This window comes from Pyrgilauda ruficollis, unplaced genomic scaffold, assembly GCF_017590135.1.
Source record: "Pyrgilauda ruficollis isolate IOZ18807 unplaced genomic scaffold, ASM1759013v1 scaffold46, whole genome shotgun sequence".
NCBI lineage: Eukaryota > Metazoa > Chordata > Aves > Passeriformes > Passeridae > Pyrgilauda > Pyrgilauda ruficollis.
This window is the reverse complement of record NW_024526155.1, coordinates 2,330,410-2,400,931: the sequence shown is the minus strand read 5'-3', so window position 1 is coordinate 2,400,931 and position 70,522 is coordinate 2,330,410. Positions and strand designations below refer to the sequence as shown.

Below are 70,522 nucleotides of genomic sequence, written 5' to 3'. Positions count from 1 at the left end.
AGACTAAGCACCTTCTTAGCTCGCCTCAGCTGCTTTCAGAGTGTTGACTGCCTAAATGTGAAATGGATGACAGCTGCCAATTTCTTGAGGGATAAACTCCTTTTTTGTAAGGACCAAGGACTCCACCAGTGACAGTTTCTGCTCATCAACACTAATCTTTGATTTCAAATAAACAAGATCAAGGCAATATCTCTCTGTAGTAGTTCTTACTGGATTTTAAATGCAATACAGCCATAGAATTATTATACTCATAGTCCAATTAACACTTTTCTCATCTGCAGCTTGTCAGTTCTCAAAGTAGGAAACGACTTTTCAACGCTCAGGTCTAAGAAATGAAGCAGCCCTACCTCCAATTAACAAGAAATAATTAAGCTCTCAGCAGATCTTGAGCATGCATGTCCCTGATTTCCGTTCAGGCTTTGTTTTTCAGCACAGCTGGCAGGCTGATGGAAGGTAGATTACAGCCTAGAGAGGCACTCACGAACAGCTCGATTTAACCAGTTATTGGAACCACAGGGAGGGTGAGGAGCCTGAGATGAGCCATCGTTTTGTAGCCTAAGGGTTTATCGAGGTGCTGGGTTTGAACAGAACAGCTGTGTGCTCTTGTGTTGATGCACACGTCCAACACACTCTTTTGTTTTCAAGAGGACCTGAATTACAAAGTAATTCAATGAGCGCGCTGCCGCTTGTGACAATCATTGTTTCTGCTGCCCGTGTGCGGTGCCTGTCGCTCCCGAGCCTTACACGGCACGCTGTGCAACACCAGCCCGCAAAAATGATGAAACCTGCCCTGGCTGTGTTTGCTTTTCCCACCCCATCCCCTGAGCCCCGCGTGGCCAAATATTTGGCCATGCTCTTAAATAAAACTTGTTTGCCCGCATCTTTATTTTCGCCGCTCCTTTCTTTGGAAAGCAAAACACAAAAGAAAAAGAAAAGCTGTTTGCCCAGGACATCCCTCTCTCCCGGGAGGGAGCTTCGGGGTTCTTCTCTAGCGGGGATCCCCCGTTTCTTTCCCCGCCTGCCAGCGGCGAACGGGAAGGGTTGGATGCTCCGGGCAGATGCGGCGGGAGCGGGCGGGGAGCGGGGCGAGCTCTGGAGGGGCGGGACGGGGGCGGAGGGAAGAAGGGTCTGCTCTGCTGCTCTCGCCTCCGCCGAGCTCCGCGCCCGGCCCTGGGCGGCTCCGGCCAGCTGAGATGCGGGTCGGGAGAGTCCCCCGCTCTCCTCCTCCTCCTCCTCCTCCTCCTCTCCGGCCGTGCTCTGCAGCGCTGACCGCCCCAGGTGGGCACTGACCGCTCCAGGGAGGCACTGATCTCTCCAGGTGGGCACCGACGCCCCAGGTGGGCACTGATCTCTCCAGGTGGGTACCGACGGCCCCAGGTGGCCGCTGACCGCTGCAGGGAGGCGCTGACCCCTCCAGGTGGGCACTGACCCCTCCAGGTGGGCACTGAGCGCCCCAGGTGGATTGATGCTCGGCGCTGCTGGGGGCTCCGGCCGTGCCCCGCAGCTCCGGGGGTCTGGATGCCGTGGTTGTGCACTCCTGAATTGTCGCTTTCCCCGCAGAATTTGGCTTCTGCCCCGTTGAGGAATGAGTTTATTGTCTCGGCTGTACTGACATCTTAAAGCTGTCTTCCCTGAGCCAGCGAGAAGGATGTTTGCTGGTGGGGTCAAGGTTTTTCTCTTCACCTTTTCCACCATGAACACTTAAAACGTGTTGGCAAGAAAGGCTTCATCTGGCAGCTGCATTGTTGGGGATGCCTTTATTGCAGCTGAAGCCCTGGGGATGACATCTCCTCTCTCTATGGGATTTCACTTGTTTAGGCTGCTTGAGTCTTTTAGACTGTGTTAGCCTCTGCTCAAAAAGAAGCCCTGTTATCTTGAGGTAGTTGCCAGAATGCCACAGTTTAAGTTAAAAATGTTATATTGGGACCATCGCTGCAAAGAAGTTGATGAACTGAGGTGGGTAAATAAACAATCTAAAGGTCTAGGAGAATATTGCCTCTTGTACTACGTGGTGATGTTCTAAAGCCTGGTGCTACCAAAGTGTATGTTTTGTGTAGTTTTTAGTCTGTGTAAATACACTCAGAATAGCTTTAGCTTGGCTGGGCTGGCTGTCCCTGGCAGTGTCACTGTAATAGCAGGGAGGTTGGTGCCAGCTTGCAAAAACCTGCTTGAGAAAGCTACTTTGAAGACTCCTAGTTCCTGCAGAGTTCCCCAGTACCACAGCTATGCTGATGGCACTAGTGGTTTAAACCTGGTTTTCCTGTCTTTGAGCTATGAAAAATAATGCACAAATAAATATTTGGCTGCTAAGAATAGGACTTTTGTGTGTGAATTTAGCTAAAAGTAGTATAGAAAGGGCATTTTGGTTCTGCTGGGGGTCAGTGCCTCTTACAAGAGGTTGGTGGTTTGTGAACCTGCCCTGGAGAACGGACACAGACCTACAGATGAGGGGTCTCAATTTGAACCCTGCAGACTTTTTATTGTGAAAACATTTCTTAAAATATTTCCTTTCCTGAAGCTGGCTGTAATGCCTGCCCCTGTGCCTGTCTTTGCTGGGCATTTGGACCTCTCAGCATGAATTTTGCATGACCTTGAAGCTGTCTTGTAGTCTGCAAGTGCTTCAATAGCATCCATGAGTTTGTGCTTTAATTTCCTTTTGCTGTTGTGTGCAAAAGCTGCTTCCTGGGCATCAGCAAGAGAGTTTGCAGCCTTGGATGCTGTAGTGGAGCTCCTGCCAGTGTGGTTTTTTTACACTGACCACAAATAGTTTTGGATTTAGTTCACCTGAGTGTCTCTTGTTCACCTGGTGCATCATTTCTCATATGCATCCAGCAGCCTCTGTCCCAGAGCTCTTCCATGCTGCAGCAAGCAGGTATTTTTCTCAGCTTTAAAGATAGCAAAACCTGGATTGAACACTTTGGAGCACAGCCTTAGTGACAATTGTAATTTGGTAGTTCCTTTTAGCTGAAGTAAGCCTCCTGGGAGGTGGAGGATGCATTTCTCTGTGCCAAATTGTACTGTACGTCTTTCGTGACCTTTTGCACATCACTTAATCTCCCTTTTCTCCCCCTCTTCTTGTTTGTAAAGCCCTTTTTTGCAGGGGTGGGGTCTGTTAAACATTAAGACTCTGCTGGGAAGCACTGTATGTATAAAAACACAGATAACAATTTCTTTCTCCTCTGGGCTCAAAACTCTGGAAGATGTTGGTAAAAAGACCCAAACTCTAATCTAGTGTAAACTGAAGTGACCTAATGTGTTTTGGTGGATTTAAGTGATAAACATATCTCAAATCACCATGTCAAAGCATTTTTAAGGTCCTGCAGCATGTGGGGATCCCTAACGTGTCAGCAGGACCTCTCTGAGTAACAGCTGGGTGAGCTGTGGCTGTTTACATCCTTCTCCTGCAGGAGTCATGGGATGATTTAACTTGGTTGACATCTGTTTCCAGTAAAGAGGAATTTGGGTTCTTGGGTCCAAGCTGTATGAAGAAAAATAACACTGAATGTTTGCCTCAAGATCCCAAGAGGGCGCAGCAGCAACAGCAGCCGAGCTCTTGGGTTAATCAAAACACATTTTTGAAGTAATTTTTTTAAAATATGGGAAGGAAAAAACCGTAAATGTTGTTTCCCACTTCACAGCATTTTTGATTAGTTTTGATTAGTTGGAGAGTTGTGTTACTTGTCAAAGCTTTATAAACTGCAATGGGTGAGTGTCCAGCTTGCCTTAAGGAAAATATCACTCACTGGAGTGCTGAAATGGGAGCCCAAAGAGATGCTGGCACCTGGGTTCTTTACAAGACCCATCTGGCCAAAGCTTTCAGAACCCTGCTCTGGCTGTGTTTGACCCTGCTTTAAGCAGGAGGTTGGCTGAGGCAGTGACCTGAGGAGCCCCTCACTGCCTGAGATGGTGCAAACTGCTCCAGGAGCAGTGCCCTTCCCTGTCTGCCCAGCAAAGGGGCCCCCACCCCTCCAGGGCCTCCTTAAAAATCACTCTGTGACTTGCACTGGGATCTTCTCTTCTGGGTAGGGAGGTCACTAGGGCATACATGCAATACACTCTTAGCTTTTTACATCCTTTAAAACTAGAAACCACCATACCTGAGCAACAATATCATGCATTATAGCTTCATATGCCTTTTAGGCTCCCAGTTCAGCAAAATATTTTCTTAATTGGGGGTGTTATGGCCCATATGCTTCTATTCCAAGCAGTTTAAATGCTTTCAGTTGGAGACATAAAAATATCTTAGTTGTGACATGATGTTTGAGCCTTCCTGCTGTGGATGCAAAATCCATATGGCAACGAGGCTTAATTGAAACCTGCTGGAGTTACTTTTCTCCTTCAACATATTATATTAAATATTCTTTATGCAGCTGGCTTGAAAGGACTAAACCTTAATTAGATATTTCTAATCAATTAGTGCTTTTGGAAATTCTGTCCCTTTCCAAGACTCATTACTTTGGTTTCTGTAAAACACTTCAGTTTGGTGAACTACATGTCAAGTATAGCCTGTGTGATTTATTCGTTATTTATTCCACAGACTTTAGGTGTAAGTCATCCACTACAGAGTTATTGATTGGGTGGGTAAGTCCTTCCAGGTGTGTTGTGTAGTGGAAAGCTTGTCTGGAATCAGAACTTGTTGCTTGAAGAGTTGGGTGTCTAAATTGGTTTGAGTTTCAGATGTTTGCAATATCTCCTGGTATTTGTTGCTGTTTGGTCAGACTGTTGGGTCAGTTTGCAGGGGAGTATGTTTTGTGATTGCAATTAAGATTGGAAAAAGAAATACAAAAGCTGATGTAGCTTAAAGCGTACTCCCCAAAGCAAATTACTCCAAGAGTCTGGAATGTGTTGGTGGGAGGCTTCAGTTTTAGTGAGATGTTGCTCCGTGCATGCAGGAGTCCTTCCCTTCCTAAATAATTGTTTCCATCTGCAAGACTTATTCCATCAGCCCCCAGGGCTGCCAGTGCCTGGACTGCTGAGCTATTAAAATCTGTGTCTCTTGTAAGAATGAGGATCTTTCTCAATAAATATTCTGTGCCAGCTGTGTGCAAAGGGAACTTTGCTCTCATCATACAGAAAAATAATAGGGCAGCCCCCACTGGAGACCTTTTAGAACAAATAATATTCTGATATTTCTTTCCCATACTTTCAAATTTTTAGAGGGAAAAGTTTCAGGACCCATGAATCTTCCTGCATAACATCTGGCAAGCCCCCTATGAATTCACTAGTTCTCGGAAAGTTTAGTTCTTATATAATGGGGAATTTTGGCCATCTGTGATAACTTCAGGAGAAGGTTGTGGCTTCTGGTCTGTGAGATGTCCTCATGGACATACACACTCCCATCACACAGTGAAGTGACAATAGCCTGCTGGGCCACTGCACACTGGTGGGTCAGCAGTAGCAAACTGGGCAGCCTGGGCATGGATGAAGCACTGACAGGAGGCTGCTGGCCAAGAGGTATTTTATATTCCTCAGTTATCTCTATTTGTGTCACCTAGGGAAGCATGAGAGATGTGTCATTGTAACGGAGAAACATTGGAAAGGCACAAATCTAGAGTACTCCTCACTCTCTTGCCTCTGCACTTCTCTCTTTGAAGGTTCTCATTTCTGAATTAGATTTCAAATGGTGAACACTGGGAATAAAGGTGGGATTTCTTGTGTGTAAGCCCTTGAGTGAACATGAGCCTGGAACTCTTGTGAAGCCCATAGCAGGTGGCCAATATATAATGGAACTGGAAGGATATCCTCTTTAGGCAACAAATAAATACAGCTTTGCTGATGAAAGTTGTTTTTCTCGGTCAAGGTAAAGCTGGGACAATGTTCCTGTTTGAAAGCAGCGGGGCTGACACAGTGGAAGGAAATCCCTGTGTGTCCCCCAGCGGAAGGTGAGGCATGCAGGGCAGTGTATACATCCCTGCAGCTGATCTCCCAGCCCCTTGTTTGGGGCAAACATTCCCCAGCCCTGGCCTCCCTCCAGCCTGTGCACAAGCAGGGTAAAGCGAGATAAAGGTAACAGCTGTATTTAGCTGCAGTGTTTCCTTTGAGTAACGGGAGAGGAAGGATCCCTCCTGGGAGCAGCCATATCCCTCATCCAAGGGTTTTGGAGTTCATTCACTCCGTGCTTCCTACGCTGCCTTGGCAGCACTGCAGGCACGAGGCTGCCGGATGTTTGCAGGTCAGGAAGGGTTTGGAGCAAGCACAGAGCTGCCAGCTCTCCTGGGAGAATCCAAGGCTTGATGGAATACCAGCACTCACCCTGGAAAAAGCTTTTTTGGAGAACGGCTTTTTGCAAGGCTCATTCTAGCTGTAATAATGTGTTAGGTGGAAGGGAACTTAACTGGAGAGTGGAATTGGTAAATAAGATCAAGGAATTGCTTCTTTAAGGCATTCCTGTGAATTCTGCTAATGTGGTCTGTGCAGATTTTCAAAGGATTAGCATCACCTCATTGTTACCAAAGCAGATGGCAAAGGAAAAACAGTCTTTATAAAGGTCAAGAAGCTGTGAGCTGGGGGTCTATGAATATCATTTAACCCCATAAAAGTTCTTTTTCTGACACTGGCTCTAAGTCAGGCATCCCAGCTCATTTGGATCTCTCAGAGTTCCAGGAGGATGTACACTGTGAAGCCAGCTTTATTACGCAAGCACATCAGGTAAAAAATTCAAACAAGGGCTCAGTCCCCTCTCCGTCGGATGGTACCTTGTTAATTCTCTAATTAATTGGTAAATTGACAAAGTCCCTAACTCTCATGCTTATGAGGAAGCCAGTTTCCCATCTGATGGTGAGAATGCTCCTCCCTCCTCCTTGAGCATGGTACAAGTATCTCAGCAGGCAGCCTGGGAGCCTCAGCAGTGCAGATTGAAAACATTTTGGTAAGATGATGTATTTACAGCTTCCACCATGGAAGTTTGATTTCTACCATTCCTATGGGTTCTTCCAGTTGTTTCTGAAGAATTTGTCATATCAGAAACTGCCCAAGAGCAGCTTTTGCAGAGCTGCAAGAGCAGCAGTTGCCATCACCTCCTCTCCTTTGTCTCTGCCATATGTGTAGCTCTTGTTTTAGCCCTGTGGCTGCTCCCAGCACAGATCAGGCTGAGCTGTATCAGCAGTTTTGGGGCCAAAACATGAGTAGGAGTCAGGTCAGCAACCACAGCCAGGTGATGCCTGTGTCAGAAAATGTACAAAAGTTTGGTTGCTTACATCAGGGTTAAAATGTGTGTTTCTGAATGTTAGTTGGGTTAAAGTGTTTATTCATCAAAATTACTAGAGCTGTGAGATAAAACAATTGCTTTGATTCCTTTCATGTATGTTTTTAGGTTTATTTTTATGAAATCTTCATAGTTTTCAATTCACCTGTGAGTCCAGGTTGATTTTCTCCTTCTTTCACTTGTTGGTTTTGACTGTGGCTTTTCAGTGGCTGATCTATGTAAAATCTTCTTTTGGTCTTGGCACTGAGCACTGCATCAGTCTGACCTTGCACACCAGGTGTAAACTGAACAATAAAAATCTGTCTTGCATCACTTGACACTGATGCCTGAGACTTTGTGTCCCATCTCCTCCCTGGCCCTCCAGTAGAGGGAGAGGTTTTTACACAGCAAACAGCACGTGGGGATTTAGAGACACTGCTCTAATCCCTGACTGACCTTTGAGATGATCTTACACCGCCAGCCTCAGCTGCCCTCAGTTCTTCCTGTAAATCCTGCACTACCAAGCTGTTAGGGAAGTCTGTAGCAAGCTCTCCCATCCCCTCCTTGGCCCCCAAGCTACATCATGTCTGACATCTTCCAGTCCTGGTTTTCATGAAGACTCGCGTAATTAAACTTCGTCATTAAAATTTTGGAAAAACAAGCCCTCTTCTAATGAGTTAACTGGCTCTTGACTACAAATAGCTCTGTGAGAGCTGTGAGCTGAATTGTGCAATCAGGTCCAGCATCTCAACCAGTTTTGTTCCAGCTGTTGCATCGTTTATAGACGAAACCAGTACAGACAAGCCTTGAGTGGTGACTTCAGAGCCAGGCGCCAGCAGAGCAAAAATAGTGGATGCTGACTTTTTTTTCACTTCTGAGTCTTTAAAGAGAAATCCAGCTCTCTTCTTGAGGACAAATGAGGATAATGCCCATAAATATAAATTACAGCCACCTGTAATCTCTCTCCACACAGAGAAGTTTGGCTTCTTCCTGACAGACCTGTTACAGCTGAAGAGATGACAAAGTGGAACAGAAGCCTGTTAGGATAAGTGATGGCACTTTGGAGTACCACAAAACTGTTGTTCCAATATGAGTGGAATAATTGGCACTTAAAATTGCCTGGCTGCTAAATAAGAGCTTCTGCTACTTGACTGTATTAAATCTTCTTTTTATTTTGGAAATAACTGATGGAGCAATCAGGATCTGGGAAAATGGAGCTCCCCTGGAGAGGGGGTGTCCTTCTGTTCCCCTGCTCGGAGTCTGGTGGATCTACCCACAAATGGGCACAGGGGCATTTCATTCCCAAGTAAACTCTCTATAACAATGTGTGTGGGGACCTATTTGGCAATCATTTTTCTCTGAATCCTGGAGTATTTAGGTGAGTGGATTTAGGTTTTAATGTAATCATTCAACAAGATAAGCTTCAATAAGGGGGGGAGGTAGGGGGTTGTCCAGCTGAATTTCTGAAGTAGTTTCAGCTAGTCTGACCCAGTATAAAAATTTATGAGGTGATTATAAAAGCCGTAATAGGCTAAAATCTGTCAAAACAAACAAACAAGAAAACCTCCTAAATGAAACATTGCTTTGAAAACTCTATTTGTACTTAGTCCATGCTCAGGTGTTTCACTTTTAATCTTAACAAATAGCTTAGTTGTGGAATTATGATCATGTCACTCATCCTTTTCTCTCCCCTTGTCTTACCATCCTTGCTAAAACCCAGCTTATCAGTAGCCATTGTTGAGCTGTCTCATAACCTTGGTAGCTACACTGATTGTGGGGCCGTGCCACGGGCATGACTTCTCCCAGGAGTGGATGTTTGGCATTCTTTGGGCAGCAGCTCCTGCGGGATGCCCGCAAACTGACTCATGGTGAGCTCAGCCCAGAGAGCCCATCCCCTGCAGTGATTATGCTGCAGGAAATAAACAAGATGACAACCTAATCGATCACATCTTTGGGCTGAGAACTGGGGCACCCCAGTAAGAAAGTCCATTCCTGCCATTCTTTCTATTTGTTGCTCCATTGCCCCATCCCTTTCCCAGAAGGGAACAGAAAATCCAACGCGCAAAAATCAAAATGAGGTTTGTGAAACCAGCTGGGGCGTGAGCTTGGGAGCTGGAGCTTTTGCATATCCTTCTTCTGTGAAAATGAAGGGTGTTCAAAGTGCTCTGTGGAGGTGGTGCTGGGGCTGGGCTGTGCAGAGTGGAGTCAGGGAGCTCCTGTGTGTGCTGGGCTGGCACGAGGGGCTGGTCACTCCCTGCAGCTGCAGAGGGGACTGGCTGCTGCCCACTGCTCACACCTGCCTCTCCTCCAGGGTGATGTGTGGTCCTTGTCACCTGGCTGCAGGGATAATAGATCCCTGTGCTTGGAGGAAGTGAACAAGCAGCTTGCTGGTCATTACTCTGGTGCCTGTGACTGCTCTCTGCATTCAGCGTCCAGAGAGAGAGATTTTCCTGCGAGGCACAGCCCCCTGTAGGTACCAGGCACGTGTTTGAGCAGGGAGGTAAACGAGGTCATCCTCTGAAACCCGCTAAGGCTTCTAATTTTACACAGCCTTCAGTGCCCAGGAGGCAGAGGCATATTCAATTTACATTAATAAGTAAGTCTTGGTTATTCATCAGAATAAATGTTTTTGAGTGTTAAGAATAGCTCCTGTCTTAGTGCTTCCTCCTATTGTTGCAGCTCTTCCTTGAGCAGTGGAAATGTTTTGGGTGATTTAAATTACATTTACAGTAGTAATTAGGTGTAAGCAACTTTACAGTTGACTTATCTGAATATACATCTGTGTCTAAAGAGACTTTTTTTTTTTTCCCTACCCCACCTCCTTGATTCTCCCAAGGCAGGACATTTTCAAACAGGGTAGGCAGCTGGAGATATTGATTTATATTGATTATCGATCCTCCAGCTCCCTGGGCATCCTCCCAGCAGGATGACAGATTAGCTCTTGTCTCATGCAGTAAAGTCATGAGTGGAAACACTTTGCAGGGCCTGAGTGTTGCTGGGGCTGTTTCTTGGCAGCTCTTTTCCTGTGAGGTGCTGGTTTTCTCTCCCAGCTCAGGCCGAGCAGAACCAGATGTGTGTCAGGCCCAGCTGCTGGGAGCTGCTGCCTTACCCAGACCTGGCTGCAGCTCACTCTGTGCCCCAGGCCCCAGCCTGGCTGCTGCTCCCTGCCAGACTGGGAGCAAGCTGGGCTTGGATAATCTCACTGATTTAGTGACTCCAGAAACTGGAATAATCTCTTAATCTCACTGAGTCTGTGTGATGGATAGGTAGCACCAGTTGAGGATTTCCTTATGTGATGGATTGAGGAGGGGTACATGATTTTCAGGTTTTCCTAATGCTCTGTACCCTCAAAATAAACCAGAAAAAAAAGGAATTGAAGAAATTTTCCCACTCCACATTGCAGTGTGTCACTTGCATTCATTTTTCAGGGTAAAAAACTGATTTTGGGATGCTTGAAAAATGTAAAACTGCCATAAAATCTTGCAGTGCAGCCCATGGATGTTTTATTCCAGCTGACCTGAAGGCTCTGATGCCCAGCTCTGCCAGGCACCATGCAGAGGCAGCTCTCCCAAACTGCAGAGTTCTTCCAGTCTTTAGGTCTGCTGAAATTCCTGACTATCCAAAAGCATGTCGGATGTTTTTCCACCTCCTTTTGATCCTGAAAAAGTCAGGCCAAGTCATGTCAGCTTGGCAGGATGTGTGGATACCTTCAGAAATAACTTGTGCACTAAAGTGGTGACGGTAACAGTGCTGGGTCTGTTCCCGTGATTCATTTGAACTAATTGGCTGCTGAGAGCATCATGTGTCTCTTTGTCTCCATATTTCAGTAAGACTCAGCTCCTGTGATCCAGATAATCTTATCCTAGCAAGCTTGTCTCATCTCTAATGATGCCAGGAAGACTGTCCTGGAGCATGAAACATGCTGGAGAGCTCAAAACCAGAGCTGGAATATTTATCCTGATTCACTCTGAAAAAGCAGACTCAGCTGGCCTCTATTCCTCCACCTTTTTTCTCACAAGCACAATCTAGGAGATAAACTTACTGATTACTCCTCTCAAATGCCATGAATAACTGAAGGCCAGACAGGAGTGGAGATGTGAAAGGCTGTAGTGCAGCTGTTATTATCCAGAGAGATCAGAAACTTTCAGCAGTGCTTGTGTACTCTTTGTGTGAGTAATCAAAGCTGAATGTACTCTTAAAGAATTCTGTCTTCATCTGGATGCTTTAAATTTGCTCAGTTGTGCAACAAGCCTGGCTGAGTTATTACTACCGTATGAGAAACCTGAGGATGAAACTGCCTGGTACGAGTGTCTGGCAGGCTCTGTCTGTAAATTGACCCATTAAAAAGGATGATCAGCTGGCTGCTGGAGTTATTAAAAGACATTTAATGACAAGGAGCACCACTGAGGGACAAAAGAAATAAAGTTATGGGCTGTGGTGCCCATCTATTTGCCGTGCTGGCAGGTTAGAGGTGATTTTATGTCCAGGAGAAGCAATGGCCTGAAATCCAACCCCTTGTTTCAGGGCAAGGTGTGCTTGGTGGGGAGTGGTTTGGAAAAGCTGAGTGTTCCCTGGGGAGAACAAAATGCTTTTCAAATTTTGTAAAAACAGAAACCAAAGAGCAGCCACATTTCTCTTGCAGATGCTTTCTGTTGTCATCCCTCCTTGCTCTCCCCTCCCATGTCTCACATCCTGAGCAGTGAGTGTGGTCACACATGATGGTGACACTCCTGCAGCAACTGTAGTCTGTGTCAAAAAAGCTGCAAAAAAGGATGAAAAATATTTAATTTGCTTTCTGTGTGTTCCTACAGTCGTCATTAGTGGGTGAATTTTTATGATGCATAGTTGGAAGGAATTCTTCCCTGTGAGGGTGCTGAGGCCCTGGCACAGGGTGCCCAGAGCAGCTGTGGCTGCCCCTGGATCCCTGGCAGTGCCCAAGGCCAGGCTGGACAGGGCTGGGAGCACCCTGGGACAGTGGAAGGTGTCCCTGCCCATGGCAGGGGTGGCACTGGGTGGTCCTGAGGGTCCCTCCCAAACCATTCTGTGCTACCTGCCTGTGTGTGATTCTGTGCTGCTGTAAAACCTGTGGTCTCTGGGTTTTGGTTAGAACTGAACTTCACAAGAACTTTGTGTGGTTGATCTGGGGCTGGTGGAGGAGGAGCTAAATGTGGATAAACCTGAGTTTTGAATTACGGGTGGAGGAATAGGTTTTACAGGAATTGTGGGTAAGGAGGAAAAGAGAGGAGATTCCCACGAATACTTTTGCATAGTTAGTGTGGGGAGTTGTCAAGTCCCAGACCCAGCACCTTCCCAGTGCCAGCCCCGGGTCTGAAACTGGGGAGTGAGGCAGTGCTCCTTCAGCAGCAGGGTGAGCTCCAGCAGTGGCTGGGGAAAAAGCTCTGTTAGTAGGAACAAAACCAAGATGGGCTCTTTTATGACGAGGGATTGTCTCTAAAACAGCTGCTGCTGCCCTTTCAGCTGTTGGAGGCAAAGCTGGCTGAGCTGTAGACCCAGCCTTACTGGGAATATGGGGAGCACAGAGTGGGATTTTTACTTGTGTTGGATGAGCTTTGTGTGCCTTCACTAAAAAACTTAAATAAGTTACTCATCCCTTTAACTTTGGGATTCTGAATAAAAATTGTGAAAAGAAAGGAGAGTTACTGAAACGTCATAGAGAGAATAACAAAGAAAGAGCAAAACCTGTCAGGAATGGCTACAGGACATCCGATTGCTTTAACCCTTTGCTCACTTATGCATTGATTGTCGATGAGATTTTTAAGGAATAATCTGGATCTTGCAAAATATTCTCTGTGGGTGTTAGGAGTTTACACTGCTCTTTCAACACCAGTGTCTTACATCCAGCTGGGGTTTACTCACTGCCCAGCTATGGCAAGAAACGCTGAATTGCTTTTTTAATAGGCACTTGGGGTATTTTCCCCCTGCCCTCCCCACGTCCCCGGGCAGATATTTTGTTCTTTTCTTGATGTTCTCTTCAAGTACAATGCTGAGGAGCGAACGGGCTGCTTGACTCCTCCTCCCTGGGCTGCCTTTGGGAGTTCCTTTTTCGCGTGGGCTGAGGCTCACGTTAATGTTTAGCACGGCCGAGCTACAGCCCAGCCTCGGGAAGAGCTCGCTGCTATTTTCTGCTCCCGGAGCTGCCTGTGGGCTGTCCCCCGTGTCCCACGCGTGGGCGGCTCCGCCTGGGGCAGCGCTGCTTGAGGGCTCGGCTGGATTTACTGCCGCTGCTGCCGGGCGGGGGGACACGGAGGGAGCGGAGGATGCTCCCTTGTCACCTCGTGGGTGACGAGGAGCAGCTCTTCGCTGCCAGCAGCGTGTGTTCAGCACGGATGGACTGACCGCCACCCTCCTCCATGGACATGGACAAGTGTGGCTCCAGGATGGGCAGGGGTGGCATGGCCAGGCGCCGGGGGGTGCTGGCCCCCGTCCGGGCAGCCAGCTGTGCCCAGCTGCTCAGCAGGTACGGAGCGTTCCGTGGGACGCCGGGTGGTCCCGGCTGCTCTGCTCCCTGACCGGGCACGGGGCCAAGGCAGCACCTGGGATGGGCTAGGTGAATTTCTAGAGGTGAGCAGGCTATTGTGTGCTCTTAAAATAGTGCTTTGAGTGCCCTGATCCTGAAATGAAACCTGTGGAAATTCCCTTTTTTTTTTTTTTCCCCTCATACTAAGCCTACGGAAATCTCTGTTCTTTTCTCTGTGCTCACTCTGGGCTGAGTGCAGCAAGCTGGGGAAGTGGGACCTGAGGGGCTGAAATGCTTCCTTGTGACCCAGTGTAACCTGCCTTGGGGTCTGCGGGCTCTTCAGGGGTTTTTGGATGTAAGAACTGCTGATTTATCCTGCAATTAGTGGAGGATAGAACTGAAATTTGAACTGCTTTGCTTGACAAACACTGTTCTGTTTGTGTGCTTACTGGATGTTATATGAGTTAAGAATTCATCTAAGGTGTATTTGCACCAGTTGAGGAGTTTGCACTGAATTTTAGAATGTTTCCTTGTTGTAGTGGTCAGAGTCTGTTGATTTTGGGTGAATGTGCTGACAGTGATTTTACTTCTAATCACAGCTCACATTTTCATGTGTCTGAGTTCTCATTTTTTCCAGTCCAATTTGATGACACTGTGCATTCAGAACAAGACAGGAACTCTTTAGAAGACCCCAGGCAAAATTTGAGTTGTGAAAAAAATAAAAAAATTAATCATAATTGCAGGGGGACTGACACAGAAGTGATATGGTAAATTACTTTAAAATTACCCACGTGTAAGAGAACGAGATTAAAACCTTCAGTGTTGCAGGCTTTCTTTGATAAAAATCAAAATATTTGTTAACAACTTAAGGCTTTTGCCAAACGAGTTAGTTGAGTTCCAGTGTCTGTGCTGGTGCCAGAACACCTCTGTGGTCAGCTCTGAGGAGGTGCTACAGCACAAACCTCAAACTTGCTCACCAGCTTTGTCCAAAACATTGAACCCCAGCCAAGTGGCACTTGCCACCTGCTCACTCAGGACTCACCACAGGTGAGGTGTCTGTGTGTTTATGTGTAGCTAAGCCTCTTGCCTAGGATTGACCTAACACTTACCTGTCCAATAGGGCAAGGATATGCCAGCCTGCTTCTAATTAGTTGACCGTAATCAGTGCTTATTTTTGATCAGCAACTCTGACGTGCTCGTTGAGTTCCCAGTGAGATTCCTGCTGGCTTGCAGGGGGCTGGTGGTGCTGTCATGGCTCCAAAACAACACTGAGCAAAAGCCACTGCTGAGCCACGTCTGCCTCCCTCCTCCTCTTCCTCTCAGTGTTGTAAAGCTCATGGGACCTGGGGCGGCTCACAGGCAGGGCTGGTGGCTCTGTGCTGGCTGGTGCCACTCCAGTAACAGAATTGGCTATAAATCCCAGCCAAGAACTATTAATGGCAATGTAACAGCCAAGCACTTTGTGTTTTGTGTAGTAACTCTGCCCTGAGAAATCCAAGCGAGGAGTTGATGACTCCTCCCTGTCTTCCTGCATCCCTGAAGCTCTCGTGAGTGAAGCATAGCTGGATTCCAGCACACCTCTCCACCCCTCCTTCCCCTGTGCTGGTCAGCTCGTCACTCTTGTGACCTCTCCAACATCTCTGGGCTGTTCTCATGCAGCTGAGCAACAACTTGCAGTTACTCATTCTGTGCTCTAATGCAGATACAGCTGGTAGAATGGGCTAGAAGAAGAAATAAGGATGAGTTCTATCACCCTGATTTACTCCAAGTTCAACATTTGGGAAGCTGTAGGACAAGTGTTTAGTATATGTGAACCTGCTTCAGTAAAAGGCAAAGGCATTAATGAATGATCATACAAGAAATAAGTTCACAGCCTTCCAAAGTGGATTCAAATATGCTGGCAGCCTTTCCTCTGGAAGCCAAGTGGTCCCTCAGGCCTTGGTCCCTCAGCCGAGTGTCTGAGGTGTGCACAGGCTGAGCATCTCGCTGAAGTGCCAGCAGTGATGGCAATAAAGTAAAGGTGCCTCAGCTGGGGTAACGGTAGCGTGTTCTGGGGATGTGTGAGTGACTGGGAGGTATTGACTCATTGGCCTCAGCAGAATCCCTGGCAGTGTGTGCTCAGGGGCTGTGACAGCAAAGTCACCAAAGGGCAGTGATTCTCTGCCTGCTGCTTTCCTTGTGGCACTCCTGTGCACAGCTGTGGGGTTTGTGGGGTTTGTAGCCCCATGCCAGCTGGGCTGAGGGGTTTGGGATCTGGTGCCATGCTGATAGGTGGAACTGGAAAGGCAGAGCAGGTCCTTGTGGACAAGGACATGGACAAAGCTGCTGATGTGTTTGAATGGACATGGATTCAGTGGAGATGGAAATAGCATTAGGAATGCCACCTTTTAATTAATGGCTGACCTCTAATCATGCTGTAGATCAGCTTCATCAACTCACAATCACATTAAAGATCCCAGTACTACTGAAGATTTGTTTTGGCCAGGTACCCCTTTCTCCCAGCAGGATTTCCCTTTGGATGAAAGCCCTTTCCTGTTTGGCTTACCCTGCTAATGCAGGGAAAGTGAACAACGGGCTCGTCCACTGTGACCTTACAGTCAAACACAAAGCCATGCACAGAGAGGATGGCTTGTGTCTTCTGAGGCCAAAGCAAACCCTAGCGTGGTAGGACAGACGCACAGCTAATAGTCTAAGCGAAATATGACTTTGAATATTTTTAATTTGGCTGTATCTGCATGGGGTTATCAATTCTGCTCTTGTTCTGCTCTGAGTTTCAGTCATAGATGCCTCTAGGCAGATCTGTAATTAAAGGCAACTTTCCCTATTCCTTAGCTTGGTTATTTAACCCCTTACTAGATGAAGTAGAGACAAATCAATTCCAGATGAAGGCCTGAGACAAGGAAGTAGAGGTGGAATTTCTTTGCCGTTAAATGCTTTAATAGAGACACTTATTGTCAGGAAAGTTACAACCTGTGCTTCAGTTGAGATCCAAAGCTGTGGTGGAGGTAACAGAATCATAGAATGGTTTGGGTTGGAAGGGACCTTAAAGATGATAAAGTTCTAAACTGATCCATGGGAAGGGATGCCCATGATCAGGTCAGGTTGCTCCAAACACTTCAAGGGATGGGATATCCACAGCTTCTCTTTGCCAGTGTTCCACCACCCTCTGGAGTTTGTCCAGCACCAAAACCACTGGAGGTGCTAGGCTGGAGCAGTGGGATACACACAAGCCTCAGGATTGACATCTTCCACTCCACACAGCCCTGAGCAAAGGACGGCTGTTTGCTTTTTCTGCTCTCTCTGAGAATGCCAGGGCAGGAGGTGCAGAGCTGTGCCTTCTTGCTGCTTCACTGGGGCAGAGCTGCAGCTGGTGGGAATTGCTGCACACACAGGGCACGATCTGGCATGTCCTCTTTATCACTTGCAGAACAGGCTTCTTCAAAACAACCTGAAATGACGCTGCTCCCAGAGCTGCTTGCATAATGGAAGATCTTGATGAGCTGATTGCTGTGTTACTGAAAACAAGCTGTAATCTTATTAGTAAATTGTGGCACTGACATCTTAGCTGTTCTCGCTGGTGCTGTAGAGACAGACCTTCAACTGTGCCATCCCACGTGTGCAAAGTCCTTGATAAAATGCCTTAATGGGGACATAAGTGGGGGTTGGCAGCAGTGCTGGATAAAATAGCCTGGGCTAAAGGCACTGTGACTTCTCACAGGGGATACTCTCGGTGAAACTACTAAATATGTGAGCAAATGTCTGGTCAGAGATATGCAGATGTACATCAGCAGTGGCAGACTACTGCTGAAATTGCTTTAATTCTGGCTCTAGCTGCTTTGGTTGAGTTAAGCCAGGGAAAGGGAAGCATGGTAAGAGTCTGTTGGGTAAGTTACTGTTCATTGCCACTGCAGTAATTTGATAATTAGCCTCTCTTTGCTTTTATGGCCTGGTCTGAGGCATCTGAACCAGACATGTGCTTTCCATTTTCTCCTAAGAGTAAGCCTTAGTAGTTCTTTTCTGCATATTGGTGTGGGGAGAAGGGAGGAATTTGTAGTGATGTTCCTGTACAAAATTTGGGGTATTTTGAGGGTAACTAAGCCAGGCTTTAAAGTTTTGCAGTAGGGCTTTCTTCTGGTTTAGACCTTTAGTGGAAAAGTTGTGGAATTTTTGTTCATGAGTCATCTCCTGCATAAAATTGCTCTCTGTGGTAGGAATGGAGTTTTGTGTAGTTCTGTGTGTCTGAATGAAGTAGTGATCATGTGTATTTCTTGTAAGGCTTTGATAATGAGTAGACTGACTTCCTCCATACAGGAACTTGCTTTTATATTTGCATTGATAATTTTGATAGAGTAAGTTTTAAGCCTCAAATAAGCAAAATAGCTACAGCTATATCTATGTTAAAAAAAGCAAAACAACAAAAAAAGAGTGTATATGTGAGTTACAGCTTCAGGATTTTCTCAGTTTTTCAAATACTCCTGTCTGTTATTCCTGGGTGCCTTTTTCCCACTACATGATTTTAAATAAGAAAACCTAGTATGTTATGAACTGTGATGTGCTGATCTTTAGGTGATTTTTTTTCTCTTCAGAATTAACTACACATTCTATCATTTAGGTTTAAATTGCTTGCTTAGGGTAAGAACCTGGAAGCAGTGTGAGGAGAGTCTGCATGGACTTTTTGGTTATTTCTTTCAATCTTTGCTTTTGTGCTCATGAGTTGTTTTTGACCTTGAAGCAAATTGAAAGCAGGTAGGATGTGTGTGGTGTGACATTAATGCAATTCTGTTCTCTGACTAAGGGTCTTTATCTGTCAAAATACTGAAACCAGTTGATAGACTAATCTCTCTCTTTTTTATTTTCCTTGCAAGATGCTTGAGTTCCATGCTCATGGTCTGGGTTGTTGTGAATGATGCTGTGACTTGGTGTGCTGCTCCAAACCTGCTCTCGAGGCCCATTCAGACTTTCTGTCTGTTTCTTTGTTCCATGTGTGCCTTCGTGCTTGCTCCAGATCTTTGGAAATGTCTTTAAAGACTGGATGCTGCTTGTGTGGCAGGACTGCCTTGTCTGCCTGAATTCTTCTATTCCTGTTGCCTTTTTCTCATCTTAGTTTTCTGGAAGCAGAAACCTTAAAGGAATTCCATTTTCTTGGCTTGCACATGTTGCCTCCTGGTCTGTTTGAAATGCTTGAGAAGGAACTTTTTTATTTATTCATCTGCTAGAGAGGTATTTCAATTAGGGAGGGATGTTGAGCAAGCAGAAAAGAAGCCCAAGCAGCTCCAGGTCCTTTGAGAAACTCTCTCATGGGAGTGATTCAAGCCTGGAGTGAACATAGCAACAGTGTTTATTGTATTTTGGTATTCAAGAGGGTGAAGAATTACATGAGTGTTTGCAACATATTTGCAGTGTGTTGACAGTATCTAGGAACAGATCAAAAACTCCTCTGGGGCTGCGTTTTGCAGCCCAGGGTCAGTGAGCCCCCAGCGCTGAGCCAGGCCTGCAGGGCTTCCAGGGATCCTGGTGCAGGGGACATGGAGAGGGAACAACAAGAAAATGAACTGTAAAGTCTGTGCCAGCCTAATTTCTCACAGCTGTGTTATTAATGCTGTGAAGTCAGGCTTAGGCTGAAGGTGCCAGGTGAATCTCAAGCCTTGTTAAAACTGGCTGTGCTCCTAAACAAGAGGAGAAGGCTGGATTAAGGTGCCCAGTCTTTCCACAGAGCCCTTCCTGTATGGCTGTCCTTAAGATCTTTCTGCCAGTCTCCTTTCTGTTAGGTTAATTTTTAAATCTTCATAATCTGATGCTTTTTGCTGGGTTGACAGCGCAATGGAGTGAACTTGATTATTCCACCTCCTCTTTGCCCAGTTGCACGGAGCCATTAACATTTTAAGCCAACAATCTCTGCTTTCAATCTCAGCTGTTGCTGTGCTTGCACGTCACAGGCTGCCCTCCAGTTGACTCGGGTATGCAATGAGGAAGAACAATCTTTTAGGTGCACTGAATCTAAAATTAGCCTTCCACCTGGGCAGCTGGATCTGCAAAGCACTGTGCACTGAATTCAAGGGGAAAAAAAGGCATTTAGACCATAAAATAAAACCTTTTCTAAATGTGAAGGCCTGATTTTTGTTTTCCTGTGACACAGGAGCAACAGCTCCAGTTTAACACTAGTAGAGCTGGGCTTTGGGTCCTGCTGCCCCTCTGTAGAGCTGCTGTGTGATATCAGCATCCTGCAGCTCGCTGAAACCAAGTTTAGTGCATCAGTAAATGGGCCAGCTGAGGGGAAAAAAGTTAGGATGTCTTTGTTTGACACACAGGTAGCTCAGCTGTGGCTTTCCTAGAGTAGGTTTATAGTGTGACTGGTGGGCTTTTGGTGCAAGCAGTCCAAGAGCATCTGTATTTCCAGCTGTGGAAGGAAGCCGGGTAACTGGATGGTGAGAAGCACAGTCAGGGTGGGATGGGGTGCAGCAGTTCCCTGCTGTCTGGCAAAACTCCATCCTTGCAGCAGAACTCTGTGATATGGACTGGAGGTAGGCCAAAACCAGCTGCTGGCAAGGGCACAGCCTGAAACCTGGGCTGTGAGGACTTCACTGTGACCCTTCTCAGGTGTGCTCCGGGAATATGCCCTAATGCCTTACGTAAATAATGCTCCACTTGGAATAGCATCTCCTGGGCTGAAACTGGCATTCAGAGCCTGGTGTCTGGCTAAGTCATGCAGAAGATCTAAGTCAAGAACCACCCTTTGGAAAGAGCTGAAGATTTTATTTATGTTGGCTTAAAATCGTGGTTTTTTCCAGGCAGGCATGGGGAAGGGACTGTCAGAGCCGTGGGTGACACAGACTTGTCACAGAGCACATGTGCTGGGTGCAAGCTGCTGGTCAGGTCTGGGGCAGGTTCTGCTGGAGCTGCAAACCTCAATTCTGTTTTGGTGTTGATCCCTGGAGATTTCTGGGGTGTTATGAGCCAGCTCCTAACCAAGCTGAACGCAAAGGAAAGGTGCATTTCGGAGGTGCTTTAATCTGTATAACCTAGATCCCACAGGAATATAGGGCAGCAACTTAAGGCAAGAAGAGTTGTTTTGGCCTGCTGAAAGCCTGCAGTAGAGCAATTAGGAGAGCTTGTAAGATGGTTCCTGAGTGTTGTGCACTGGGAGATTTCAGTGCAAATTTGTCTTGAGTGTTCCTCATACAGCCAAAACCAACTCCCTCAAAATAATCTGAATTCCTCCTTCCACTTAGTTTCATTTTTCACGTCATGAGTTCTGTTGACTGGTTCATAATAGAATCCTAGCAAGGTGTTGAACAGTCTTTTTTGATGCTAGAAAGGTGTCTTGGTTTAAATCTTATGAGATGATTGTCAGCAAATGTGAGAAATAGAGAGGAGTACTAAAGAGGAAGAGTTAAGGTGAGGGATGCAATCTAACTTTTTAACTCTTAATGGGTAAAGATAGAAGTAAAAAGTTGAAAAGAGAAAAAAATAAATTGAGTTAGTAGCTCCAATGGAACTGAGAGAGTTGGACAGGAACTGTGCAGGTAAAAAATAAGTCTTGAATTGACTATTTAAGTGCTCCACCAGGATATAAATTGGTATCTTGAGTGTTATTTAGGTATCCAGAAATAGGAAAGTAGATTGCCTCTGTTCTTGCTTGCTGGGTGGCAGAATAGCTCAAGTTAGTCTTTCACTTCTGTCTTCCTGTAAAACAAACAAGCAAACCCCTTTAATTCTTGTTCTAAATACTGTGGCTGTCTCCAGATGTTCCTGGAGTGATGCTTTTGCTTTGGTCCAGACCTCCAGAAGAGAGGGGCTGCCCGTGTGTGTTAGAGTGAGGTGTGAGTGTGATGTGCACGCACGTGTGTAAACACAAGTGCAGAATGGCCTACAACCTTTGTCTCATAGCTATTAGATCTTCAAATTAACTTTTTAAAATTCAAAATGCTCCTCAACTGAAGCAAGTTACTGCCAGAACTGCTAATAATGGATTTCTGGAATGAAAGGGGCTAAAACTTTCCAGATATTTTGCCATCTATAACTTTTGGCTCCTAGAGCTAGGAGGCTAAATAGCATTTCATGGGTGTTTTGTTGTCATGGTTTTCAAGGTGTAAGACTTAGACTTGATATTTTCTTTTTTTTTTTTTTTTTTTTTAATGAAACTAGAAAGGAATTTTGGTCTGTGTTTGGTGGTGGTGGCTGTTCATGGCTGTTTCTTGAACCACCCACAGTTAGAGTAGTGTTCCATCTCTTTAATTTTTGTATTCATCAGTGGAACCACTGAGGTGTTCTCATAAGTATGTTCCACTTACCCCATTTTTTGGTAAGTCTTTGAAAAATTGCAGGGTTTAAATAGCTTGGAACTCTTTGAAGACAATTATAGCTCATTTTAGGAGAGGCACTGTTTTATGAAGTGATGAGAAGCTCAGAGCACCGGGACTGAAAGCTGAATGAGGCCAGTCTGGGACTTCAGCTGCACATGAATGAATCAGCAGGGTGGTAAGAAAATTCCATATGCTTGGGTTTCCCAGGACACCTTGTGTTGTTTCACAGCTGAAAAATCTGGTCTAGGCAGGAAAAGGGGGCCTCAGCCCTGTGAGTTGTTTGTTGTGTGAGCTGAAGTGCAGAGGATGGAGCTGTGCTGGTTTTTGCATGGGAAGCACAAACCTGCTGGGTTTGGGCTGCTGTGGTGGGAGCTGCCAGGCTCCTCTCTGTGCCAGGTCCTGGAGCACACGTGCACTGACTTTGGAACATCCTGGGTGGCTCTGAATGCAGAGGGCATCTGTGCAAACTTGCAGGGAGGTCTTAGAGTGAGTGTGGGGCGGTAGGTGGTGTGTTGGAGGTCACAGGAGGGACAGCACTGAAAAGACTCTGTTGATCTGTGTCCTCTCGCATGTTTGGACAGCAGTTTTCCCCATTCTCTGGGGGATTTAGTCCCAGCCTTGTCTGTATTGCTAAACACTAAGCAAAGGAAGTTCAGCACTTACCTCTGTTTGGCTTTGCTGCAGTCATTAATCAGTGGGGGCTGGACACGAATGCCGTGTGTAATACGTGGAGCTTAATCTCTCTCTCCTTATCTCTTCCTCTCTCAGCAGCAGACATTGCCCTTGGAAAATGAACCAGCTTCCTCCAAAGAGTGCTGTGGCATCCTCGGTGTCAGAGAGCACAAATTCCAGGGTAGAGGCTTTGGACAACTTGTCAATGGACAGTTTTTGGCTGGAAGTGGAGAACATTAAACAGAGCGCTGAAGCGGAGCAGGAGGAATGCAGCCTTGCAGATGTCAAAACACAGGAGGGTAGGTTGCCAAAAATGTTGGGAGTGAGGAGAGGAATGTGAACATCTGAAACAGAAGATTTGCCTATGCACCTGAACGACTCAGAAGCATGTTGGAGTATGGTTAGAATATTATCAGTCAATCAGGGGTAGAGATATTATTTTAATTGGGTGGTGGATAATGCCCTGCAGAGGGGGAGGGTTGTCCTGGCCTGGTTTCGGCTTCTGGAGCAAAGCTGACTCCAAAGGTCTGTCCCAGGAGCATGTTCAAGGCTCCAGACTTTTCAAGCAGCCCCACCAAGGGGGTGGGCTCTCAGTGCCAGTTCAGCTGGTGCATGGTAAGCACGCTGTCAGAGCTGGGGCTGTTTTGGAAGCCTTGTTTGTGCGCATGGTTCTGAGATTCATCATAGTGGCTTTTGTGGGAGCTGCTTCTGTGGAAGGAAGACTGTTCCCTCTCTAATTCCCTGTTCAAGAAACCACAGTAAACATCCAGAAAGCCTTGAGTCCATCCACACAAGGTTTTTTTCCTGCATATCCTTTTTTTCTTTCTTTGGAAGAAATGTGTATGGGTTGTTTCTAATGCACTTTCTGGACCACTGATGTTATCCAGTGCTTGGAATAATTGAAACCTGAGCCAGTTATTCCAAAACTTTTGGGACATGTTTTCTTTCTATAGAATCATAGAATCACAGAGTGGTTTGGGTTGGAAGGGACTTTAAAGATCATCCAGTGTCACCCCTACCATGGTCACCTTCCACTGTCCCAGGCTGCTCCAAGACCTGTCCAACCTGGCCTTGGGCACTGCCAGGGATCCAGGGGCAGCCACAGCTGCTCTGGACACCCTGTGCCAGGGCCTGCCCACCCTCATGGGGAAGAATTCCTTCCTAATATCCAACACAACGTTCCCCTCTTTCAGTGTGAACCCATTACTCCTTGTCCTGTCACTGCAGTTCCTGATGAGCAGTCCCGTGGGAAGTACAACACTCTGGGCTGCTGGAGGGCTGTTAAGTGCTGATAAACACCCAGACATCCCACAGGTGGGGATCACACCTTTCTGGGCCCATTTTGAAGAAATGTACACCCCCCTGAACACAGGTTTGCAGCCTGCACAGCTGCTGTGCTGCCTGGTGTTGAGAATGATCTGTGTCCTGGGGAAATGTTTGTGTGACAGTCCCAGTGTGCTGCTGGGCTTGGAAAGGGCCAATTGCTCTCATGGGGACATAGAGAGGCTCTGGAGAGCAGGGTGGGAATATCATTGTCCCTGTCTGCCATCATTGGCAGGACATGGTGAACGTGAAGGTGTGCTGTAATGTCCCTTTATAAAGGACAAAAGTTTGATTTTTAGAAGTGGAAGAGATGCAAAGTGTTTTGGGAAATGAGTGCACCAGGAAGGAGACTGGAAAAGAAACCATCCCATGAGATGAAAGACTGTCTGGGATATCCTAAAGACTGATATGCTGGAGGCAATTTGATTCCTGTGTATAAGCAGGGATATGAGGAAAAGTCTTTTAATGCTGTAGATTAATCTAGCAGGCAAGAGCTGAGTGCTTAATTGGCCATTGAAACCAGACAGGCTTGAAATGATGCTCCAAGTAGCAAAGCCTTCCCAGCAGCCTGAGGAAGGAGGTGGGGCAGGCTCACGCTCCTGATGCCTTCTCTGAAAGAGCTTAGGCAAATAAACATTGTGCTGGGAGTGGGGAAGCTTTGGATGGTGTGCAGGGTGCAGGGTTTGGCTTTGACACCTCTGCAGCTCCTGCTTAGGGCACGGAGGCTGTGGGGCTCCTCAGAGCCAGAGGCACCATCACTTTTTGCATAAATCTGGGCAACTGAGAGTTGGGCAGCTCTGTCTGGAGACAGCATGGCTCAGCCTGGGAGATGGCTGGTGATAACCACGGCACAGGTCAGGGGAGGCTGTGGAGATAAGGGGCAGCAAACATGCTGAGCCAGCTGGGAACGCTCCGGTGCAAGCCCTGGGTGAGGAGGGGTGTCCTGGGGAGCTGCTGGTGGCCTGGTGGCAGTGGGGGGCCAGTGTGTAACTGCAGGTCTGGGGCAGCTGGAAGGTGCTGAGGGTACTCATGGCCCTGCTAACAGCTGGTGGGAGCAGGAAGCAGCTTTTCCTGAGATGCAGCTTTGTGCTGTCCTTGCTGTCACTGTCTGCCCAGCTCTGGCCAGGCCCTGACAGCACAGCCAGCTGAGGACACAAGCACTCTGCACTGGAATACCTGTTTGTGACCTTACAGCACGTAACTGTGGCTGAGAACTGCCTGCAAAGGGGGATTCTTCGCCTTCAAAAATTAGATAGGAAGTTGGGCTTAATGTTTAGTCTGAAGATGTAGGATGCTCTAGCTGTCCTTAAAATATTTGGAAAGTGAGTACTTTATTATGAATGATATTTTTGCCTAGGTTATGTTTCAAGTAAGTTTGTGGAATTTATATTCTTTAGTTTTGGAAAATCATTCCTAACTTTGCCCTCCTGAAATGCTGCTTGCCTGGAACTCAGAAGGCAAATCATAGCAGCTCTCCAGGCTTAAACCTGCAGCTCATCTTCTGTGGATCTCTCTGCTCTGACCTGTTTCTCTCCAATTTTTCCCTTTTTCCCAGAAATAACCCATTTTGTGTTACTGGCAAACATAACTGGGCCAAAATAGTAACTAGAGGAATTGCAATCTGGTGCTTGGCACCAGATGGGGCAGCAGGCTCACACGGATGTCCGATGGAGGGGCTGCTCTGTGGATTGTGTGTAAGATCAGTTTCCTGTTATGACTGAAATTGGCTATTTTCAATATTTGCAAGCAATACACTTCACTTCCTCTAGTTCCCAAAGGCAAAATAAACCAGAGGCTTTTTGTGTGGTGTTCTGCTGTGAAACCATGGATGTAGAACAAGAAGGTGTTTGGTGAGGAGCTGTGAATGGGACCACAGCTGGCTGTGCCCAGGGGATGCTGTTACCTGCTAACTTCTGTGAACCAGACATGGGAAAAGACCAAAACTTAGTGCCATGGAGGAAAACCAGACAATTTGCTAGAAGATTCACTTAGGGAAATACTTGACTTCAAGTTCAGCTCTATTTATTGTGGTGTGATGATGAAAATATTCTGTTTCATTATGACACCAAATATCACAAAGACCACACTCTGAAGACTGAGTTTTAATTGCATCACAACATGTGTTTGCAAGCTGCATCAACATGAGGTTTCTCCAGAAAAATGAAATTATTTAATCTCTCAAGGAGAGCTTCATGGCTGCTTTTTACTGATGCAGCAATAATAAAACTTGGCCTGAGCTGCTGTGGTGACTGAGGAGGTAGGAGTTTGAATAGGACAGGAAGAGTGGGAAAGAGCTGCTCTGTGCCAGTCAGTTCAGTTGTGATTTTTCTTTTTCCCGGTATAACCTTTGGTAGGGCTGTACTGGAGCTGCCTGCAGTGAATGAACGTGGTAGATGGAATTGAAAAGATAAAGGCTTTGTGGTGTTTGCCGTGTTAAAGTTGAAGTCACCTGCTAAATTGTTTCTTTCATCTTTGAATTTCAAGTAGCTGCCTTGCTCAGGGCACTTTCTCACTTGCACTTCCTTATGAGAGTATCCCATAAGGAAAAAAAAAAGTCTTTTGTGTTTGAAGTGCAACTTTATATGTATTGAAGAATGGAGTGGAATTGAGCTTGTTTGAGTAATGCTGCTGTACTGTCTCCAGGCTTCTCACACTTCCTTCTGGAACTGGAATAGTCTTTAATTTGAGAGATATTTTGAATAGGCCCAGGCATAAAATGAATGCACAGAGTAAAAATAACGTTTTTGCTTTAGTTGAGTGTATGGATGCCAATCCACTTAAAAAAATTAGAGAGTAGGGATGATGGACACAAATAGTTCAGCAAGTATTTTAAGTAAAATACATTTGAATCTACCAGATCAGGATCTGGATATAGTTTTAAAAAAAATTGTTGATACCTATGCATGCATATAGATTATAAACCAAAAAAAAAAAAGTAAAAGAAGCAACCAAGCCATGTGGAAAAGTACAAAAGCCAAATATGCAGTTTTGTGTGCTGTGGCTTCTCACAGACCTTTTGTCCATTCTCAAAGCAGGTGAAAGATAAGGTGGGATCCAGGGAAGCCCTGCCATTCCTCCTGGGGTGGCTGTGTGCTGCTGCCAGAGCTCCCCTTTGCACAGGCTGTCCATGGAAAGGCAGATTTGTCAAGTCCACCTGACTTCGCTCCCATATCCTGTCACAATCCTTGCCTAAATACCACCCAGAGTCACACTTGTGCTCTCTCCTGCCCAGCTCCTCTGGGAGCCGTGCTCCTAGGAGTATCTCTACCTCCACAGTTCTTTCTTGTCCTTTTTCCTCACCTGGAATGAGCAATAGGAGCTGTGTGAGCAGCTGCACCTGCCCAAAGAGCTGTGTGAACTCCGGTGTCACCCCATACCCAGCTGGGCACTTAGGATGAGGGCTGAGATTTTGAGAACAGTATTCAGAACAGAGCTGTGGCTCCCTGCCATGCTGTCCCATTGGGAACAGTGGGACAATCCCAGCCAGGGAACGGCCCAGGCTCCTGCTCTGTGCCTCTGAAGCACTGCGAGCACCCAGACCGCTGCTCCCTGCTCACTCTGCCTTCTCCCGCCCCCTTGGCAGAGGGAGAAGCCGAGGCCGAGTGGCTGCAGGACGCGGGGCTGTCCGAGCTCCTCGGGGACCCTGCGGTGGACAAGGACAACGTGGTGCTGCTGTCCACGCTGACCAGGACGCAGGCAGCAGCCGTGCAGCGCCGGCTGGACACCTACTCCCGCTCGCGCCGCAGGAGGAACAAGCACCCCGTGCGCGACGTGCGCGACGTCTTCGCCGTGGGCAGCTCCCAGGTGCGTTGGCTTGTTGGCATCTCCTAAAAGAGCTTCGTGCCTCGTGGGGCTTGACTTGGCTTTCTGGGTCTAGGCCTCCTGGTGTGTCTTGGTTTCCTTTCAGTTCAAGAGGCTGAGACTGGAGAAATGCTGGTGGCAGCGTTGAGGAGTTACTGGAAGCCTGCAGATGCACAGCCTTCCCAGGCCGGAGTAACATTCCTGCTGTATAGTGCCTCGTGGAGCACTGGCATCGTTTGGAGCCCTCTTGTGTTGTCTTTGTTCCAGTGACATGTTAAATCACCATTAAACAAAACAAGAGCACTTCCCAAATTCAGTTCTGATAAGCTGACCTTGCAGAGGCGGAAATCCTGGAGAAAGACTAAAGCTGCCTTTTTGGGGGGGTGGGTTGGTTGGTTTATTTAGTTTTTTTTCTCTTTTTTAAAACTTGATAAAGAATTCATAACCACCATCTTTTGGGCTGTTTTCCTGAAGTTCTGCTTTTTGGTTGTGGCTAAAACAACTTCTTTCTTTATTTTTCAGGACACAGCAGCAGAGAAAGAGGAGTCCAGCCCAGATCCACTGTGGCACAATCTACGGACTTCAAACACGCAGAGAAGTAAGGGGGAAGTTTTTAAATGCAGAGTAGGATCTGAAGTAGGGCTGCAACTGGAAGGAAAGCCACACTCATATTTAAGTATATACAGTATCTGAAACTTGTTTGTGTTGGGCTTTGGGTTTCTTCATGTGATTATTCACACCTGTGGATTAACAAACTTTTCCAGGCCCCAGTGTTGTTAGAATTGTCACTCAAACTGATCATTGTAAGTTCTTGATAAAGCAACTGAAAGATGAAAATAAAATCAGTCAAGTAAAGTCAAACCTTATAAATGCCATGAGCAGTTGTGTTTGATCATTGTAAGTTCTTGATAAAGCAACTGAAAGATGAAAATAAAATCAGTCTAGTAAAGTCAGTGAAACCTTATAAATGCCATGAGCAATTGTGTAAAGAGATGTTAACCATAGGTGTGTCCTTTCATTTAAGGCAGTGGTTTTGCCTTACCAGTGACCTGGTAATTTTGGCCATAATGTTGTGACTTCACACTGATCATAGACTCATTAAACTTGGAAAATATCTCTAAAATCACAAGTCCAGCCACTAACTCAGCACCAGTGTGTTCACCACTAAACCATGTCCCCAGGTGCCACATCTGCACAATTTTTGAACCCGTCCAGGGATGGTGACTCCACCACTTCCCTTGGCAGCCTGCTCCAATGTTCCAGTGCTTGACCACCCTTTCAGGGAAGACTCTTACCCTACTGATCACTCTGTGCTGTGGGGACACTCTTTTAATGTGTTACTGCAGGATTTTTAAGAGCAATGGCACCAAACCTCACTCAAACTGCATTTTTAGCACATTTGCTTTCTAAGCTTCACCCTCCTAGCTTGCAGAAATTCAAGACAATTTCTCCTCTGCAGCAGAAACCCAGGATTATTCCTGCACAGTTCGAAACCCTGGGAAGGAGGAGGTGTTCAACATGGATGTTGCATATTCAGAGCAAGCAGCTGTCCTGCTCAAGGGATCCTTCCTGTCTGAATCCAGGAAGTTAAAGGATGGAAATGCTCTAACAGTAAGCACTGGAGGAATTTTTCTTGTTAGAATTTATTAGTCTTGTCTTGTCAAGGTGTTATAAGGCAATGGGTCTGTGTTGGGTGGTGTTTTGGGGTGTGTTGTGCTGTTATCTTTGCAACATTGGGCAAGGATAGACACTGTGTAGAGGAGGATCAAAAGAAATGACACTTTTATCTGAAGCTCCCTATTTTGACACATCCTTGTTGTTTCCTCTGAAAAGAGGAGAGTAACTAACTGCACTTTCTTACTCATAATTCTAAAGTTTTCCCCTCTCTGCAAATGAACTGGGCTGCCTCCAATGTTCAGCTAGGTTGGGGTGTGGGTATCAGGCTGCCTTTAACTTAGAAAAACTGGCATCTCTAGTATGATTAAAGAGCAATATTGAAAAGAGAAAATATTTATTCAGCTGGTGGTTGAGTAGGAGTAGTTTTGGGCATATGTCTGGTCTTGAACACAGCAGGAAGAACAGATGCCTGGTTAGGATAAAAAAAAATAAGACTACAAAATAGTTGTTCACTTGTGGGATTAATAGAGATAACTTGAGCTGAACCTCTTGTGTGTGTTTCCTTTAGAGATTTAAGATCCCCAAGGGCAGACTAGGAGTGACCAGGATTGGAGATCTGTCAGCTCAGGACATGAAGAAGATCCCCACACTGGCCCTCATTGAACTTACAGCTCTCTGTGATATCCTGGGCTTTGAGCTGAAGAGAAACAAAGCAGCAAAACTGAAAACAACAGGTTAGTTGTACTCTTTTTTGTGCTTTTTTTTTTCCACTCATCTTCTCATAATACACTAATCACTTGTGTTTCAAATGTTAGAACAGAGAGTCTTTGATAAGAAACCTTGTGACAGGTGTGTTTTCTGTGGATTTCTCCTGGAAGTCAGTGGATCATGACATCAAGACCTACTACCACATTTATGTATGGCTGCAATTGTCCTGTTTAACTCTCTTTCTCCAGTATCAGTGTTTACAAAAGTGCCACCTTAGTTTGCAATGGGGATTTATGCCTTACACCAGAGCTGATACAGATGACTTGGAAATGTTGTTTCTGTTGTAGAGAAAAGACTTTTTGGAGTTCCACTCAACACTCTGTTGGAAAATGACCAAAAGCTGCTGCCCAACACCAAGGTCCCTCTGCTGCTCCAGGCAGTAAGTTCTCTGCTGGTTCCATTCACACCTCTGGTCCTCAGAGTCAGGAGTCTGTGATAAGGGCAGGCTGACTCCTCTTCCTCTGTGCCTCAGAGCTTTCTGTCTCCCCCTCTAACAGCTGCTGTCCTGCCTGGAGAAGAGAGGACTTGAAACAGAGGGCATCCTGAGAGTTTCTGGGTCCCAGACCAGAATTAAGGTATGAGCCCTTTAGCATTGTTTGGAAGTGCTGGGGTGATCAGGAAGCATTTGCTGAAGCAAGTGTTTGAATGACCTGAATTATCTCATCCCCTTCCCAGTACAACCACAAACACCCACTGCTGGGAAATACTGGCACATGTACTGAGGCTCTCTGCACCATTTTGCCTCGATGTCTCACCCTCCCAGTGCTCAGCTATAAAATTTCTCTTACATTTACTCGTTAAAACATGTGATAAATTCCACCTTTCTGATAGAGCCTGGAGCAGAAGCTGGAAAGGGACTTCTACAGCGGGCTGTTCCGCTGGGATGATGTTCACCAGAACGACGTGTCAGGGCTGCTGAAGAGATTCATCCGCGAGCTGCCGGCCCCGCTGCTGACAGCAGAGTACCTGCCTGCCTTTGCTGCTGTTCAGAGTGAGTGCCTGCTCTGCCTGCTAGCACCAGTTTGGTCTGTGCAAAGCTCTCCTGCCAGGTGTGTTGGGAGCCTGTGGTGATGGGAGCACAGCACGGCTGAGCGTTGCAGCCACTGGTGCTTGGTTGAATGCGCCTTTCTGCAGCAGCGCTGTCCTGGGCTCTTCAGTTACCTGTCACTTGAGCCTGCAAGGCTGCTGCATTTGTCAGGACAAATTGATCAATAGTGACACACAGACTGAGCTGTGGGAGCTGGCCAGGGCACACAGCTAATGCAGGTAATGTGCTTTCCTACAAGTGGGATTAATAGAGATAACTTGAGCTGAACCTCTTGTGTGTGTTTCCCTTAGAGATTTAAGTTCCTGAAGGGCAGAATAGGAGTTTGGGTGTGTTAATCTTGAGGGCACAAGTTCTTTGTTCAAAAAATGGGGAATTATGGGTATTTTTGATGCCCTTCAAGGGCATGAGGGTTGCTGGTTGATTGTGTACTCTAAAGGAAATAAGTCAGTCTTCAAAAACATGGGTAGTTCCCTTCTTAAGGACAGTGTGAGTTTGAGTTACTTCAGTGAAACAAGGTCTCAAATTCTAGATGACCAACCATTCAATAAGTAATTGTCTCATTCCTTGGAGGATTCTTGTGCTCAAAAAGAAGGGTCAGAAACCTGAATCCTCCTGAATCCTCTGTCCTGTTGTTACTCTCCTTCTAGATATTCCAGACCTGAAGCAAAGATTGCAAGCTCTAAACCTCCTGATCCTGATTCTGCCAGAGTCCAACAGAAACACTCTGAAGGTAACTGCTTGCTTTTGATTTAGCTGATAAAACATAGAATCACAGAATTGTTTAAACTGAAAAAAACCTTCTTAAAATCATTGAGTGTAACCATTCTCCCAGCAGTTCCAAGGCCACCACTAAGCTATATTCCCAAGTGCCACAGCTACATGGATTTTAAATAGTCACCACCTCTGCCTTTCTGTGCTTTATAAGAGCTGTGGTGGTTGTTGCTGCTTATTTTTTTTCCCCCCTCCTGAGTAGTTCAGCTCCCAAGTATTAAAGGTAATGCTGACTTAGCACCCTGCGCACCTCATTTAGAGCACTGGAATATTCAATCAAATATAATAATTCAGTCAAAGATGATCTATCATGGCTCTGGTGGACGTGTGAGGAGAAAGAGATAATCCAAAAAGGTTTATTTTCCACATCTGGGAATGGCTTTGAGGGGACATGGAAGGAAAGGGGGGATTCATCTTTGGATTCAGAGACTTTTACATCTAGAATTTGTAAATTATCACCTGCCAAGGAGTGAAAACTCATCTGTTTCCCATACAGACTGTTTTTCCTGATTAATATATACTGGATAAACCTCTCTTGGTGTGGTTGCTATCCTAGTATTAGAAATTGGTCACTCCACTTCCTGACTGGAGAAATGGGATTTGCTGATCTGTATCAAGAAAAAGTGTTAATGATCTCTCCAGCAATTACCATGGTAGTTTTTTGAGCATTACTAGTAATGGATGGCTTACATCTCTTTCCCTCTTCTCAGGCCCTTCTTGAGTTTCTCAGCAAGGTGGTTGCCAGGGAAAAAAACAACAAAATGAACCTCTGGAACGTTTCCACAGTCATGGCCCCAAACCTCTTCATGCACAAGGGGCTGCCCAACAAGATCCCCGAGGGGAAGGAGAAGCAGCTGGCGGAGGGGGCGGCTGACGTGGTGCGGATGATGATCCATTACCAGGATCTGCTCTGGACAGTGAGTTCCACAGGAATTAGGTGCCATGGTGCAGCAGTGTCTTGGTCTTGTTAGAACTGGGATAGGGAAGGGATAGCCTTGGAAATGTCAGAGGAATTACACAGCTGTGAGGAAAACCTCTGGCTGAATTCCAAGGTTACCTGTCCTCAGGTACACAGATTTTTAATTTTTTTTTTTGTCTATTTAAGGAGATAAAGTGATGATCAGGTTCCTAAATGATATCCTTATCTCTGCTTGATTTAACCCCTGTTTTCACCTTTCTCCCCTGCCCAGGTCTCCTCTTTTCTGGTGGCTCAGGTGAGAAGGCTGAATGAGAGCAACAGCAAAAGGTACCAGTTCTGTGACAAGCGGATTAAAAATCTGCTGCGGAAGATTCACACTGACAAAGACAAGGTGGAAAAGAATCAGGGAGAGGTGAGTTAGGGCTTGGGAAAAAAATGCAAACCCCTTTGTGGCAGCATCAAATGTTTTCCTGAGGACTCAGAAAGATGAAAGGGGTGATGTCCTTGAAAAGAGCAAGAGGGACAAAAAAAAGCAGAATAAGGAGGAACAGTTTCCCAGATGCTTTTGGCCAGGTTGTAGCAAAAACTGATCTCAACAGCAAGAGCACTAAACACATTTCAGGCTGCAAAACACTTGGTTAAGAGAAGGGAAGAGATCAGGAGAAGAAATTTTGTTTTTCCCCATGTTAAGAGCAGAATTCTTACGGCTCTGAGTGTCCTATGGTGCAGATATGTCTGCTGTTATAAAGGCAGGCTTATTTTAATTTTTAAAGCATAAATCCAGGCTATTGCCTAATTTTCTTTTTGCTCTACAGTGTCTGTTAAGATGGCACATCACTTTGTGCTTCCTTTCTTTGGAAAGGACCTTTCTGGAATTCAGAGGCCTGCTACCCAGATCTCTAAATTCCTTTCCAAGTAATTTAAATGAATTTCAGAAGTGTCATTCACACTTGTGCAAAACAGTTGGTCAGAATTTCTTCTGACAAATCCTATTTTCATCCGAGCTAGTGTCAGTGCTGTGTTTGAGCAGCAGAGAGCAGCAGCACACGCTGATGGAGAGCACAGGGCTCCTCTCGTGGCCTCAACACGAACATCGATGATTTATTCACAATGCTCACCTTGGTGCTTCCATAAGCTTTCAACCTGCACTGTAAGAAACAAGCCTAAATTCTCTGAACAGCTGTCTAGACAGGTTTAATTCTTCACCCTCTCCAATCTATTTTGAAAATTAATGTTTTCACTGATAAGAGTCTTTCTTTAAGCACTTTTTTCTTTTTGCCTGCCTTGTTCAGCCTTCCAAGGTTGTGAAAGTCCACGCATCACTCCTCCTGAAGGACTCTCTGGAGGTGCACTTGAACAATGCAACCAGGGTTGCTGATGTCTTGAGGCAGTTTCAGAAGAACCTGGGCCAGAATGGCTGGAATATTGTCAACACTGTCAACCTCCTCAAGTGGTAAATGGCTTTTTCTCTGCTTAAAAAAAAACAAACAAACAAAGAAAAAACAAATACAAAAAAAAAAACAAAAACCAAACACAACAAACCAAACAAAAAACAAAAAACAACTAAGTGGTCCAGCTGAGGTAGAAGTGAGGTGGAAGAACAGTGAGTGATGAGGGGAGATTGTTCTCTGTTCTAAGCTTAGGAAATGGTGCTGGATGGGGAAGGCAATTTTATTCTGAGTGATTCCACCCAGTGCTCAGGCTGTCAGGAGGTCAGTGGTGCCCTCTGGGCTGCTGGACACCAAGTGAACTCCAGAATCCTTGCTGAAGGGAAGGGAAAAGGCAGCAACATTGACCCTGACAAGCAAACCCCCTCCAACTCCCCTGCAGAAAAACATCACCTGTATCATTGCCTGGAGTAGTAATTCCAGTGTGCTTATGTTGATGTAGGGATTTCCTAAAATAAACTCTGCAATTCCCTCCTGTGCTGCTGTGGTGAATTGCTGAACTAACCCAGAAAAGGAGCAGAGGAGCTCCTGCCCCTCTGTCCCAGCTCTGCGGGCTGTGTTTAGCAGGTAACGTGGCAGTGCCTCTCCTGTGTCCCAGCAGTGTCCACACCAGGAGGGTGAGGGGAAGCTGGCTGGATATGGGTCAGCTGCTCTCTCACCAACAGCTTGCCTTGTTTTCTTTTTTGCCAGTTTTGGGTGTCCTGCACTGTGCAGGAGGATCAGCAAGGCCTCTGTGCCATGGCCTCTGATCATTGCTGGTCTCTGAACCACAAACAATCCTTTTGAAGGAATATTTCTAAACTACCCAACCTGTCTTTGCAGAGCTTTAACCTTCAGTGTGTTTTTTCTTTCTGCAGTAACAACTCCACAGAGTGCACAAACTTGCTCCTGTATGAAGTGGGAGGCAATATTGGTAAGTACAAATGGTACCTGAAATAAGGACTCTGATATCCAGTTTTTATGCTTAGCTTTTTTTGGGAGGTAGTTAAAAAACTTCTCTGGGCAACTGTGCCATGGCCTCACCCCCCTAAGGCTGAAGAATTTCTTCCTAATATCTAATGTACATCTTCCCTCTTTCCCCTCAAAGCCATCACCTCAGAATTGTGGAAATGCTTCTGAAAGGTTGTAATATGGAAATGAATGTGAATAAATCCTAGTTTTTAGGTGGAAGCAAAAGCAAACAAAAAAATGAATCTAGCAGCTAAATTACTAAAGATATTTAAAAATGTGGGTTTTTTCTGAATGTCTTGTTTTAACAGGTGAACATTGCCTGGACCCAGACACTTACCTCTTGGACTTGTACCACATCAACCCCCATGCTGAGTGGATAATTAAGCAAAACCCATCTTGCCCTCGGATGTTCTAAGGAAAACACGAGCAAAACAAAGCACTTGGTTGCAGTTTTTGGAAGGTGTGGAAATAGAAACTTTCCTGTTGTAGTGTAGGAGCAGACACTGCTTGTTTCTTGTAAGGAAAAGCACCTTTATTACCTGCTTCCATGGCAGCTGGCAGTGAGAGCACAGCAGCCTCTGTGCTAACAAACAGCAATTATCATTGTAGCAGAGTTTGCAGGGGGAATGGCTGTTCCTGAACAAAATATTCCCCAAAACAAACCCTGAAGGTAAAGCTGCAGTGGTTGTACAGCAAAGATGGAACAGAAGAAAAATATTATCTTCAATTTGCTAGAAGGCATTTGTGTATCCTGGATTTGCTCTTCTTCTGGAGGAGAGACAGACAAGTGCTGCAGTGGTACTAAGGACATCCCTTGGGTAAGGTCCATGGTTGCCTGTGGCATGTCACCAGAGGAGTTTATGATCCTGGGCTTCACTATTTAGCTCCTGCTCTGTTCTTTGAAGAATGAAAAAGGATGTTTCCAAAAAGGCCAGATGGGATATGACACCAACACATTGTGTATTTCATGACTGCAGTTAAATACATACATGCAACACAAGACAATAACTTTCCTTGAAAAAAGGTATGGAAAATACAGCAGCCTTTCAGACGTGCAGTGTGACAGGAAGGTGCCTGTCCCATGCTGGTCATGCACACCCAAATTGCCACTGATGAGGGTCAAACGTGCATTTATTTTGATGGACAAGCTAAATATCAACAGACAACACAGGAAATATCCTGAAGCTAATGTGAGGTTGGTAATCTGACCTGGCCACGTGAACTGAACTTCTTTGTGGAAGATTCTGTGTGAATGTGTTTGTTCAAAATCAACAAACCTCCCCGGGGATGTGAGGTGGCTGAGCTGAGCTGAGCCCTCACTGCTCTGCTGCACATTTCCTCTGCACTCAGCACTGTGTGGTCACTGTGGGCTGGACAGGTGAGGGTAGAGCAGAACACTCACACCTTGCTGCTGCATCCTCGTCATCATCATCATCATCCAAGCTCCAAGAGCACTGTGCCTGTGAGGAGAGGTGCAGAAGTGTTGCTTTCCTTCGTGGTGATGCTGAAATACCTCAAGTGAGGGATCCCACAGTGCAGTGTGAGGGGTGAAACACCCAGACTGTCTGGAAATGTGGACTCCTTTCTCTAAATACTGTTTTTAAACATGGTTGGATATTTATTCTTGTGGCAGAAGCAGGGCTGCCCTGCAAGTGTATACTCAAAGGATTTCATTTGCCAAATCCCAGCTGCACTAGTGACAATCTCCAGTATTATTTCTTCTGTTAGAGGAGTTTGTTTCCACTGCAATCTGAATTTCTCCTCCTCTCCTTTTTTTTTTTCCCAGGATGAAGTGTAGCTTTTTTCCTTATTCATTATCTCAGACTCCTAGATTCTGTTCTTCCCTCTCTGATTATTCTGTCTGTGTGGTTAAATCCTCTTGGTGGTTAAGATCCTTGAGGAACAGCTGGGCCACAGTCCATATTCTTTCCAGCTTTTTTGTGAATTCTGTGTGAGTGGTGCAGATATCTTCAAATTATCCATCTATTAGAGAGTGTGTCTATTCTTTTTGGTTGAGATGATGCAGATGCATTGACTGGCTGGGTCACCTTCATAGATGTCTTCTCAAGAACCTGATAGAACCTCCCAACCCTCATCCAGGTGTCAGCAATTCTTGAGATGCCTCTTATATAGGGCTAAAATTGTGCCTGAAAGAGCCTGATTCTTTTCTTTGAGAATTTAATGATTTATCTCTCTGGAAAGGTCAAGCTGCTTTAAACTGGGGCTTTAAAAACCAAAGGTACCTATTCAGCATCCCTTCTGGAATTCTTTGTGGCAGTGATGGAGTAAAGATGGCAAAGAGGAAATGCCAGAGATGTGATACCTTTATGAGTTGGGTACTTCTCAGGGTATCACTGTGAGCTCAAAGTTCCTTTGCAAGCTGAATTGCACCCTGAAAATCACACAATGCTGCATTTTTTCCACCCCTCATATGCTGGTTTATTAAATATTCTGTCCATGTGTATTGGGGGGTCGTGACTGCATCACTGCTGCTGTGAACTACAAATGAGTGGGGTTTTTTGTACACCAAACAATGTGAATCAGTGCTGTGAAAAACAAGGTTAATGGGAGATTCTCATGAGACAAATATCAGATTTAAATACGAAAGGAAATATAAAAAAAATAAATAAAACAAACCAGCTCTTTCTAGATGATGGAATTGCTTTTACAATTTTTTTCCTATCTTTGTATCAAAAAATGTAAATTTTTCAGTCAATGATGTGCAACACACTCCCGAAAGATGGCTTTTAATACCTTTTATTTTTTATGATTTTTTAATTCTGTATTTAAATGTCATTTATTCAGTGAAATAATAAAAATACAGTAAAATCTCTTGGCTGCATTTCCATTAGTGCTTGAGAACAAGTTAAATGGCACCACATCTGTGAATGCAGCAGGATTTGTCTCATTTGCCTGAAGAGGGATGAAGAGGATGAGTTTTGTGTTACAGCCTCAGGAGCAGTTCCTCTCTGGCTGATCCTGTGGGGTTGCTGCAGGAGGATGCTCCGGGAGGAGGAAGAGGAGGCTGGTATTGGTATAAAAAGCCCAGGGAAAGGTGAATGGGAGCAGAAGGTGAGCACCAAGGATTAGTGACTTCTGAAGGAAGGGGAGCAGTGGTTCAAGATTTCAGCTTGAGGAAAAGTGTCCATATCCCGTGAGAAATCCCCTTCCCACCCCTCAGCCCTGCTCAGCTGAGCTCTGCTCAGGGACTGGGTGCTGGCCCAGCCAAGAATAGCAGGAATCCAGCCTGGATCTTTGGTTAAATCACAACTAAAAGTGTTCAATAGTGATGAAATGTGGCATGAATCACTGTGAACTGTGTAAAAGCAGTGAGCAGCCTGTCCAGCAGTGCTGCAGGAAAAGCAGGGCTTGCTCTCCTTCCCAGACACAAAAAGAAAGGGGGAGGAGGATCCCAGCAGCTTCAAAAAGCTTCCAGAGCAATTATCTGAGGAAAACACCAGTTTATCAAACTCATTCCACCCATTCATCTTCAGTGGTATCAAAGTGCTAATCTCTCCCATCCCCAAGGGCTTTTGTGACTGATCATTACACAGCTCTCCCCTGCTCACAACAGAAGCCCAGGATTTATTCTGAATGCAGCTGTATGTTGTGCTGAGATAAGGGACAGAGCATAAAAGAGGCTTGCAAATGCTGGTTAAACATAGTTGTGGTTGAAGTGGAACTGAAATATCAAAATAATAATAATGATGATTTTTAAAAAGTAGATTGCCTCAAGTATTTGCAAAAATATAGAGTCCTCACAGGAACAAGTGAAGCTTCAGCTCTTGGAGGGAAATGTCACAAGTAAATGCATTTCCTGGAGCAAAGTAAGTGACAGCAACTATTGTAAATAAAATACAACTGCATTTGATTAAATGTATTTCTTTACACCCGTGTACTCCCCAGTGCTGAAAACAAGACAAATGACATCAGTGGTTTTGCATGCTGAGAGGATGGAACCCTAAAGTTCTCTCCAGATGCTGTTTGCACATGAGGGCTGCACATGTCTTCATTGTGGGGGGAAATAGAGGCTAGAGTTCAACGTTTTGTCGCTGGGAAAGAAAATGCACTGCCTTACCAGCTGGGAAAAGGCCTGGGCAGTCTCTAGTCCCTCCAATCTCAGGTTTGTATGGGTTTTTTGCAGTTTGTGGTGGCAGACAGCCTTTGCCAGAGCAGCTTTGTGCTGGTTGTCCTCAGGACAGCGAGGAGAGGTGACCTCCCCTGCCCAAGTCCTTCCCCAGCACCTGGACCTGGCAGGAGCCACTGAGCTCAGGGGGTTGAAGCCTTTCCCTCCACACTAAGCTCTGTTCTGTAGCTCTGGCCAGAGCTGACCCAAAGAACGGGAGTGGAGGAAGGTATTCCTTTTCTCCTTAGTCCTTGGAAGTGGTGGTGTTTGCATCTCTGTGACCATCTTGGCCCTCTGCTCTTTTCTGGGTGGTGAAGTTGCAGGGGTAATTACCTAGGAGATAAAGCAGGAAAAGAGGAAGAAATCCAACAGAACTGCAGGGTGTGGGTGTACCTCTATGGGCTGTGTGTAATTTTGTTTGTTTTTCAGGGTTTGGAAGAGACACAGATGCACACAAATTCTGCTGCCCCCTCTTCACTCATCCCAAACCTTGCTCTTGGCAGGCTGTAGTAGAAACCTGCTTCAGAAATTCACTATCCCATGCAGGATGAGGATGAAAGGTTGGTTTTCCCTTGCTTTCAGCTATTGCCAGTGTGTCCTTTCTGTGCTGGAAGGGTGAGGTGAACCCTCCGTGCTGGATATATTTCTTGTTTGTCCATGCATGTGGATGGAAGATCAAACCTGAGCGTGGACTGCTCATGCCTTGTATTAAAACCTAATCTTTTAAGCCTTACCCAGAGTTTTAGAACTCCCAAGGACTGTGGTTATCCATAACCCACTGGTGTCACCTTCCACCTCAGCTTTCTGCATGTGCCCAGCCAGTGCAGGAGGAAAGGGCCACCCTCACCTGCCCTGCTGACTCTGGTTAAGCCTTCTCTGGACACAAGCACAGCCACAAACTGGAATAATTACCTTTTGCTTACAACAAACTGGCAGAGCTGTCTCAGAGTTTCAAGAGAGACAATTAAAGATTTTACATTGTTTTCTTCAAAGGGAGAAACAGACCTGGGGGTTCCCTAATAGTCCTCCTGATTCTGCATCCTCCTCTCAGAGCATGTTGTTGTGGGCTGCATTTATTATGAGCCACTTATTATCCCTAATTATTGAGCAGGGGGTAGGGCTCTCGGTAACAGGCAGAGTTGTGACTTGATGAACACTCAGCTGTCTCTATTTAAGATAAAATTACTGTAATTAACAAATCGATCAACCCTACTTTCGCTTTGCCTTCCTGGGACAGAACAAATGGGCTAAATGAGACGTATTTAGCACAAAAGTAGAGAAAGGGGTTTGCAGACCTCAGGATACACAGGCTCAGAGCTTTTTTTGTCACACACTGCTTTTAATGGTAATGTCACATAATTGTCTCTTGTTAGGCAATTTTGTCTCCATAAAAGAGGCACCCACGCTGCACTTTGTTCAGCTCAGCCCAGCAAGGCAGAGTCAGCGGGTGAGCAGCCAGGTGGGTTGTTTGGTTAAAACCTCCCCCTCGAGCAGGGCTAGGTTGGATTCCCTGGGTGCTGTGCTCACTTGTGACTCTTACCAGGTTGTTTGCAGAATTTATGTCTTTGAGAGTAAGATTGATTCCTTAGGTTTTCTTTAGTTGAGCAGACGTCACTTCCTCCAACTCCCCAGCTGCTGCTCCTCACATTGCTTTGGTGTCTGAGGATATCTGTGCTTTTAGCTCCCTGGTGTGGGAGACACTCATCCCCAGCCCTTCTTCCAGAGCCATGTACTGTCTTGAAGCATTTGGTGACAGGAATCTATCCCTCTTTATCAGTTTCTCGAGGTTGGGATTGAAGGCACTTGAGATGGTAGTTCATGTTCAGACTCAGGTGTTTATCATTTCTTATCAGTGAAACAGTCTCATGACCATGAGTTCTTCAGCCTTTCATTAGCAACACACAAAATGACTAACAATCTCTTGTTACAAGGTCTTTAAAGACTAAACTATCCAATTAAAAAATGACACCTAGATTATTTTCCCTTTTAACCCAATAACTGATCCCTGGAAGCTCGCAATGAGGAGTTTTCTGTCCAATTACAAAACATCACCCAAACCCATGAAGAAGAAGGAAGAAGAAGGTGAAGAAGAACAACCTGCCTCTGCCCTACAACCTCCATCTTGCTTATATGTATTTCTATATTCTAAAACCCCAAACTCTTAAGTTTTCTGCCCTGTGAAATTACACACTTCTAACCAACTACACACCTGTAATCCCAGTGCTATCAATCAATTTTTAAAGTCTTCTCCACAGCCTCAGGTCAAATGTAGTGCTCTCTTTTGAGTCTGTGCCTTTCAGCACAGAAAGTTTAAAATTCTCAGCCTCCAGGATTCCAACACCTCTTGAAGCTTTTGTGGTGTGTCTGTCACTGTGGTAAACTGACACTCCATGTGCTGTCACCCATCCTCCCTGCCTGGCCACGCCAGGATTGTGTCACATCCACACCTGTACTGAGGGCGATCCCATTAAGGAGGTGAGATGCTGGGGGGCCAAGGAAATGCTCTGTTTCACTGTGTTCTGCCCTGCTGGGAAATGAGCTGGGAAAGAATAGATCTGCTACATCTGGAGAGGGCCAGGAGCACAATATGGGGAGCAGCTGAGGGAGCTGGGGTTGTTCAGCCTGGAGAAAAGGAGGTTCAGGGGGACCTTATCCCTCTGTACAACTACTGGGTAGGATATAGCCAGGTGGGGGTTGGTGTGTCCTCCCAGGTAACAAGTGACAAAATAAGAGGAAATGGCCTCAAGTTGTGTCAGAGGAAGTTTAAATTAGAGAACAGGAAAGATTTCTTCACTGAAAGAATAGAACAGGCTGCCCAGGAAAGTGGTGGAGCCACCATCCCTGGCAGTGCTCGTGAGATGTGTGGAGGCAGCACTACAAAAGGGGTCTGTGTCAGCCTCAGGTCTCAGGAGGATGAAGCTGCTGCTCCTGCCAGCTGTGGTTGTTCTTGCTGTGCCAGCTCACCTAGGTTTGCCTGCACATGCTGTGTGGGGCCATCACAGGCACATTTATTTCAACAGATTGTTAAAAAAATAATCTGTAAGTGCTTCAACGAACTGAAGTGCTTAGCCTGGAGAGTTGTTTTCATTCTGGCCCTCTTTGTGTAGGGCAGAGGGAGTTCGTCCTCACTGTCCCCACACCTGGAGGCAGCAGTGAGGTGTGACAAGAGTATTAGGGCAGATATAGATAAATGTCAACCAGAGTGTGTCTGCCTTGACCTGTAACACTGGTGGCTCAGCATTTCAGAGGGCCTGCTCACCACTGCCTGGTTCTGTGGCAGGTTCTGTGGCTCTCTCCATTTTGGGGCTGCTCTGCTCTGCCCCGGGGCTGCCCATGGCTCTGCACCGGGCATCTCCATCCTGCTCCGGAGCAGCCCTGGCCGGGAGGGACAGCGAGTGGCTGCTGTGGCCGTCACATAGGAGCAGGGAAAACCCGTGTTGAACCGTCAGAGGCAGAGCCAGGAGCATCTGAAAGCTTCATTAGCCGGGCTTTGTTCTGACGGCGCAGTCAGGCGGGGAAATAATGCCGGGAGTGTTATCAGCCATGTGCAGGAGGCGGTTGCATAGCAACCCCGATGGGGGGACCGGGCCGCCAAAAGAAACACTCATTTTCTTCAATTTGGAGGCATTTCAAACAGGAGTTCATTGCTGATGGAGGATTCGCTTAGGTTTAACACCTCTTAAAGAGATGGCAGCTGGTGTTGGCCTTGTTTTAGCATCATGTGGGTGCACGCTCACTAAGTAAATGAACCTGAGAAAATCCAGGTTTTGTTTGGGTTTTCATATGCTGGTTTCCATCCCTTTGTCCTTCTGGGGCTTGAAATGGGATGAGGATGGGAAATTTCATTGCTCCTTCCAGGCCTGATGTAAAGGCATCTGCAGGGAGCCCTTCCTGGTACCACACTGGTTGCTGCAGGTGAGGAGGATGACCGTGGTCCCTCTTCCCTCTGAGCCCTGTTCAGAGTAAAGTGCAGGAAGGGCAGGGTTCTGCTGCTGCATCTCCTTGCCAGGCTGCAGAATTGCTCAGAGTTCAGAGAAACCACAAACCTGCCATACCTGTGGGGCTGTTAAGGAGCACTGGATGTAAGGAGAAGAAAGAGGTTTGTCAATCTGTTTTTGTCTGCACCCTGAGATGTTGAGATTGAGGCAAACAGAGGCTGCCCAGGCCTGTTTTGAAGGGCAGCATGATTATATGGTGCAAGTAAGAAATAAATCCCTGCTCTGAGTGGGATTGCCAAGCGTGCAGGCAGGGCAGGGCATCCTGTGGTCTCCCTGTCCTGCTGCAGCTCCGGCTGTTTCACACAGAAGGGGCTCAAAGAGCTTTTTCAAACTTTAACTTTAGTGTGAGCTGTGCGGTAAAAGCAGTGCTGTCGAGTCAGTCTGCCCTGGAAGAGAAACTGGGATGCCCAGACATCATGAGGGTGTCCCTAATGGGTTTGTCTAGATTTTGGTAGAGGGATTCACATGCTCCATGTGCCCTCTCTCTGGATGATGTACCTGGCTGTCCAAAAACCTGTGTGGATTTGCATCCCCCCTTGTCCACTCCTCTCTGGTGCCTAGAACAGACAGGGTGTGCCTGAGTACCCCCAGCTGAAAAGATTAATTGGGAATTAACAACTACAAGATATTTATTGTGGCTCTGTGGCCCCAAACAGTCATGTGGAAATCCCTGTTTTATTCTTTGTTCACCTGTTGCTGCGTGAATTGCCCGGATGGGCAGGTACCAGCAGGAGGGTGCTGGTACTGGACCTGGGATCCGTGGTGGAGGAGAGATTAAATGAACATCCTCTGTGTGGCCTCACCTGCTGAGACTGTGGAGGCATTTTCTGTCACTGATCAGCTTGTGCATCGAGTGACAGCAAGCCCAAAGAATATTATTTGTACATGGAAAACTCCTTTCTTTGCTCTGTCCTCTGACTTCAGCCTTTCAATATTGAAGAATAATACATCTTCCCTTCTTATTAACAATTCAGTTTGAAGACTGATTCAGATTAACTTGGGTTCTCATTGTATTAAGCACTTTAGGAAAAAAAAAGCCATAGGAGCTCAGGATGCTTATGAAAAGCAATTTCCTCAATGCCAGGCAGTTTAATAACTCCACAGCCATGGCATTCAGGCTCTCATTTATTTTAAACTGTGTTTCCAAACTGTGACGGGTCAATAATAAATAAGGCAGGGTGACAGATTTTGTGTGGAAGGGAGCTAAAAGGAAAAAGGCACATTCAGACAGGAGTGCAGAGAATAGTGTGGCTCTTGGGTCTGACAAATTAAAGGCTCATTTGGAAAACAAATTCTTCTTATAATCAATATTTCCCCACCGAACAATTGAGAGCAAGTGAAATTTTGGAGCTATATAGGGCAAAAGGGAGAAAATTCTGATCCTCTCTCATCCAAACTGTCTCCTTGTAACAGTAAAATTATTTTTCTACATACTGGTCTGGATCTTGCCTTTAATCAAGTCCCTGGTGGAAGGAGACACATAGCCCCAGGCAGGCTTTTGCACCTGAGACCTCCAATCTACTCAAGCAATAAATACAAACACCACAGAGTGTTTCAAATGACTTGTTAAAATATTGGAAATCAGTACCATGTAGGAAACAAAGCAAGAGTTAATAGTATTTGTTGAAAACACCTTTTACAAACCACGTGGGACACTGAGCAGGTCAAGTGGAATGTGTAGCAACATTCACCCATCTCCTGCTTCCCTCTGCGGATATTCAGGCAGAGGTTTTGGTAGGTTTAGGTTTTATTATCTCCCCTTGAAGCCTGGAACATGCAGAAGAACTGAGCTGAATTGCTCTGTGCTGTGTCCTGCTCTGCTTATGCAAACTTTGGGCTCTCCAGCTCAGGAAGGGCTTTTCTTCTGCACATCCCATGTGCAGGGCAGCAGGTTCAAAATGTAAATAAGCTTCAAAAAGCTGGAATACTCAGATTGTTGTTAGTATACAGGGATTGGAAAATTGATTTCTGTTGGTCACATACCCTTTCAGATTTCTCCTGGTACAAAGATACTCCCTTCTCTGCGTGAAGCATGAAATGCTGTGGATTTTTCCTGGATTATCCAAATACTGAACTTGATTAAACTCAACAGATGTATCTGTTGGACAACTTCTGTGAGTAATTGGGCAGGGAGGTTATCTCTGCCATTCCCACCCAGCTGGAAGTTGGGCTGTGGCTGGCCAGGGAGCTGAGCTGCTTCTGCTTTTATTTTGGTTAAACAGAATATTTATAAATCAGGTGCTCAATCTGAGTGTTTATTTAAAAGTCCTAACATTTTCCTTAATGTTCCTGAGTGCTCACTCATTAGAAGCTCACACTGTGAGCCCTTAGGAATTCATGAGATGTTTTCTGTATCAGGGTACTTTAAATAAATCTCACAAGTGCAGGCTGCAGGGCCTGGGTAGATGAACTGTTCTGAACAGGCTTCCCACACTAACCTTCCCCTTCTCCAGCTTGGCAGGAGGAGCTGCACCAAAATCTTGGGTCTTTTGCCTGTTGGTGGACTTCCCTGTGGAATTTCATATTTGAAACTGAGGCTTCAGTGGTGGTCAGGATGACGCTGGAGCTGCAGGTGATGCTGTCCCCAGAGGTGAATAATGGTGTGAGCTGGGGTGGGTTGGGCCTGGCTGGGTGTCAGGTGTTCCCTCAAGCTGCTCCATCATCTCCTCCTCCTCCTGGGCAGGGGAGAGGAGATTCAGCAAAAGGCTTGTGGGTTGAGGTCAGGGCAGGGAGAGATCTCTCACCTTTACCACTGCAGGCAAAACAGACTTGACTCAGGGAAATTAGTCCAGTTTATTACCAGCAAAATCAGAGTGGAGTAATGGAAATCACAAACAAATCCTAAAAATACCTTCCCTGCACTCCCTCTTTTTCCCGGGCTCAGCTTCACTCCTGGATTCTTTTCCTCCTCCCCACGGTGGTGCAGGGAATGGGGCTGTGGTCACTGACCCTGCTGCTCCTTCCTGCTCAGGGAGGACTCCTCACAGTCCTCCCCTGCTCCATCACGGGTCCCTCCCATGGCAGACAGCTCTCCCTGGGCTTCTCCAGGACTGGCCTTTCCCACAGGCTGCAGCTCTCCATGAGCTGCTCCAGGGTGGGTCTCCCACGGTCTGCAGCCCTTCAGGGACCGGCTGCTCCAGCCTGAGCCCCCCCAGCATCACAAGGGCTGCCCCAGCACGGGCTCCTCTCTCCACGGGGGCACAGGTCCTGCCAGGAGCCTGCTCCAGCAGCAGCTCTCTCTCAGTGCTGTAGCACTTCAGTGTGAGACCGAGACCTGGATCTTCAGAGAAACAAACCCCAGCTCCTGAATGTCTCAGGAAGGTCAGGCATAAAAATATCTCCACCCCTGCCTGCTTCCTCCCTCCTGCCCTGAAGCCCACGATCTCTCTGACCCAGTGAGTCAGGACTCTGGGCAAGGATCTCTGCCATGAGAGTGCTGCAGCTGGCAGGGCAATGAGACAGAAACGTGATGGACCCTGAGCTGCCATCCCCTCCTCTGCTCCTGCTCAGTGCCCACACGCTGCCCTGGCCCTGTGAGCACCTGCAGCAGGAGGCAGTGATGCACAGGGACACACTTCCCTCCTCTGCTGCTCCAAGGACTTGATTTTGTAAAGCTTCCATAACAAAAGTGCTTACACTGGCAAGGATTAAGTGGGAAGAATGCATTGTGCCTCATCCTCCTGCAGTCCTGTCCTCAAGCATGTCTCTGCTCTCAAAGCCATTTCTGAGCCATCTCTTGGTGGTTGGGCTGCAGGGACTGAGCAGGGGCTGCCAGGGTGTCTCAGTGTGGGGAGGAGGGATGCCTGCATTGCTGCATCAGCTGAACAGAGCCTGCATTGCTGCCTGCTGCTTGGCTGCTTCTGTATTCCCTTGATTTAAAGGCATCCTGCAGCATGTGGGGATTCATTTTGCTCAGATGTGCTACTTACATTTGTAAGATTTGTAGAGAGTGAGAATTATCATCTTAATTCATAGTAATATTTCCAGGCAAAGACTGTGGGTGCTTTTTTTTCTTGTCTGTTCATGTTTTGGTTCACAGAGGATTTGCTGTCTATCTGGGTTTGGAGGGACATGATTTCTTTGTTTGATTTTCCTTCCCAAATATCCTGTCAGCTGCACACTGAAGGAAAACTTCTGTCTGAAAAATAGAGTCATACCTTATTTTAGGCTTCCCTGCCCTAATCTCTGGTCAGCTAGCTGGAATTGTGTGTAGAAATGATGGAGACAGGAGATAATCTGCCAGTCTCGACAGTCTTCAGCCCTGGTGATGACGTCCAGCTGTTTCACCTTGCTGGAGAACCCATTTCCATGATGATAATCATTTGTCAGCTTTTAATCTCCCAGTGCAGATGTGACAAAATAGTTTCATAATCTGCTTGCGTGCATCAGTCTGCTCACTTCTATTTTGGGAGAGCAGGGCTGACTAATGTAGAGCTCTGGCTGATGGCGTGTGACACTGCTGTGCCAAAGGCTGTCACAGTGCAGCAAATGCCTCCAGAAAGGGGGTAAGTGCAGGGAGACTTTAGAATCGGTTGGAAACTCGAAGCAAAACCATCACACAAGCGCTGGAGAGAACCCTGAATTGTGACTCACAAAGTCACTGTGGCTGTGCAGTCACCGGGCAGAGCAGGGCAGTGACATCCCCGTGCTGTCCCTCTGCAGGGCTGGAGGGAAACGTGGGCTCCAAGAGCAGGGGCTGCTGACTCACTGCTGCTCCAAGGGGGGCAGAGCAGGCTGTGGCTGTCCCCCTGTCACCAGGGATGCCAGCAACCCCCAACAACCCCAGGGACAATTCTGTGAGTCACCTGTGGGATGAGAAAGTGGAGGGATAATGGGGAGCAATTTGAGCATCGTGTCATCTGAAGTGTGCTTTGCTTGTGGGAAGGGGGCAAAGCACTAAAGTCTGATGTAGCTGCATTGAGTGTGGGAGAATGTTGGATTACATGGCTGAATATTCCATCATCACTTGCACACGTGGCCATTTGACTGTGTGTGCTTATCTGATTTGGTCTCATTAAAGCTGAGAGAAAGACTTGGCCCAAATAAGAGTCGAGACATTCAATTGTTCCTAAATAACCTCGTGTGTTTAATTTAAAAAATAATTAAAATTTCAATAAGTCTCAATGTGTGGACAGTTTAATATGAAGATGAAATGTGGCTGAAATATAATCAATATCTTGATCAATCAAGGAATTTAGTTTTGGGAAGTAACAGTAAGCTGTGTGGGGGGAAATGGTAAAGTCCTCATTGTCTTGAGAGCATATTTGGTTAAATCAGAAAGTTAGTAGGAAGAAAATGCATTTTCCAGTTGTGCCTCATGAATCCACTAACAAGCTTGTGAAATGTGTGCATGGAAGGTCCTGACAACGTTGTTTTCCTAATAGTAATAATACTTAAATATAAGTAAAGTGGGAACTAGTCCAAAGCAGAGTCCAGGCATAAATCCTACCATTTATCATCTGTGTTCTTCTGGAAACAAGAAGTGACTGGCACACATGCTTAATTCAAACTAAATAGCCTATAAAACAAGTTCCCTAAGGCTAATAATAATAATAATATCAGGAGAAATGAATATAAGGATGATTGAATACAGGATATGCTGAGAAGTGAATATGGGATATAGATACATATCATGGACAGGCTGCTGTTTATGGTGTGCTGGGAACTCCAATCCATCATCTGGCCAGAGAATATAATGCAGTTAGAATCAAAAAAGATGCCTCTGTCTGAAGCAATGCATGGATGTTATAAACCAGCAAATGCAAATAATTTATCAAAAGCAGCAAGCAGGCCAAAGTAGAATATCATCAAGCAATAATTCAAATCACAGCTGTGATTATGAGAAATAACCTTAAATCTGCTATTTAATTAATATTAAGCTCCTGACACCCTCTAGGATGGGGCACACAAGCCTTCTCAGGCTAATATGATAATAGTCAGAGAAAATATTATGTTCCTTAGAAATTTCAGGAAGGGTATTAACCATGGGAGGCTCTCAGTGCTGTGTGTATAAACCATATTCTCTGCACCCAAACACTGCCAGGTTTCCTGGGATCAAACATTCCTTGTGAGAAACCTCAGCTCAGGCTGGGGCAGGCTCAGCTCTCCCATCTCCTTTGGGGTCCCTCCTTGGTGTTGCCCCATGGCTGCTGTGTATCCTGATCCTTTCTGCCTGCCAGGAAAAAAGAGAGATCCCCTGTGAGACCTTGCTGAGCAAGGCTGGCGGCAGCAGCTCCTGCTGACTGAGGCTTGGTTGCCTCAGTGTGGGATGAGGGTGCCCAAATGAAGCAGTGAGCTTCAGAAGAGATTCCAGAATGGTTTGGGTAGGAAGGGACCCTAAAAGCTCATCTCCACCCTTCCCCTGGAGCAGGTTGCTGCAAGCCCTGCTGATGGTCTGACACCCTCAGCAGCCCAAGGAATGTGCACAGAGGTGTCTTGCACTTGCTCCCAGAGCCTGGGTGTTAGACACAAGCTGATCCACAGCACGAAGCTTCTCCAACCAGGTGCAGATAGAAATATCTTTGTAGTAAGATTGTAGGTTTGCTTCATTAATGGAGTGACTGACTCCTGTTCCTGGGAATTGAGCAGCTTCCTTCACCTTCCCCAGCTTTGTGAGAGTGTGTGTGTATGTGTGGTAAATGACCTTTGGAATGAAAATATTAACAGAAAAGGAAAACATGATTGTAATTTATGAAATGTTAGCCCAGCTGCCTCTGGGGGGGAACAGACCTTTCAGCCCTGCAAGCTGATACATTGCTGGGTGCCTGCATTGACACAGGTGCATTTAAAGAGTCAATTAGGGGAAAGCTGTGTATTTACACAGCCTGGATTAATTTCATATTTTGGCAACTTCCTTTTTAAACTGTTGAGACTACTGATGCTGCTCAAAGAGGCTGCTTGTTGAGAAAGGGCTGGAGGAGGTTCCAGAGCAAGGAGATGAAGTCCAGAGCTCTGGTAACAAAACACTTGCATGGTCACTGCACCTTGACAGAGCATCAGATTGAACAGCCCCTGCCTGTGCTGGAGCAACCCTTGATGGTGGGATTTGGGTCTTGAATGTTGGCAAATGGCTGCAAACACCTGTCAAACTTCCAGGGATGTTTTCTGCAGGAGAACAACAGAAGTGGGTGCTCTCTTGGCAGTTGTTTTGTGCAATTCGATTTCCTGGGTAAAAACCCCGAGTTTCTGTCTTCATTACTGGCCAGGAGCTTCCACACAGGGCTGTTAAAACCTTAAAAGACTCTCTTTGAGGCAGATCAATGCAAAATGAAATGGAGGAAAATTGCTTATTGCTGAGGAAAATACAGCACTGTGAATAACAAGGAAGAAAATGCAGCTGAAGGCTCAAATTGAATCTCTATTATGCCTGTGATTAAAGATAATGTGCTACGAAAGGGGACTACTGGAGGGTTTCTGTGCTAGGTTGGATGGCTAAAAACATGGTGATTGTGACTGCTGGGCCCTCATTGGCCTGGGTTTGATATCTAAATTATAGGGCTATTACCCAGAAATGGGTTTGATGCTCTGTCTGACTGGCAGAGCCCCTCCACAGCCCAGCTGGCTGGGGGCACTCGTCCTGCTTGGGGCTTGGAACCTCTGTCTTTCTATTTTCCTTGGCAACTCAGGGTTTGTAGTTTTTTGCATAACAGTTTTGGGGTTCTTTTAAGAGGTTTAAGAAATTAAATATGGATAGGTCCTTCCAGTCACCTACATTCCCATGTAAAGCTCCAGAGAGTTCACGAGGGACTGCTTTGTTTTAAAGCTGGGGATTTTTCTTGTTTATTTTAATTAAGTTGATGTCCTTTATTGATGAGGGTGATATATGGAGTGACAGCACAAGATTTGTGATGTTTTCCAGATTAAACTTGCATGTTTGTAAGTAGTTGATGTTGTAAGTGATGGTTGAAGTTTTGTATTTGGCAAACTTAATTACATTTGAAATCAGTTTGGGTTTGAACTTGGGAGATACTGCTTTCTGTTTAAAACAAAACCGTTCTCTAGGATGAGAAGAAGATTTCAGTGACATGTTTGTATTTAGTAAGCTCAAGGCACTTTTCACAAACTTCAGAACCATTCAGCATCACAAGTTGTTTTCTGCAGGAAATCTTTGCTGCTCTGCATCCTCAGCCCCCACAAGCCTCAATCTGGGAATTGCTGCTATCAGCTGCCTGCAGTGTTCTGCTCCTGGCTTATCTGCTCCTGGCACAGAAAGGACACTGACAACTGCTAATCAACCTCGAGCACACAGATCTCCCTGAAACATCAACAGCATCTGCACTGCTCCTCTTCTTTATTTCCTTCTCATCTGACTGGAGGGGGGAACATCCTTTGCTGTCTGCAATCTCCTAAGCTTAAACATTGGAGCTCAGTTAATTATGCTTATTGAGCTGCTGCATCTACATTTAGCTGAACCTTAATTTGAAGAACAGAGCAATTTGAATTTGGAGTTTTATGTTGCCCACCCAGTTTTTAACACTAAGGCCAGGTGTCCCTCTGGCACCAGTAACAGCAGTGTTTGTACTGCTGCTGGGTGGTGTAGCCCTGCTTCCAGCCCCTTTACTTTTGGGGACCTGCTGCAAATCTTCTTTCCTTGGAGCTCCCACCTGGTTGCTGGCTGGTTGGTGTCACCTCTGGGTCAGTCCCTCTGTTAGTGCCAAGTGTTTTTTTTGGTGACCCACAGAACTCAGTCAGGACCACTGCAGGTGCCAAGGGGCTCGTGTGACAAACTGCTCCCCAGCAAAGGACAAGAGGAAAGATGCTCTAGTGACATCTGCATCCTCTGCAGGAGGACAGGCCAAGCTGGGATTTGGTCTGTCACCCACACAGGTATCTTGGAGCTGACCAGTTCTCTGACCTTGGTGTTTCTTGGATGATTTCATAGAAAAAAATCCACACAAACAAAACTCAGATTTTCTTTCAGTATTCCTGTCACCACTCCTATTTCTCCTGCTGCTCTGGCTGTCATTGTCTGGGACATTAATATCCTAGTTGTCATCAGTGCACCAAAAAATGGCAGGAACAGCAAGTGTTTCTGCAGCAGTGTGGAGGCAGGAGAGGACTCAGGGTCCTGGGGACTGGAGGCATCTAAGGAGGGTTTGGCTGAAGAACTTAAACATGTGCTTGGTGTTTCTGTGACTTTACTGAAAAATCACATAATGTGTGCAAGGCAAACCTCCAGCACTAAGTTCTGTGCAATCTTTTCTGCCCTTAAAGGAGGAAAAGAGATCTGAAGAGGAAGGTGCAGCTGGTGGTTCCAGGGTGGAAAGGCTCCAGTCCCTGGTAGTGCAGCACTCTCCAGCACAGCTCGGGTGATGTTCAGCTCTGTGGTGAGGACAAGGCAAAGATTCCTGCCTCGTTCTGTGGCCCTTGTGTGGCTGGTCCATGTGCATTTCCCAACAGCTCTTTGTGGCTGATGGAAAAGCCAGTGTGTGTCCACAGAGAGGTTCAGCCTGGCTGTGTTACACCCTCCCATTTCTGGTTACTTAATGTGAGCAAACAAGGTCAAAGATAAAATAACTCCCCCTCCCCCTTTCACAATCCTTCTACTGTAATTTTTTAAGAGCCAGCCATGTGTGAGATCAGGCAAAGGTTAAATTGTCAGGCTCCCTTAGCAAAGGAGAGATTTGACTCCTAGCCTGAGGCAGGGTTATCTACCCTGAGCTGTTACATTGCTTGTTAGATCCTGCTTTTTCATAGCCAAAACATATCAACAGCACAGCCCCACCAGCCCTGCTGGCTGTGGGGGTGCTGGGTTTAATCAGTCTGTGTTAACCTGGTCTAACACACCCTGGTAACCTGTTACCCAGAACTCATCCAAGTGCAGGCTGCTGAGCTGGCTGGCATTGCACTTTCCTTGGCTCGTGCCAGGAAGAAGTGTTTTGTTTCTCTGCACCCAGTATCTGGTGAGTGGGGACTGGGGATTGTTAGATGTGTTTTCAGATTTATGCTGCTACAGATGGACAAAGCTTGTGCTTCTTGTGTTTGTGCACAGGGCACAGAGTTGATTCATGGCATGGCTGTGAGTGCTGGCTGATTGTTTCATCAGGAAACTGAGAAAATTTAACTCCCTTTGCATAAGTTCACCCTCATTGAAACATATATTGATACAACCTGGAGGTGTATTGCTGTGAGGGGCTGCTGAGGGGGAACCTGTAACTTGACAACAGCAGATTTTGCTGGTTCTGACAAGCCTTTATGTGGCTTTTCTTACACAGAAAATGAAGTTGCAGTGCAGTAAGGACTGCATTGCAGCTGCAGTGGGGGCCCATCCGTCTGGACCATCTGGCAGAGCCAAGAGTGGCTGAGCCTGCAGGCTCGGGGTCCTGTGACACAGAGGGCAGCCATGCATGAACAAAAGCACTGCTCATTTCATCAGCAGGAACAGCCCCTAAACACAAGGAGGATTTTGCAGTGACAGTATTTCTGTGAAATCTATTGCAGTAAATTCTGCCCGGCGAGGAAGGCAGAGCTCGCCTCTACCACAGGATGGATTTCTCTTGACCCAGCATAGGTGTTGCCATCCTCCATTTTCAGGTCCCTCATCTCATGATGAAGGGGTTCTTTAGCCCATCCTTCCAGATTTCCTGAATGTGGAGTAGAATCAAGCAGGAAAAATTGCAAGAAGTCCAGCAATGTTGCATCAGTCTCGAGTATCCAACAGACATTGGGTGGTTTTCTTTCTGCCTGGTTCTTCTAGGCATTCCTCTCTAACTAATATAAAATCAATATTTTGGTAATCAGCTCCCAAATGCTGTTACAGAATAGCTCCAAACTTCTTTAAAAAGCTGACAGACTCATTTTTATGAGTGTTATGAGTGGGAATGTGTTATGAGAGTTGCAGTGGAAACGTGGACAGTGGTACAACCACAGCAGGTCAGGGTGAAAGTCCATCCCTGTTTCAGCTGAGGCTGAGACATTGATAGGGACCGTACGGGCGACTTTCTGCATTCTGGGTGCCAAATTAAATTATCTGCCAGCCCAAAAGAGTCAGTATTTAAGGCATTTGAGGTAAAGTGGATTTTGGAAGAAAGTGTAGCTGATCTATTCTGGCTTAGTGATAGGTTGGATGGCACTTTGAGCAAGCTCTTCTAGTGGAAGTTGTCCTTGCCCATGTCAGGGGGGTTGGAGCTAGATGGTTTTTAAAGATCCTTTCCAACCCCAACCAGCCTGTGATTCTCTGACCTTTCCTTCCCTGACATGGGCTGTTTATTTCTCCAGTGTCTCTATGCCCCTGCAGACAAAAAACAATCTTTGCTTTCACGTTAGGACTCAGATAAACAAAGGCAGCAGCAGCAGCCCCCAGAGAGGCTGGGCTGTAATTGAGGTTATTAGCTTTGCTATTTTTCAGAGCACAGAGCAGGCTGGCAAGAAGCCAAGCCTTCCCTGAACAGGCAGCATCTCTGCTGCTCCTGCAGCCACTGCATTCCACACCTCCTGCTTCCTGCCCAGCCCCTGCTGCCTCTGCTCTCTCTTCCCCACACTGCCACCAGGGAGCTTTTCAAATGGCAGCGTGTCTGGCTAAAAATAAAATGAAATTTTAATGACTGCAAAGTATCCCCCTTTTCAGCCAATTGCTCTCTGGAGAAAAGAGGAGGGTTGGGAAATCAGGGAATGCCCAGGGATTGGTGCAGGGGTTGATGCCTCTCACCTGCTTTACTGGGGTGGTAGGGAGGAGTAAAGAAACAGAGCAGATTCTTTAATTAATAATTTTTTAAAATCTATTTTATTACCTAGTGGTGTTGTGGGTGAAGAAAATTTGCTGGGAATAATTTTTTTTGACTCAGAAATGGCACACACAGGCTCATGGTTCTGTTCATACAGCTGCAATGTAACTGATACTCATCACAGAACGTGTTCTGGGCTCTGACCAGCACCTCCAAATCTGCCCAGGCTTGGGCACTGGGAGAGCCAGACTGGCAGAAACTCCTGAGCACTGAGCCAGACCCTCATGGTGGAGTCCCATTGGCACCCCTGGACTTTGTGAGTGGTTCTCAGAGGGAGCTCAGTGCTGCAAAGTCTGCTCAGTCTAGGCTGAATCTGTCACTGTCCCCCAATTTTCCTCACGGGACAAGACAGTGTCATAATACCTGGTGAGTGTGTTCACTTATCCTCATTGCTGAACCACTGCCTGGCTTCCTCCACCTGCCTGAGACCAACACCTCTCTGCCTCTCTCCTGGCAGTACTTGTAAGCTATTTAAGGAGTTATATGGAGACACTGGATTAACCTGTAAATCAATAGTAAGGCAATATATTTCACCAGGATGGGGCTGGGAGGGAAAACAGCCATGGGTGCTACGATCCTCACAGTGTCTCCTGCAGGAAAAAGCATTCCCTGTGGCACTATTGTAGCATTATGATGACCTTCCTCATGTGAAATCCTCCTCTGGGGATTTGCAAACCCCAGCACTTTCTGCTCAGAGTTGATAAAAACCTTCCCCTGCCTGTACATCCCTGCTCAGAGGGGCACAGAAAGCCTCAAGGCTGGAGCATCAGAGCTGCTGCAGTCCTGCAGCCAGGATGGGGCACCCCAGGAGCTGAATCAGCCCCACAGCACCCCACTGTGCTGGCTGCTGGGAAAGTCAGAGGGAATCCCGGGGTTATCCAGCCTCCCTGGCTGCTCCTCTGCCAGGTACAGGCTGGCAAAATCCCAAGGGTGCAGCTCAGCACAAGCAGCAGCCCTGTGGGGGACACCAATCACATCACCCTGCTGGGATTCCCCTCTTTCCTCAAGAAAAACCTCATCATCACAGTCACTTTTTCATCCTGTGTTTGCTCAGTCAGAAAAGATAGAGGCACTCATTATTTTTATGTGCTGTGACTTTATAGATGGATGTGACATTTCTGACTGCCATAGTTTGATGAGGAAAAGAAGGTATTGACATCTAAAAATTAATGATGGGTGCTTTACAAATGTCTGGATGCCCAAAAATAGCTGCAGAAGGCAGTGCTGCTTGTACATTTTAAGCACAAGAACAAGCAATAAAAGCATTCCCAGAACTGCTCAAGGGAATAGCAGACTTTTCTTTTAAGGCTGTATTATTTAATTGGATAATCTGATTAAATATATAGGTTATGTGAGGACCTGATGCTATCCCCTTTAGGAACTGCTGCATACAGACAGAAATAAAATAACAGCCAATTGCATGGGAGGGAGAGCTGCAATAAATGCTATTTTTGTTCCAATTGCTCTGGAGAAATTGGTGGCAGATGCCTCATGCTGCTATGTTGTTAAAAGGGCTGCTTTCTCCCAGATGAAACAGTTTATGAACTGTAGTGAATTGGCCTTTGCCAAAATAATCGATTAAGTTGGAGCCATTGATAGGGGGTATTTTGTTGGTATTTCCATGTTTTATTTATCCTGTGCTTGATTTATATATGTATGTATAAAAATGCCAAATGTCTGTGTCTTGCCACGGCTGTGCTGCATGAATGGGTGTCAGTGAGAGGTGCTGGAGCTGCCCTGAGATCCCTGTGGTTTTGGGTTTGGAAGCTGTCACACTGGTCCTGGCAGTTGGGTAAGCTGAATGTATTTCACTCAGCTTTTCCTGTCTGAGCAGGGGATTTGCCATAGCCTGTGGCTGGCTGTTTATTAGCATAACTTAATGGCTGGCTATAAATAGAAATGAAGGGAGGTGCAGACAGAGACTTGCTTTACTAACCTGTCTCTTGGGCCCTTGCCTGTGATCTTCCTTTTTTCTAGATTTTTTCCCCTTTTTCCACAGTGATAAATAGTTAAAACGCAATTACAATGTTAATTTGTTGTGTTAATGTGCTACAGCAGGAAGCCAAAAGGAGCTGCTCTGACAAACTGGAGAGCCAGTCAGCTCCCATTAACCACCCAGGCTGCTGGGGGACTCCTCTGCCCCTGAAAACCGGGAAACACAATCAGCATCTTATCGAGGCTGACACCGAAAGTGATGCAATCAGGTTCAAGAGTCCCGCAAGGACCACGGCACTGAATAAAGATAAAGCCACTCAGCCTTTTCTTGCTTCACCGGGGTCATTGGGAAGGGAAGGATGTCATTAACCGAGCAATAAATCTCATTCCTGAGGCTTCCAGTTTTGGTTTTGTCCCCTGCAGCTCCGTGATGCGAGGCAGGGATGGCACCCGGCACCCTTTGTCCCTGCGAGGAGGGCTCTCCCCAGGCACCTCTGCTTGTCCAGAGGGAATCCTGCTGGGAGCAGGGCAGGGCTCCATGGGCTCCAGCACAGGCTGCTGTCCTTCCCTAAAGGCCATCCTTTTTCTGCTTCTGCTGCTGTGTGATCGAGGGCTTCAGTCTCCCTCTCACAGTGCTTTTCATGGCTCTGCTCTGCCCCACCAGCAGCTGGAAGCTGTCCAGACCTCCAAACTGGATTCCAGCACTCCTTAACACCTTGTTCTTTAAGGGACAGCAGGTTTTTCACCTTGGCCCCGTTTATCTGACACTCCAGGTTCTCTCCCAGTGAAGATGGCAAGAGGCAGAAGTGTTGTCTTTTCTCTTCTTGAAACTGGAAGCATTTCTCCTGCCATGGGCAGACAACCCTCAAGTGAAGAGCCCAAATTGTGAATTAACATCTGAAATGCTGTTCTTGTCTTGAGAATGATCTGGCTGCTGCTGTTCTTCTTGCGGGGCTTAAACCACTCTGTGGGTGTTTCAGTGCTCTCAGCACATGGAAATTATGTATATACCAGGGTGCTGGTAGGAATGCTCAGATTTTTCCTTTTGGCTAATATGTTTGTTCCATTCCACCTCTCCTTCTTTATGAATGCTTACAAAGTACAGCCTGCTCCAGCAGCACCCCTTAGAAATTACTGGAAGACCAAACACAGCCTTAATCAAATACATTTTTGGTCAGATCTTACATAAATAAGTAAACCAGTCTCCAAAGCAGATGATTTGCTGGTAATAGAAAACTATCTTTTTATTGCAGTAGCTGGCTTTTAAAGGAATTAAAACTCATTAGTCTCTACCATTTAGGGAAAAAAGAAAAGGCTTTTAAACATCAATTCAGAATCCATTTACAGGCTCTCTCAAGGCCCTGTGTTACCACGTGGATCCAGGGTTATGTCTTCTTAATAAAATATTGGCAAAAAGTGGAAAAGCAGTTGGTGAACTGGAATTTCTGAAAGATTTCCTTTTTTTTAATGAAAATGTATGTTCAGATACTAAATTACCACTAAAAACAAAACCAAACCAAAACAAAACCACAAAAAATCAAAAACCAAAAAAAACCCCACCATAACTCAAACCCCAAACCTAACAAAAAACCACCCTCACAAACTGTTGTAAACAGGAGAGAATTAGAAACTCACTGCTAAAATATGCAAATGATGTAAAGTTCAAAGAGGCCAAATGCCATACTCCTGTTTGTCATAGCCCTGGCCTGGCACAGTGCTCAGTGCTTGCAGAGAGGGTTAATGAAAGATATTAGCATTAAAATTAATGTTATCAAGATAAAGAATATTTGCTTTTCAAAAACTGCTCACTAAATGTTAAAGATCTACATTAGCATTTGGCAGCCTGGTACTCTGAGACCTGATGTTTGAGTAGTCCAGCTCCTCCGGTCTGCAGTTAAAGCCAAGCGGTTTGGATTTTGAAGACACCAGAGGTGGGAGAACATGAAAGTCCTTTGGAAAACCAGGAGATGCAGAGTGTTTTGAGCTGATCACACACCAAGCACTCTGCTGCCAAGGTGAGGTGGGGCTCATGCTGCTGTGTCCTACTGAATCATGGGCAGATGTATTTATCAGTGCTTGAAAAATCTGGTTGCTCTATTGTCCATGAAAAAACAGCCTGTGGGGAAACACGGACTCATCATTGAGAACAGTGTCTACCTCTGTGCAATGAATGGAGCTTGAGGCCACAGAGTGAACAGCAGAAATGGATGATGCTGCTGCTTTGTATTCCCCCCTGGAACAGTGTCCTTCCCATGTGAAGCAGGACTTGTGTGTTGCCATGGGAGAATACAGGACATGGGGAAACTTTCCAGGGTAGAGATGAAATGAAGTTAATATTTAGATTGGACATTTAAATGTGGCAGGAAGTGTTTAAAAAATATTTGTGAAGTCCACCTGCCAAAGTAGCGTTTGCTCCTCCTAAAGGAGCCTGAAAAGAGAAGGGCACTGTAAATAAGTCAATATATTCCTGATTTACAGGGATCATGCCTTGAGATAGCTCTCTGTGCCTGTACTTTCCCCTTGTTACAGCTCATTGTGAAGCCTTGGGTCCTGTTCCCTCTATGACCATCACACTGAGGAGCTCATGCTGCTCCTGTGGGTTCTTCTACAGCGTCCAAAGGCACCTCACACACCAGAGCTGAAGACCAGGAGCTTACAGCAACCCATCCCTTGGTGAATTTCATTAAATCTGTGATTGCTGACACAGTGTTGGTATTTTCCTACAAACTGAGGGGTCCACAGCCTGAGCCATTCCAGTGCTCTCCACCCTCAGTGCAAAGTTCTCCTCATGTTGAAGTAAAATTTCTTGTATTTTGACCTTTGCTCCTTATCCTGTCACTGGGCACCATCCTCTGACATCCCTTGGAGATGTTTATACGAATTGATGAGATCTCCTCTCAGTCTTCTCCAGACTAAACAGCCCCAGTTATTTCTCCTCATAAGGGAGATGCTCCAGACCCCAAAGGAACTTTGTGAGTTCCACTGCACCTCTCTAGTAGCTCTTTCATGTTCTGAGGAGCCCAGAACTGGACACAACAATCCAAATGTATCTTTTCACGGGTCTCTTTGCTGTAAAATCCTGTTTAATGGTAGTATATCACCACTGCCAACTATTTTTAAAGGGTATTTCTCATTTTATATAGATTTAAATACTTTGCCATATTTGCCAAAGGAGACAGATTGTTAAAGGCCAGAAAAACCCTCTCCCTCTCCTGGCACTCCACAGGGCCACACAGCTGGACTGAATTTGAATATTATTGTCTCCAATTAAAAAAAAAAAAAAATGAAACCAATTTTAAGAAAAAAAATAAGGATCAGGATTTTCCAGTAAGCCTAACTCATGCCTGCCCTTTAAAATGTTATAAATAGAAAAACATCATCAACAAACTCCTTCACTGTGCAAGAGCCTAATTTCTTCCTCTCCACTGGGATCTGGTGTGTTTTTCAGAGTCTGTCATTAATTGTGCTATATTGTGAGCATTTTCTGCTTCACTAGTTAGTCAGATAGGCAGCAAATGGAGTCAGCTTTAGGTCAGAGAACACAAAAAGCCAACTCCTGCTGCCTCCCAATCAGGTAGGGATATTGAATTGGCCTCCACATAATTGAAAACATTAGCAGGCTGGACAATAAGCCAATTCTTAAACACACGAGCATGAAACACAACAAAGAGGCAAGGTCTGAAATTCCCAATGAGCCTGATCCATCTGCCCATGAAAGCAATAGAATTTCCTCCACCTCTGGCAATGGGATCAGAGTAGGGTGCCTGGAAAGAAACACCAAGGGCCCAGTGATCTAGAGGTAGAGATCAAAATATTTAACTTCCCCAAAAGCTGTGAACAAAAGTAGGCTTAGCAGTGCCAGTTTTTGAACAGGCAGGCTGAGACATACAAAAAGATTTGGGGTATTTTGCCATGTTTTTAAAAGTGGATGCATAAAACCTTTTTCTATGTATGAATAAACAGGCACATCTTACCTGCCCAGAGCATCTCCTTCCCTAATTTCTTGTCTAGAAGTTGCCTTTAGCCTCTTTCCAACAAAGAGGGGAGTTCTGAAAGGCAGAAAATACCCCTCTGTTCCGTGGTGTGCATTTCCTAGGTACCACCTCTTGTTCAAATGAGACCTGGACCTCCAGCTTTCCTGAATATTGTGGTGTTTTCACCTTGGCTAAAAGCACAAAAGCTGAGGGATATCGCCTGGTGCTGCAGACATGATACACACAATATTTGCTGGCTGGGGCTTCATCCTAAAAAGAGCCACCCTAGAGAATCAGACATTGGCCCCCGAATGAGTGATGGACACGTCTTAGCCAGCCTCCCTCTTTTCCAGCTGAGGAGATAGCACAGGCTGACCCTTCTTCCCCTGGACAGTCTAAATGCTAACAGGGGCTCTGCAACAGGGACTGCAGGACCCAGCCCATGTCTCTGCTGGGCACAGGCACAATTTGCAGCAGCTGAGTGTGCCCCTGCGTGGGGCACAGCAGTCCCCTGGACCAGGGAATGTTTGGATGGCTGTAGGCAAGAAATATCCCTGGGTAAGCACACAAATATTCTGTGCAGGGTGTGTAGAGGATAAACTTCCCACATGGCCATAGCTATGACCTCCCTTTTCTTAGCTTGCTTTTTTTGGTTTCATTGTGTGAGTCAGTGGCAATGGAGATCACTTGGCCACAGGAATGTGCAGGAAGAGAGGTGACAGTACCTTAAAATGCTCTGCTGTTTATTTACAGTGTAATGAAACTGGAGGAGGAAGCAGAGGCTCCAGCTCACCTGGGATGTGCAGGGAAATGGTGCCCTTGGGGATGGGCTGCTCTCTATGGAATATTTCAAACTCCCACTGAGGCTCACCTCTGCTGCCAAATGTGGGGAAGGGAGAGGCAGAAAGGGGAGTGCTCACCACATCTTCTTATGCAGACAATATTTTTTTTCTGAGGCAATTATCATACTGCTTCCCCTCAAACATCAATTTGCATGTTATGCTGTAATATCAGGCCTGCAGGCCTGGTCCCCACTGTGGATGCTGTGACAGCAGCAGCCTACACATGCATTTTAATCAGAGTTCATTGCACGTGCTGCCTTCCATGTGTCTTCTTGTATAAGAAATGCAGAATAACTATACAAAATGTTTGTATAGCCAGTCATGGCTATACAAAATATATAAGGAAAGGAACTGTACCAGCACATGTGACACAGCTTCCCTTATCAGGTGAGCAGCACTGGCAGCCACATCCTCTGGGACCTGTGAGATCAGGGATGGTGACGTGCACTGAGCAGAGGAGATAAGGCAAGGAATGATTCCCCATTGCCTCAGACTGTTTCACTGTCTCCTATCTACACAATCACAGCCCCTCGCTCTGTGTTTGCCGAGCGTTTGGCACTCGGTCCAACAATACCCACCCAGCATATCAGCAGCACAACAAAATGTTCCAAATTCAGAGCTCCCAGCCGGCCCCGCTCGACCCCTCGGAGAGCTGTGAGTCAGAGCTGGCTGCTCCTCTGTGACTGACCCAAAGGGCAAAGGGACCTCCTGAGCAAAGGGCAACTGGAACTAGCATGGAGGATGGAGGGATGGATGGATGGATGGATGGATGGATGGATGGATGGATGATGGATGAATGGATGGATGGATGGAGGGATGGATGGATGGGGGATGGATGGATGGATGGATGAATGGATGATGGATGAATGGATGGATGGATGGATGGATGGATGATGGATGGATGGATGGAGGGATGGATGGAGGGATGGATGAATGGATGGGGGATGGATGGATGGATGGATGGATGCATGGATGGATGGATGGAGGGATGGATGGATGTTAGTGAGTGGCTGTACCTTCAGTATCTGCCCAGGAACCTACAGAAACTGTCCTAGAGAGAGTCTGAGGACAGAAAACCTGAACCAAATCACACTCTGCTGTAACTCCATGGGGAGGAAAAATTAATCCCTTGTAGCCACAGTATTCTGTATATAATAGATGGATCTGTGTCAGCACCAAGGCTGCCAGGGCTCAAGGAGGGCTTGGACACTGCTCTGAGGCACAGGGTGGGATGCCTGGGGGTGCCCTGTGCAGGGACAGCACTTGGACTTAATCCTCGTGGGCCCCTTCCAGCTCAGGAGATTCTTGATTCTACGTACAGGGCATACACGTACATTTCTCCACCTCCACGTTTGAAGACAATTCATTTTATTGCATCTCAGGAAATAAACTTGCTTCTTTCACAAGGCAGTACTCTGCTGAGGGGGGTGTGCCCATTCAGAAATCCTTCTTTACAACCTCAGGCATTGTTTTTTGCTGATGCAAATCCCGCGTCAGAGGCATGGTGCAGCAGCTCTGCAGCCTCACCGTGGGCACAGGGAAGTGCTCCAGCTGTACAAAGCACAGCTCAGGGCATGCCTCACCAGGCACGGGAGAAGCACGGTGGGTTATAAACGCCAAGCTGACGAAATCTGAGCGAGGTGTTAAATGTTTATACGGTAAAACACATTTTAGCTCTTGATTTTCTTAAGATTCACACTGCACGTCAGAGGTGTGTCCCAGTTCCTGAGAGCAGACGGCTGGGGAGGAGCGGGGGGAAGCACGGCTCTTATGCAGGTGAGGGCTTGAATGCCATCCGTGACGGCAGCAGAAATCCCTGGGATGCAGCAATGGGAAGGGGGGATGGGAACTTCTGGAATCAGCTCCTTGCGATGCTGCTGCTGCTGCTGTGCTGCTCACACACCCACAGGGGTTGTGAGGATCACAGAACAGCGGTGTGCAAGCAGCACAGGAGCATGGGTCACCTTCATCGAGCTTCAGAATAAACACCTCGCAGTGTGTTTGCTGCGATGAAGCAAGGCAGTTCACACCGCTCAAAGAATCGCGAAAGAAAATTACTTTCAGGCTTTGCAACAGTTTCAGAAAGGTGAAAATGAATCTGCGCCTCTCCCCAGCCCTGTGCTATAGACTGACACCTTTAACAATGTGCTTTTGCTCCTGGTGCTGTCACAGCTGAGGCCCCTCCACCTCTCCCTGCGTGTCATGTCTGCGCTCAGGTCCATGTGGGAGAGCATTTGCCACCTCAGCAAACAAGACAGCTCTGCTGGCAGGCGAGGGAGCCTTGTGCTTTTACAGGTGCTGTAAATTTGATGATGGCCCTGGCCAGGAGTGAGAAGAGGATCCCTGCCTTGTTTCCAGTGACAGGTTTCACCTGTGGGCAGTGACCCTCCTTCCACGCTCAGCACATCCCCATGTGTGCTCCTCATGCAGTGCTTGGGGTCTGACCAAAACCAGCCCTCAGCCCCAGGGTGAGTCTGTGCTGGGACATGAGTGAGTGGAAAAGGCTGAACTTCCACTGCTGAGCGGAGGACAAGGCACACCAGCAGAAAACCCCTTCTGTTGTTACAGGTGTGTTTAGTCTGGCCCCACACCAGGGCACTCCTGAGAGCCCCCCATCCCTGGCAGTGTCCAAGCCAGGTTGGACAGGGCTTGGAGCAAACTGGAATAGCGGAAGATGTCCCTGCCCATGGCAGGGCTTAGACTGAGATGGTTTTCAGGTTCCTTCACACCCAAACCATTCTGTGATTCTATGAAAACAATACTTTCTGTACTATCACTAAGACTTGGATACTGGCAAGGTTCTGTGTGTGTGCTGACAAAATGGCATTGGTACTACCTGAAAATCAAAGGAAACAATCCCAGAGTGATAAGAAACCTGGGAAAAAACAGAGAGAAAGATACAGAGTTTGATCATAAAATAAAACTTTAATTCTTATAAAGCCCTAAATGAGACACAGGAAGGGCAAATATTTGTTCTGCTGCTGACCTTCTCAGGCAAATAGCACACCAGGCCCTGTGGGGCAGGAGGCATCGTGCTGCTGGGGAAGTGAGAAATCACCAAAAGCAAGAGAGGGCTGTAGAGAACCAGCTGATTACTCAGGGGAGTCAAATTCCAATGCAGTGAGAAGCCCTTACCTGGATGAATGTGTCCAAATAACAGACATATTTTTGCCATTAATTTTTGCTGCTGAAGAGAGAGGAATTAATTTCCAGTGTATGTCTGGAGTTGAAATTCAAACATATTTTCAGCATATGCATAATTTTCTGCATGTAATTGGTCCTGCTTTCTCAGCTACAGTATAGTTTTTAGTATTTTGAATGGAAAAATTATCTTAAAATTTTTGTAGAGTTTCCCATTCCATCACACTCAGAAGCTGATTTGGTGAACTCTGTGCCTTCAAGGGCACAGCACTGCTGTCACGACAGGGAAAGGTGCTCAGCTGAGCTGGGCACATGGCACAGTCACAGAACCACAGAGTGGTCTGGGTTGGGAAGGACCTTGGGACCGTCTCATTCCCCCTCCTCCATGGGCAGGGACACCTGCCATGAGTCCAGACTGCTCCAAGTCCAGCCCAGCCTGGCCCTGGGCACTGCCAGGGACAGGATATCCATATCTTTTGTTTTCAGCCCCCAAAAGTGATTTTTTTTTTGCTCCTACCTGGAGTGTGTGCCTGGGGGGCTGACACCAGCCAGCAAAGCAGAGCTGGCTCTGCTCTCTGCCCAGCCTGGAGGTTAGGACAGGCTTAAGATACAAAGCTAAAAACTACCCAGGAGATGAGCTACAAAATTAACCCTTGACTGATGGGTTAACTGGGAGTGGGGTGGGTGTGCTGCTCCTGGCTTCAGGTCTCTTCCTCACAGCCCTCCTCCTCCTCCCCCCGAGAACACCCCTTCCCCGAGCCTGTGTCTCTGTTGGGGCAGCCGATCACCTCGGTAATGATGCCGTTTGTGACTAATCTTCCCGGATTAAAAATGAACTGTAGCTGCTGCAGCTTCCACCTTTGCCGCATAGCAACGAGAGCAGAAAGTCAATTAATTACCTTCTCGCTGGAATCCAGGGGCCCTTTCGTCCTCGGCTCAGCCGAGTGTGTAATGGAAAAGAGATGGAGGCAGGCTGCAGCTGGCCAGCTGGGAATTGCATGACAAAGTGAAAGATGAGCTCTGGCAAAAAGAGGAGAGGAAGGGTGCCGGGGGAAACCCTCATCCCATAGGTTCATTAAAAAAAAGTGAGATGCTACTGATTACACAATTATTGACTTATTTCCCTGCTTTCAGCCCTGATGATGGTTCTGCAGACACCCTGTGTTGTTGCAGGGCACCACCTGAGCTCCTGGAGACACAAGATTATCTGCTCTAACACCCTCCCTGCTTCAGAATTGGGCTTTCAAGAAGTTTATTTGGGTAATAGTCCCTTTTTGGCTGCTGTTTCTTTGGGGAATGGTCCCTTTTGGGCTGTTGTAGCCTCTCACATTGCCCCAGAGTTTCCAGCCAGCAGCTGTTCAGAGCTGGTTTTGAATGTGACTGTTCCACTGCTGCTCCTGGTGGCTTTCTGTGGTGAAGGTTAATGGGAAAATCATTCTAAAGATTGAACTTCCTTGGAAAGATTGGACTGATGGGTACAAACAAACTGAGAAGCCATGGGTGGGGATCTAAACAGATACGGGGTTTGACTCAGCAGGAGGACGTGCTGCTTTTAGCAGCTTCTCTGGAGACAGGGGCTTGTAAGGTCACCCTCAGTCCTCCCAGACAGGACTCTGTGACCACTGCTCTGTTCTGAGGGAAACTGGAAAAGTGGAGGAGGATAAGGACTATTTCAATGTCCCTTTATCAGATCTGACAGCTTCAGAGCCCTGGGTAATTGTCTGTTAATGAGAGCAAATAAATGTTACCTCTGGCCCCTGTAGTTCAGCTGTGTCACCCAGGTCACCTCGCAGGGGCTGGGAGAGGGAACACCAGGATTGAGACTTCCTGGGGAAGGAAAGAAGGGACAGAGGGAGGGAGGAGCATGAACTGGGATGTGCAGGAGCCTCCAGCATGGCTAGTGGTTGAGCCATGGGGTGAGGAGGGGTCTCTGTGCAGGGCTCTGCTGCAGTGACAGCCAGCGAGGTGACAGAGGGAATGTCAGGGAGAAATTTGACATCAGGTGCCAGGAAGGAATCCTGGTTTGTAGAAAGGATCAAACCTAGAGAAACCAAGGAATGTGAGACCCTCTAGTTTAACTTTCCCTCTGGGCACTTCTGTCCCATTGTCAGTTGGGATGTGAGCTGAACCAGGCTCCAGTGATTTATCTACAGTGACAGAGCTACAGCGACTGAACTGGAACAAGGAAGTTTAATCTCTGCCTTCCTGCACAAGTTGGAAATTTGAAATCCCAGGCTGCCCTTTCCCCACCAGGGGTTTGTGCTGTGTTTTGTCAAAAACAGAAGTTTTTGGCAAAACCAAGTGTCCAGCATGAACAGCCAAAGACCCTTGATGTGGCAGGAAGGATGTCAGCTCCTCCTGGGAAAACTGAGAGGCTGCTGTGCCCAGCCTGTGAGTTCAATGGCATTTGCAAGCCTTAGGAAACAAATCTTGAGGATCTTCTACCTGATGCACCACCAAATGTTTATTTACTAGCTAGTCCTAAGGTGAGGTGTTTCAGTATGGGCAGAGAGTTCTGAATCACAGTCCTGCTGTGGGACAGCACTGCCCTCTCCTTTCCCAGCCTTGCAGTCTCCTCTCACTCAACGTTCTCATGTGGAGAAGAAGTAACTTTAAGTCTCATTATTAACCTCATCTGCAGTTTACATGTGTGCAGGGGGAGGTAATCACAGAGCTGCCTTCCCTGCTGTTCTCTTCCTGAGGTTTTATACTCTCCAAATTTCTTTTTGTCATAAATCAAATTAACTAAATTGCTTAAGAAGTACCGTTCTATTAAAAGCAAATCGTGTTGTGATGCCAAAAGTATATTCTGAGGACGATGTTTTTAATAGTAATACTTTTGGATTACAGGCTGCTAAGTTCAGAGTTTCAGAGTTTGAAAGTTTAAAGACTGCTTAACACTCCCCCATGAAATAAATATTCTGGTATGCATTTACAGAGGCCTACAACATGATACAAATGGATGAAAAGCTATAAATGTTGTCAAAATATTGGTTATTTTACTTGCTGAAGACCCTTGGATCCCCACACAAAGCTGTAGAGGTGCCTGAAATCTTTGTGGTCCTGAGTGGATTTGGGAAGCTCCTGAGCCACAAAGAGTGAGCCCAGCTGGTGCATTCATGCCCTCTTTCATGGGATGCAGTGATGCACTTCATCAACAGCTTCTCCCCTTTCTTAGGAGCTGTCCCAGGAGGAAAGTGGTGTGGGGGAACAGCAAACCAGCACTGCGAGGCTCCCCAGGGTTTGAGCTTCCTTCCTGCTGGAAAAGCAGCAGCAGGGGAGGGCCAAGCCCCTCCATAAGCTGCAGGGTGTCCCAGAGAGATGCTCCACACTGGGCTGGGCTCTTGGAGTGCTCAGTGCAGGGTGCTGCTGGTACCACAAGGACCTCTGAGCCCTGGGCAAGCACCCTGAGCTGCTGCCCTCAGCTCTCTGCAAGGATGGAGGCAGTGGGCAGAACTGCTGATTTAGTGCCCAGAAAGTACTTACTTGCAAGTATTTTTTAGTCTCATTTTCCTTCCTCTCTTAATTCACAGGCTTAAGCTAAATTCATGGAAAGGCACAGAATCTGTCCCTGTAATACCCATGAAGCAGAGACCCTCAGGCTCCTGGCAGAGCAGAGCCTGGGTGAGAACCACCCTGCCTGCACCTTGCCTAGTTCTGGGCTCATTTCTGTCTCTTATGGAGCCCAGCATCCCACCAGGAAGTAACCAAAATCCCCACAGGAGGTTTGCTGCAGTGTAACAAGTGAAATTTCTATTTTGCTGAAATATTTGCTGTGTGTCAGTGTGAGCTGTACAGCTGGGCACTGTGCTGCTGTGTCACCAAAAATACATCCTCTGCTGCAGCTGTGGTTTCCAGCTCATGGTCTGTTCCCTCCTTATTGTCTCCTGGCAAGGGATAATTTCAGTCCTGCCCTAGTACCTGTTCTCTTTCTGTACATTATCTTAGATGAAAGAAGAAAGACTCCTCTGCGAAGGTTTGGTCTTCTGCCTGTGGGGCTGCTGCTGAGACCCCCAGGGCTGGCTGGACTCCTCTGGTGCCTCTGGACAAGAAACTCACTGCTTGCTTGCTCGTGAGGACAATAAATATTTTCCTGTGCCAGCTTTGCTAATCTGAAGTGCTGACAGGAAAGCTTTTCAGGTCAGAGTATTTGAGAAACTCTGTAGAAAAGCTACATTTAGGCTGCAATTACTGAGTGCTGTCCCCGTGACTGGCTCTGGAGTCAGCACTGCCTGCAGTGTGAGCTATCCAGGGTTATGATGGGCACTCCTGCAGCAGCAGCAGATAAAGACACTGTGGTGAGCTGACCTCTCTGAGCCATGTAAGACAGAGGCAGGTTCTCCATTGCTTGTGTTGGGCACAGGTGACTGCATTTCCCTGTCAGTGCAGCGCCAGCAGGGCTGGTTCTGCCCCGTGCCAAGTGCCCCTGTAGCCACAGACAGCCGGGCACTCACATCCTCCCTGTGCTCCAGTGAGCCTCCCCAGCACTGTGCACTGCACTGCTCACACTGGCACTGTGGGATGATGAAAGGGAATGATATGTGTGGAGCTTTCCAGCAAAAAGAGGGTTTTTTCTTTTCTCTCTCTCTCTTTTTTTTTTTTTGTTTTTGTTTTTGTTTGGTTTGGTTTGGTTTCTTTGCTAGAAGCAGGACTCTGCCTGCAGTGCAGAGCAGAGGCAGCCAAGGGGAGTGCAGCATCCAGTCCTTGCCCACAAGCAGCAGTGTCCCCTCAGCTGGCAGTGGGCATGCAGGGGACACAGGCAGCAGCACCAGGTGAGGGTTTGTGTCCTCGCCTCTCCAGCAGCACGGGAAGTGTTGTTGTGGGCTGAGCTCCCCTTTGGACCAAGCTGTGATGTACCTTCCTTCCCTTTGGCTTCCTTAGGACACCGCAGCAGCTTCACGTGGTGCTTTTCAAAAAAAAACCTAAAACAGATTAATGGATATCTGGGTGCAGAGGCTGCACATCCAAACCCTGCTGCTGGAAACAGCAGCCTCCAGGTGTGAGGTTCCACAAATTGGTGTGGGAGTCATGTTCAGAGACCCAGCTGCAATTTTGCCAGTAACTCCAGTCCCTGGCTTAGGTGAACCTGGTTTCTGTCACTCCAAAACACTGAGAGAGGTCCTGTTAAAGGAAGATACACAAACCTGTGCCTGCTGCCTTGCCTTGCTAGCTTGGCTGAGCTGTTGGGAATATCTAAAGCAGGACTTGGGATTTCCCAAATTGCTCCTCTTGGCTTTTGGATAAAGCTGGAAGATGTCTGCAGGAGATGTGAGTGACTGTGTGTTGCTGACCTGCTTTTATCAGAAATAGACACAAAAAGGAGAAGGCAAATGGACAGATGGGGGATGGAGCAGGCTGAGACTGAGCCCTCCTGACAAGAAACACCCCAAGGCAAGCTGGCTGCTGGCCGGGCTCTGCATGAGGAGCCCTTCCCACAGCACACACAGATTAAACAAAATTAAGAAAAAACAGCATTAGAAGAATAAGAAAAAATATAGATT

The 70,522-nt window shown here is 46.5% G+C and overlaps 2 protein-coding genes across 2 annotated transcripts in view; both read left to right on the top strand.

The window, feature by feature from the left end:
• The window catches only part of ADIG (adipogenin), a 3,574-nt gene extending 3,385 nt beyond the window's left edge, over window positions 1-189 (top strand). The window contains exon 4 of the mRNA XM_041478833.1: window positions 1-189. This exon is cut by the window's left edge and continues 348 nt beyond it. The gene's annotated coding sequence lies outside the window, so the exon portion shown is untranslated.
• Window positions 190-13,632: 13,443 nt separating this feature from the next.
• Window positions 13,633-35,770, top strand: ARHGAP40 (Rho GTPase activating protein 40). The gene is made up of 15 exons (XM_041478787.1): window positions 13,633-13,661; window positions 22,736-22,935; window positions 27,543-27,763; window positions 28,283-28,358; window positions 29,220-29,371; window positions 29,946-30,111; window positions 30,433-30,524; window positions 30,643-30,720; window positions 30,977-31,136; window positions 31,841-31,923; window positions 32,675-32,881; window positions 33,155-33,295; window positions 34,176-34,336; window positions 35,189-35,244; window positions 35,591-35,770. The coding sequence occupies exons 2-15, from the start codon at window positions 22,755-22,757 to the stop codon at window positions 35,695-35,697; spliced, it is 1,881 nt and encodes a 626-aa protein (XP_041334721.1). The 5' UTR covers window positions 13,633-13,661; window positions 22,736-22,754; the 3' UTR covers window positions 35,698-35,770.
• Window positions 35,771-70,522: the final 34,752 nt, after the last annotated feature.

Excerpts from the sequence above, each read along its gene's own strand:
- ARHGAP40 (XM_041478787.1), top strand. The coding sequence starts at position 22,755 with ATGAACCAGCTTCCTCCAAAGAGTGCTGTGGCATCCTCGGTGTCAGAG. Across the intron at positions 22,936-27,542 it reads AGATGTCAAAACACAGGAGG|AGGGAGAAGCCGAGGCCGAG; the intron begins GTAGGTTGCCAA and ends CCCCCTTGGCAG. Across the intron at positions 35,245-35,590 it reads TGAAGTGGGAGGCAATATTG|GTGAACATTGCCTGGACCCA; the intron begins GTAAGTACAAAT and ends TTGTTTTAACAG.